General features: G+C 35.5%; 1 long non-coding RNA gene across 1 annotated transcript; it reads left to right on the top strand.

The window, feature by feature from the left end:
• The first annotated feature begins 3,368 nt into the window (after positions 1–3,368).
• On the top strand, positions 3,369–48,080 carry LOC131382448 (uncharacterized). Its single transcript, XR_009211950.1, has 5 exons — positions 3,369–3,442; positions 42,895–42,982; positions 43,529–43,639; positions 45,469–45,568; positions 46,399–48,080. It is a non-coding gene; the product is annotated as an uncharacterized LOC131382448 (long non-coding RNA).
• The last annotated feature ends 24,009 nt before the right edge of the window (positions 48,081–72,089 follow it).

A 72,089-nucleotide genomic window follows, 5' to 3' on the forward strand; every position in this document is an offset into this window, starting at 1 on the left:
AGATGTAATGAAATACTGTTTTCTGTGTGCATCTGTATTAGATAGTGAGCTCCCTGAGTGCAAATATGTGCCTGTTTCTTAGTTCATTTTGTACAGCTGAAATAGAATACCACAGACTGTAATTTATAGTAAACACAAATTTACTATAAAATTTGTGGCTCACAGTTCTGGAGGCTGGAAAATCCTCAAACAAGGCACCAACATTTGCTAATGGCCTTCTTGCTGCATTATAACATAGCAGAAGTTATCACATATCCAAAGGGCAAAGATAGAATGAAAAAGAGAAAAGAAGAAAGAGAGAGAGAGAGCAAAAGAGAGGTGAGGGGAACATGCAAGAGAAGGTGAACCCACTCCCACAATAACAATAACTAACCGACCCCCCAAGAAGATAAGGGCATAAATCCATTTATAAGGACACAGTCCTCATGGCCCAGTAACCTCTTAAAGGTCTCACATTTTAATACTGTCACAATGCTAATTAAATTTTAACATGAGTTTTCAAGGAGGCAAACATTTAATCCATAAAAGCCTGTAATAATCAGCACAGGAGCTGTCTCAGAAAATATCCACAAAATATATTTATTGAATTAAATAGGGCATTCAAAATGAAAAAATGAAGCCTGTTAGTTTCCAATTTTTAAAATTTCCAATGCTGATGTATATTAGTGTGTGTGAGGAAACAACAATTAATGAGTGTCAAAAAGCAAATAAAGATGTTAGCTGAAAGCAGAAAGAAAATATTAAATATTAGGAGGTACAGTACCTTAACAGAAGTACAGATAACTCTTTTGAATTTTTATACAGAATGATTCTCGTGTGCTTGTTTTCATCAGCAGTAGTCTCAGGTGTTTTCTTCAAACTCATCATTTTCTTCTCTTGACTGCCTTTTTCCTGAGCTTTAAAAATATTCGCTGGCTGCCGGGCGCGGTGGCTCACGCTTGTAATCCCAGCACTTTGGGAGGCCAAGGCGGGCGGATCACGAGGTCAGAAGATGGAGACCATGGTGAAACCCTGTCTCTACTAAAAAATACACAAAAATTAGCTGGGCATGGTGGCGGGCGCCTGTAGTCCCAGCTACTCGGGAGGCTGAGGCAGGAGAATGGCGTCAACCCGGGAGGCGGAGCTTGCAGTGAGCCGAGATTGCGCCCCTGCAGTCCAGCCTGGGCGACAGAGCGAGACTCCGTCTCAAAAAAAAAAAAAAAAAAAAAATTAGCTGGCTCTTCTGATGGGCATTGGCATTCCCAACTTTATCAAGCATGACATCTCCTCCTCATCGCTAATATTCCGCACAGATGGTGTTTCTCAACATGAACTACTTTGTCAAACATGACATTTACTTAAAAGGTTGCTAAGGGATAGATTACAGGCTTCCTCATAATTTCTCTGCTATAGGTCATTTTTTCATAATTCTCATTGATAGATTATTAGTTACACCATCTTGCTACTCAGGAAGTCCAGTGTGAAGCAGTTTAAGATTTATGCTTCATAGATTCGTTTAAATAAACCACTTCTGCTTTGCTTTTATCTTTCATTACTATCTAGAAAGGAATCTTCCTGGCATTTTCTACAAATCAGGCTAAAGACACATTTCTTTTTGTGTGTGTGTTTACATGTGTTTACACCACGTATGCATGTGTTTCCATATATGTCTAATTATATGCTTCAAATATTTAGTTATCAACATGTCTGATTGCTATACTCAGAACAGAGTGTTTAGGATTGGGAATTTAAAAGTCTGAAAAATACGGTCACAAAACGTCACAAAAATCTCTGTGTGTGTGTGTGTGTGTGTGTGTGTGTGTGTGTGTATGTTGGTTTTAACTAAACTGGGACAACAAAAAAAATTTTTTTAAATTGTATTTTGTTGATAAAGTCATTTGGAAATATCAATTTCAAAGATTAATTTTTAAACAGATGTTTAATGTCATGTGGAGATAGCTTCTGGCAATCTTAAAGATTTTTCAGCTGGAATCTGCGGGTGTAGCATTAATCCCCAATGCTTAATTTTTTGCACTAAATTCTGACTTCAGTACCATATGAGAGAGGTTCTTCTGGGTTCTGGTTTGAGTTTTGTTTATTTTCTTTTTGTTTCTTACACGTAAGGGCAATAGATTCTGGCCCCTGGTCTGCTAATTCCTTTTCTTCACCAGCCCCAGCCTTGCAAATTTCCTCTCACTGTCATCCAAGTGGGCACTGAGCACTGCCTTATACACCTTCCTGAGGCCTAGGAAAGTGGGCTGAGCCATGATTCTGGAGGCATGAAGATTCCATTGGGTCACACATGGCAAATTAACATTTTAAAAAAATATTATTTGGGGAGAAACAGTAATTGCAAAGATAGAAGGACACAAAAGTCTTCCTGGACAACCAATGAACCTTTATACACTGGATTTTAAGATTTAATACATACTTTGGTTGTCCTTGCAAATCCACAGAGAAAGAGAAATTGTGTCCAGTGAAATAAGATTTGGGACATCGAGAGTTCAAAATATTATAAAATAAAGTGATAAAACATCTAAAACCCTAACTTAATTTGCCCTTATGAAAACCAGAGCACATTTGTTCTGAAAAAGAAAAGTATGTAAAACAAATTGCAAAGTGTTATTAATAATTTAAACTCAAACCACACAAAAAGAAAATGTAATAGCAAATTTAGAAATTAAATTAGTCAGTTAATTGCAGTTACAAGGGCTCACACTAATTATGGTTTGAGAAGTTAGGCATTAACTAGAATTCAGTGTAAATGGATTTCTTATAATTAGTTAAAATAGGCTAATTCCAGAGCTGGATGATAACTGTTTTAATCAATTTAACTTATTAATTTTTCCCATGTCCTTAATTTTTATCTTTATTCTTCTCACAATCAGAGATCTACAATGTGTGTGTTGACCAAAAAATATCTTCCAGCTTACTTCCTTTACTGTCTTTGGTTCTTCTTGTGTATTTGTTTGGCAGCATGTTGACGTATACATAGTCATTCATTTCAACTCACCTTTCATTTATTTGCATCCTCCTGCTAAATTTTAGGCTTAACAGCAGTTTCTCATGATTGAAATGCTGGTGAGACACATTGCTACCAGGAAGATGGTGCCCTGCAGAAAAGGCACACATACACACAGAAATCTCGGAAAAGCTCCCTCTCTGCCGTTATATATAGAATATGTTTCATCTGTTTCTTTGCATTATATGGGGTTTTTAAATTAAAGGTAGCAACTTGAATTATTCCCCTATAAAGGGCTTATTACATTTTAATGCTGGACTAAGGTATATTCCTGTTACTTTTTGACATTTTGTCTCATCAGGTATGGTGACCGAATGATTATGGGCCCAAACAAAAGGGCTGGGGCTACTTCAAGGCATTGCACTTCTAAATATCAAAGCTACAGCCAACTAGAGTGATGAGCTGATGTTGCAGACAGTGTGGGATGCATCGTTGGATGCAGTACATTGAACTTTAAACAGAGCTACATGCTAAAATTTGTTAACTTGAGTAAATTACTATTGAGTATGTGTTTAGGTTAGTTGGGGTTTGTGTAGATTTAGACTGGCATATTACAGAGTATTTCACCTGGATCGGTAATAAGCTATCCATAGAGATTACAAAGTTTCATTTCACTTCACTTTTGTGAACTTAAAATGAATCATGAACCTTCCTAAACCTGAAGATCAGCTATAAGACTGTAAAACTTCTAGGAAAAGAAAAGGATAAATTATTTGTGATTTAAATTAGGCACAGAGTTTTATATAACTCCAAAGCATTATGCTTAAAACTTTAAAAAAATTATAAATTGAACATGCCCCAAATTTAACACTTGTGCTATGTAAATGAAAGACAAGTTATAGACAAGAAGAAAATATTTTTAAATCATAATTGTCAAAGGACTTGTATCCAGAATACACAGAGAATGTTTGAAAACTCAACAATAAAAAAATCTGATTAGAAAATAAGCAAAAAACTGCAACAGATACTTTATGAAAGAAGCTTTATGCATGGCAAATGAGCACATGGAAACATACTCAATGTTATTAGACAAATTCAAATTAAAACCATAATGAGAGTGCACTAGGAACCTATTAAAATGACCAAAATGACACTTACTTACACACACACACATATCAGACATTACACAGTGTTGATGAGCATACAAAATGACTGGAAGCATCATACATTGCTGGTGAGATTGCAAAATGGTACAACCAGCCGGGTAAACAATATGGCAGTTTTGTATAATGTTAAGCATACACTGACCAGATGATATAGTGCCTACTCTCTAACTATGCACCCAAGATAAATGTAAATTTATGTTCATACAACATTTATATGACATTATGGAAAAGGCAAAATTATATCAACACAGAGTAGGTAGTTTTTTCCAGGATTTGGGGTGGGGGAGAATCTGACCACGAAGGGGCAACAAGATAAAATTATTTGGGGTGATGAAACTATTCCGTATCTCAGGCCAGGTGTGGTGGCTCACACCTATAATCCCAACACTTTGGGAGGCTGAGGTGGGTGGATCACCTGTGGATCAGGAGTTCGAGACCATCCTGGCCAACATGGCGAAACCCCGTCTCTACTAAAAATACAAAAATTATCCAGGCATGGTGGGAAGTACCTGTAATCCCAGCTACTCGGGAAGCTGAGGCAGAAGAATCACTTGAACCTGGGAGGCAGAGGTTGCAGTAAGCAGGGATCACACCACTGCACTCCAGCATGGGCAACAGAGCTTGACTCCATCTCAAAAAAAAAAAAAAAAAAAAAAAAAAGAAACTATTCTGTACCTGAAATGTGGTGGTTCATACATGAATACATGATTGTGCATTCATCAAAAGCCATAGCTATTCACCATAGAGTTAATTTACTTGATGTAAATTTAAAAATAAAGATAAATACAAAACGTCTAATGGATTGGTTTGATAAAAGGAAATGCCTGTTTTAGTTTAGTTTAATAATGAATGCCTATAATTATGATGTCCAGATCTGCTGATGATCTTGCAGATAAAAGCATTATGGCATCTATCGCACTGATGGGTACAAGGGGAAGAGTAAGAAAATGAGAAATGAGATTGTTATGTATGGATCACTAGTATGATGTGGGCTTTTTTCTTCCTGAGGCTTTTAATATGCTTGATTGATTTATCTTCATGTTCATATGTATTAGTGTTTTCATTTGATAGATGATGAAATTGAGGCTTGTCCTGATACAAAAAGAAATTTTTTGAATATACACTGCTTCTACATACAGAATACATAACACTGACCCAGGCCTACAGGTAAGGGGGCATTAAAATGAAGAAATACATAACAAAGCATTGAGCAAAATTCTATTTAAAGAGTTTTTTTTTGTTTGTTTTCCATGATGGAGGAACATTGAGGAGTTGATAATGCAAATACCTGGGGTTATAAATATCAAAACAGCCACCCCAAAGGAGTGTTTTAACACCAGTATTTTGGTGATGTGCCACAAGGCTCTGTGCTTTTCTATAATCCAAACCACAACTTGAGTGAAGGCATACTATGCGTGCTTATCAATTTCACACATAATACAGAGCCAGATAAAATGTTTTATGTGTTAAATTAGATATTCAAAATATCATGCCAGACTTGACATATGGGAACAAGTAAACACTTGAAATGCCAGCAGGGATCAATATAAAGATGTGCATTTTAAGTCAAAAAAAAATCTTAAAAATAGAAAGCTTGTTGCTAACATTTTGTAGGAAGAATGAGATAAGCACATAGAATGAGCTTCAAGTGCTTGTCTGTATCGTTTAAATACACACTTTTTTAAAAAAACGACAGAAATGAGGAATCTTGGTTTTATAGCAAGTTTCAGGGACATATATCTGAGTATTTTTGTTGAACAAATTGTAATGTGTCAATCATGTGGCTATGTATGCTCCATCTCAAGTTGTATCAATGAATGTGTAGAATGGAACAGACATCAATGGAGATGGGTCTGCTTCCCTCTACTGAACCGACCATATTGTTGAGGCTGGCTCCCCACTTTGTTCTGTGTGTGCACACGTAAGTGGTTGTGTGTATGCATGTGTGTATGTGTGGATGTGTATGTTTGTGTTGATGCTTGTTGAGATCTAGTAGGCAATAGAAGCATTCCTGATGGAAATGAGGAATTAGCAGTGAGATGTGAACTTTAGTTGTTTTATTTGTTAAATTAAATAATTAATTTGGCTAGGTACAATGGCTCATGCCTGTAATCCCAGCACTTTGGGAGGCTGAGGCGGATGGGTCACCTGAGGCCAGGAGTTTGAGACTAGCTTGGCCAACATGGTGAAACCCTATCTCTACTAAAAATGCAAAAATTAGCCTGGCATGGTGGCAGGCACCTCTAATCCCAGCTACTTGCAAGGCTTAGGCAGGAGAATCACTTGAACCAGGGAGGTGGAGGTTGCAGTGAGCCGAGATCACACCATTGCACTCTAACCTGGGCAATGAGAGTGAAACTTCGTCTCAAAAAATAATATTAATAATAATTAATACAATTAATTTTTGTCAGTGTGTACCACATATGCCAAACACAGTTCCCAGGGCTAGAGAGACAGCAGTAAATTATACATTAAAAAATAAAGACAATGAAATCTCCCATTTTGCTCTATTGTGAGGACTCAAGACACTTGGTTGTTACAGGTGTTTAATCATTGCTAGATGTGATAGTTACTAACGAAGTGAACAATTTAGGATAAATATTCATTTTATGTTCTGATGATGTTTAGAAACATCATACAAAGGTGTTGGTTTGCAAGGACAGAATTAAAAGTTTTGGCTGCTCTAGGTTGTTATTTCAAAGATCACTTTGGACATGTTAGTGACAACCCCATTAAAATGTCTCCTTATGATCAGTAACTCCTTCTAACCGCATTGCATGCTTGGCAAATTTGACACGCTAAGCTTTTTTGAAACCAACAGGAAAAAACAGCATTGAGAAAATGAGCCTGTTGGAATTGTCAGGGCTCTGAGAATGGCTGGCATCTATGGCTTGAGGAAGAACCTTCCATTGGCAAGAAGCTACTGAGCAACAGGGCTCATGGAGAGCTGCTGACCCTGGCAGCTGAGAACTTGGTCAGCCTAACGGGGCCAGCAGCAATGCCTCAAGGGCTATGGTAATTAGAACCTTCTCTGCCACAATGAGAAGTCATAAAAAAGGGTGGTGGGGCACAGCCAGTGGCTAAATGTCCAAATACTGGCTAGAAAAGAATAACTTAAAAAGGAAAGAAAGATGACTTTTGTCCCTCCTAGAAAGAATAAGAATTATTTATATGAACCTACCTCCAAATACAAAGGATAGAATGAACCCTCTTTTAAGGAATAAAAGGCCAACTGAAATTTTATTTGCATTGGTTTCCCAACCAGGGAAACAATGTGATGGCCCCACTGTTTCCATGCCAGGTCAGGTGGCGCCTCTGGGCTGTTCTGCTGGTTAGGGGGCAGCCAAGGGATGTGTCTGGCTTTTCATTAACGTGTATTTTTTTTGAAATGGAGTTTTGCTCTGTCACCCAGGCTGGAGTGCAGTGGCGCGATTTCCGCTCACTGCAACATCTGTCTCCCAGGTTCAAGTGATTCTCGAGCCTCAGCCTCTGAAGTAGCTGGGATTACAGGTGCCCACCGCCACGTCCGGCTAATTTTTGTATTTTTAGTAGAGACAGGGCTTCACCATGTTGGACAGGATGGTCTCAATCAGTTGACCTCATGATCTGCCCACCTCGGCTTCCCAAAGTGCTGGGATTACATGCGTGAGCCACCATTAAGTTGTATTTTCATTGCGTGTAGGAATATGTTAGTATATTTATCCTAGAGTCAGAAAATCAGATTCTGAATTCTAGCTGTAATAAAATAAAAATAGAGTCACAGAGGCAGACATTCTTTAAGAAATAACTGCCTCACTACTGGCCATTTGGCACCCATGCAATATTTTAACAAATCTAGGGCCACAGCTTAAGCACACTTAAACCACATCTAAGAGAAGTCTCTGCATCCCCATCACTAGCTATGGATGTTTGGGTGTGGTTTTCTATTTATTTGGCATTAGCTAAACATCTGCCATTTCAAGCAGTTGTGAATCCCTGTTTGTTGGGATTATATCATTGCGTCCTTCGAATCTTTTACTCATTCATGAAAGAGAAAGAGAAATTCACACATAATTACAATATACTATGGTAAATTGCAAATATTATGGTCAGTTTTATCACAAATTATATAATGATTTTTAAGGGGCATCACAAAGATTTGTCAGAGATTAAGTTCAGAATTAAACCTCCCAAAGCAGGTGAATATTAATCAGATAAATACAATGCAGGTAGAAGAGAAATAGAAATTCTAAATGAGAAAATAGATATGAGGATTGCCAGATGCATTCAGAGAACTTTACCTAAAATATTTGGGAGATAGGTCTATAGTTAGGGAGCAGCAAAAAATGATGCTGGAAGGGTAGGCAGAAATCATAGCATAAATGGTTCTGAATTTTTGCTAAGAAATGTTTTCCTGAAGGCAGGAACAGATTCCAGGGAATCTGTGAAAAGCAAAAGTGACCCAGGTTGTTCACTTTCCTCCAAGATGTGGTTAAGTCAAAATAATTTGGGGCATTTTGGCTAAAGTACAGAAAGACCTAAGCTTCAAGAAATATGCTGAACAATTGTTTACACTTAGCAGGATGTTTGTTGATGAAAGGCAGAAAGGACTGCCCTTTTTGGGAACTACTGAAAGCAATAAAACTAGGCTTCAAGAATTGAATATGTTGATACACCATGGAATACTATACAGCCATCAAAAAGAACAAGATCATGTCCTTTGCAGGAACATGAATGGAGCTGGAGGTCATTATCCTTAGCAAACTAATGCAAGAACAGGAAATCAAATAATGCATGTTCTCATTTATAAGTGGGAGTTAAATGATGAGAACACCTAGACACGTAGAGAGGAAAAAACACACACTGGGGCCTATCAGAGGATAGGAAGTGGGAGGAGGGAGAGGATCAGGAAAAACAACTAATGGGTAGTAGGCTTAATACCTGGGTGACAAAACAATCTGTACAATGAACCCTCATGACATAGGTTTACCTATATGACAGATCTGCACACATACGCCTGAACTTTAAATAAAAGTAAAAAAAAAAAAAAAAAAAAAGAGTTGGATACGTTGAAAAGCTAGAAAGTTCTTTAGAATTAAGCATAAAGAAAACGTAGGATAATTAGGACATAAGTGATAGAATTGTGCCCATTTCTGTGACATTAGTAAATCTATAGAGTAGATTTAGCTGTTAAATCAGAGGTCTTACATGCATAGAGCAAGTAAGGGAGCTGGTGGTGAGTATTTCATGTTTAGAGATCTCATCTGGATTCATAGTTCGGTGAAGCCTGGGGGATGTGGGCTTGAAAGGGTTCCAAAGAGTTTAGTAGGAGCAAGGGGCTCACTGTTCAGAAATGCTTTAAAGTCATCAGCAGTGGAAGATCTCCTAATGGGAGTGTTCTGTTTATTTTGAACCAAGTTTGGCTCTTTTTCAAGAGTGAATTACCTTATCTACCTTCCCCCACATCATTTCTTCTTCAGTGGTCTGTTTTATGCTCTCTCCTGAAGTTCCACAAGGGAAAGTCACGTTCATTATACTTATACCTGCTTCTACAGTGCATGAAGCATTGACGGGCCCTGATTTTTGGTTTGATGAGCATAAATGGATGTAAGCATCAGTGCATGTAAGAAAAAGCCCCTGCAATGTGAAGCTTTGGGAGTTTTAGGTTTAACTTCATTTTTTCTCACAAAGGCTTTTGTGTCATTGAAGGATTCTGGAAACTTAGATCATCTTCATAAGAAATGAAAACATAATGTTAGTCAAATTTTATTCTGAGATGTACCCTTCCCTCTGTATAATGAACTCATTTGACAGGAAAGAAGGGTTCAGTAGCAAAGTGGTCTGCATACTTCATCTGAAATCCCCCAGGCCTTCCTTCAATAAAGCCGGAAGAACAAATTCATTTACAAGGTCATTCAAATGCGGACAGAATTCATATCTTTGTGATTGTAGGACTGAGGTTCCTGTTTTTTTGCTGGGTGCTGGGCTCACTTCCTGCTCCTGGAGGCCACCTGAATTTCTTTTCCTTTTCATTTCACTCTCCATCTTTATTCCAGCCATAGCACTTTGAGTCCTTCTTGTGCTTCAAATATTTCTGACTTCCTCTTCTGTGCTCTTCTGTCTTTTAACAGGCTGTGTAATTAGATCAGGCTCAACTGGATAGTCTCCAAACTCTAAGGTCAACTGACTAAAGCCCTAAATTACAACTGCAAAGTTCCTCTACAACAGTCCCTAGATTAGTGCTTGATTGATAGCCAGGGATTGGGGATCCTGGAGGGAGAGGGGCAATTCTTGGAATTCTGCCTACCACATAGTTGCACTCTCTATGTCCTAGAATTTCTTAAAACGTAGTATGTTGTGATCATGCTAACTTACCTAAATTTCCATTCTGATAATTTTCCATCTCTTTGTCTTGACTTGACTGTGATCCATGTATCTAAAAAGCGACTCAACTAAGTCTTTTTTGTTAAAATAAATAACACTCCCATAACTCCTCTACCCCACAAAATGCACACATGTTCACACAACAAACAGCACACACTCTTTTAGCCCTAAAATAAGTCAAAATATTGAGTTTTACAATCTGTTGATGAAAAATTTACCACAGAACCCCTTAACCCAGAAGATCAACAATTGCAAAATAAAACAATTGGGAAATGACCTGGCACTAATTTGAGATTATAACTAATTTGTAATGAGAAGCAAAGACATTAATGCTTGCAAACATTCTCTAGATCCATTGCCACACCCCAGTTTGAACTTCTCGAATCCTCTAAATCATGTTAGCTTCCCAAGGCTCCTTTGTTCTGAATCCTATAACAAAGTGCCAAAGCCATTCAATGGACTCTTCTTTGTAAGTGCTAACTGCTTTGTATTTTTACCAATTTATGTTATCCCACTGAAGCTTAAGTGTCAGCTTGTGAACAAAGCATTCCTTCTCTCCCCTGTCAGCCTGCCAAGATGCTGATTCTATTGAATAAACTTCTTCCTGCTGGCCCATGAGAAGGACCCCCTAGAGAGTCCGTTGCCCTCTAACTCCAGGGCTCAATGGGGAGGAAACAGGCTATTGGCAGCTATTATCAAACGGAGACCTCACTTAAGTGTTAATAGGCCTCCCCTCTGCTCTAACCAGACAGAACTTGACATCTTTCCTGCTCAAGCTGTATTCAATTTCATCTCAGGATCTTTGTTTAGGCTCATTCTCATTCTTTCCTTCTTCTTATTTAGAAGGTTATTACTTATTTAATTTCTTTAATAGATATAGGCCTAGAGTATTTATTAATCCTTGTGAGAATTCTAGTAGTTTGTATCTTCCTAAAAATTGGTGTGTTTCATCTATTGACAAATTTGGGGGCATTTGTTGTCCATAGTTATTCATATTATTATCATTTTATTTCTTTATTATCTTTTATTATTTTAATGTCCATGGGATCAGGAGTGTTGACCCCTCTTTTATTTCTGATGTTGATAATTGATGTCTTCTATTTCTTTTCTTGGTTCTCCCGAAAATAAAATTCTAAGCCCCATAGCTGACTGATTGGAACCTGCTGTTGGCCAAGAGAATTCCAAAGAAACCTGAAAAACTACTTCAGGCTATGATGGGAGGGGAGGATCACATGTTGCCTCATTATACTCTCTGCCTTTTGGAATTCAGGCACAATTAACCAGCATTAACATTAAAATAGCAATCCTAAGACTGACCAAACACTTTTTAGCAATAAGATACCAAATTCCAACTACACTGTACTATAACATCATATGACAGAAACCAGGCACTGAGATACTAGGCAGTGAAAGAAACCAAAGCATTTTGCCCCCAAATATATTTCTTTGACATTTTTTGAAATGGCCCTGCACAGCTATCTTTTTCTTTCTTTTCTTTTATTTTTCTTTCTTTTTTTTTTTTTTTGAGACGAAGTCTCACTCTGTAACTCAGGCTGGAGTGTAGTGGTGTGATCTCGGCTCACTGCAACTTCTGACTCCCGGGTCCTGGTTCAAGTAATTCTCCTGCCTCAGCCTCCCGAGTAGCTGGGATTATAGGCACGTGCCACCATGCCCAGCTAATTTTTGTATTTTTAGTAGAGATGGGGTTTCGCCATGTTGGCCAGGCTGGTCTTGAACTCCTGACCTCATGATTTGCCTGCCTCAGCCTCCCAATGTGCTGGGATTACAGGCATGAGCCACCACGCCCTGCCACAGCCATCTCTTGTGGGGAAAATTTACATTCCGTAGAGAATCTTTTTCCCTTTCCAGGTCTTTTTGTCATCCAGGAGAGTTTTAGCTAAGAGTCCGAAATGTTTTAAGGTCTGATAAGAGACATTTACCATCTATTCCCTCTGAAGACTGCTACCTGGAAGCTCCATCTACATAACAAGAATGTTGGCTTCCATAACCCCCTTATCTTAACCCCAAGCATTTCTTTCTGCTTACTTCAACTCTTTAGATAATAACAACTCTTTAAATTTATTGCCAATCAGTGAATCTTTAAATCCACCTATAACCTCTAATCCCCCTGCCATGACCGGGATTCAAGTTTTCCCACCTTTCTGAATCAAACGAATGTATACTTTATATGTATTGATTTATGTCTCCCTGTAACTTTTGACCCCTAAAATGTATAAAATCAAGCTGTAGCCCAACCACCTTGGACACATGTCCTCAGGACATTCTGGGCCTATGTTATGGGTCATGTTCCTTGCATTTGGCTCAGAAGACATCTTTTCAAATATTTTACAGAGTTTGGCTTTTTTGGTCAACATTAATGCTAAATAAAAAGAAATCTGAACTTAGGTGAAAAGAGATTGTATTAAAAAGACTATTTCAACAGGAAGAACTCTTGAAACTGAAGATCTACAAGCATCTCAAAATCAAACAGAAAAAGAAAAGCTTTCATTTTTTAGAGAGGGGTTCAACTAGTAGAACTACCAGGAACTTTTGAGGGGAAATTGAATGCGATGGAGCAGACAGTGTAATTGTGGTTGTCTAACAACTTTTGAGTTTCACTGTGGTCACCTTACTCTCAGGATAAACTACTAACAGGGATGTTCTGCATTTTAGAGCTTTCTCAGATTTGGAGTCAGCCAAAGTTCAAGGTCCTATTGAAAGGCGAGATGGCTGACCAAAGTTTGAGCCAATTCAGAGGGTAAACTAAGGACAGCTGTGAGCATTTGGTCACTTGCATAGACTTGGAGAGGTTCATCAGTTTTCTTGATCTTTTGAAATAACAAGCTTTTGATCCAGTGATTCTTTCTATTGCTTTTCTATTTTCAATACCACTGATTTCTGCTCCAATTTTTATTATTTGTTTTCTTCTGCTTGCTTTAGGCTTAAGTTGCTCTGTCTCTGTTTCATAAGGTGGAAGTTTAGATAATTAATTTTAGATCCTTCCTCTTTTCTAATGTATGCATTTAATGCTATATGTTTCCATCTGAGTATTGCTTTTGCTGCATCCCTCAAATTTTGATTAGATGCATGTTAATTCATATTTAGTCAAAAATATATTTTGAAAAAAAATTTGAGGCTGCTTCTTTGAACCATGTTCTACTTAGAAAGTACATGCTTCATCTCCAAATATTGATGATATTCCAGTTATTTTCTGTTGTTAGTTTCTAGTTTTCTAGTGTAATGCCATTGTAGTCCAAAAGCATACTGTTAAAAGAAAAACTTCAGCCAAATTGAAGAGTTGAATTGAACAATGAATGATTTGTTAATTGGGCAGCCTCCTAAGCCAGATTAGGCTCAGAGACTCCAGCACAGCCAAGTGGTGAGAGAAAATTTATGGATGGAAAAAGGAAAGCGAGGTGCAGAAAATGGAAGTAAGGTACAGAAATGGCTGGATGGGTTATGGCTCAGCATTTGCCTTATTTTAACATGATTTGTACAGTTGGCTATATTTGATTGGCCAAAACTTGGTGATTGGCACAGTGTAGGCTAATGTCTGTTTACATCTCCACCTGTTATACTTCACAACTTAGGGAGAAAAATTTAGGCTCAATATAAAATATCTAAGGAGGCAGCTTTAAGCTAAACTTGACTTAACAATACTTTAAATTCTTCCTTCCTTCCTTCCTTCCTTCCTTCCTTCCTTCCTTCCTTCCTTCCTTAATAGGGCGTATTTTATAAACTATAACATCATCTTTCTTCATGAATGACACACATGAGCTTGAAAGGAATATGGGTTCTGGCGTAGTTGAATAGAATATTCTCTAAATATCAATTAGATCAAGCAGATTGATAGTGATGCTCAGGTCAACTATATCCTTACTGATTATCTGCCTGCTTCAAGCATCAAATACTGATAGAAGTGTGTTAAAGTTTCAACTATAACAGTGGACTTGTCTATTTCTCCTTGCAGTGCTGTTTGCATTTGCCTCATAAATTTTGATGCTCTGTTAGGTATATACATGTTTAGGTTTGCTATGTCTTCTTGGAAAAGTGACAATTCATTGCCTCCGATAATTTTTCTTGTTCTGAAATCTTCTTTCCCTGGTTGTTATAGCTATTCAAGTTTTCTTTTGAAAATTATTAGCATGGTATATCTTTTTTCTCCCTTTGCTTTTTACTTGAATACTTTTTAAGTTGGGTTTCTTATAGAAAACATGCCTGTGGGTCTGACTGTTGTTTTTTAAATATATTTTTATAATCTCTGTAGGTGTTAGATCATCCTCATTGTGTTTGGGCAAGTAATGTCTCCCAGAAGATGCCCATGCTCTTATTTCCAGGACCTGTGAGTATGTTACATTTCATGACAAAGGGAACTTTACAGGTATAACTAAAGTTGAGATGAAAAGATTATTCTGGAGTTTCTATGTGGGCCCAATCTAAATCACATGAGATCTTAACAGTGAAAAAGGAGGGCAGAAGGGCAGGTTAAAGTGATGTCATATAAGAAGGACTCAATCTACTAGTTCTGGTTTTAAATGTGTAAGAAGGGGCCCATAAGCCAAAGAATGTGGGTGACCTCTAGAAAGGAGAAAAGGCAAAGAAGTAAATCCTACCTTCAAGAGTCTATAGTGGGCTGGGGGAATGGGGGAGGGATAGCATTAGGAGAAATACCTAATGTAAATGACGAGTTAATGGGTGCAACAAACCAACATAGCACATGTATACATATGTAACAAATCTGCACGTTGTGCACATGTGCCCTAGAACTTAAAGTATTAAAAAAAAAAAAGAGTCTATAGAAAGAATGCAGTCCTGCAGATACCTTAATTTTAGCCCAGTGTGAGTCTCAGACTTTGGATCTATAGAACTGTAAGACAATAAAATTACCCTTCTAACTTTGTGGTAGTTTGTTTAATCCTCTAACTTCATGGTAATTTGTTATTCCAGCAACAGAAGATTCATACACTTATATTTCAGGATAAGACCTAGCCAAAATCTTTCTAGTATACAAAGCGCTTATACATTAATACCTACCATGGCTTCAATTTCTTTGGTCTAATACTGTTCTTAGCATCTTCAACTGTTCTTTGTTTTATGCATATTAATTACCATATATGAGGCAGAGTTAATGTGCATTTGTGTTGCTTTTATTCATCAACCCCACCCCTAAGTAAATTAAATTTTTCCTAAATGTTTTCTAGATTTTATGTGCTACTTAGATGAGTACTACAGATAGAAAAGAATAAGGCCGGTTCATTGAGGAGAAAAGCTCTGTGTGGATGTTAGAAAATCACAAGTTCTACTTCCATGTTATTTAATATAACACCTAACACCTCATTTCCTTATCTGTAAAACAGGATTGAAAATATCTACTTCGGGGGATATTAGTGAGGATGAAATGCAGAAATATGTACATTGTCACTGAGTAGATGTTTAGATTTTAGATATTCTCAGTACTTCCTTTTCTTAATGGAAAGAGAATAAACAAGATAATTGTCAGCATGACTTCTTTTGCTCTATTTTAAAAATAGTAGTGTGAGACAAGGAGAAAGTTTATAACTAGCATGTTTTGAGTTATTACGTACAAATATTGTAGTTGCTGAGGGTCAACAGTACTGTTCATTGCATGATCTAGTGCTCAATCCTATTATCCATGAGTAAACATGACAATTATGCATACATTGCTCATTTCCTTGGTCTAACAGACAACAGTTAAATTGTTTTTCCGTCATTTAGCTCATACACATTTGCTAATTGGACATGCACTACATTGTTTCAAAATTCAATCTTGTTGACAAGAGCAGGCACTTCATATGATAATTTTCATTTTAATGTATTTTTAGACTACTGGGCATGTGACATTTTTCTAAAGTGGATTTTATTTTCACAGCACACAGAAAAATATGTTCACCAATTTAAGTGTCGTGGGCTTTAGAAAATAAATTAACTAGATATAATTGATATAATTGCTATTTGACTATAGTAAGAACAGATGCATAAAGGAGGTGGAGAAGAAAGTTTAAAAATCACCAGTGTATCTTCAAATCAAATAATTCCCTTAATATACTTGAACATATACATATTTTAACATACTTTAAAGAAATTTATAATATATGATGCATATACATATGATGTGCTTTATATATATAAAATTCCCTTTATATATGCATGTGTGTATATTTGTATATCTTATACATACATATTTATATGTATATATTATACACATGTCATATAATATATATTAAGACATATATGCTGTACATGTATACACAAACACGCATATATACTCACTTTGTTTTGCATTTCTCAAATGCTGTATACTTGAAGGAAACTGGTTACATTGATCTGACACTCCAGTTTGTCTTCTGGTAGGCCATGTCAGGAAGCAATTCTTCATGGGTCTATCATATTTCTGCATATATTGTGAATAAACCACTGGCACCCTTTGTTTAAGGCTGTCTTTTCAAGGGTGTTTATAATGTAAACAATCCTAGAAGATACAAATTGTGCCTTTCTCTAGAACAAAGAACAGGTTTATTTACTATCCAGTTTAATAAATTTAGGGTTTTCCTCCTTGGCAAATTTTGTGCAGGTTGGCTTGCAACTCAACATAAAATATTTACATTTCCAAAACCGGGGGTTTCTCTCCTGTAACAATGCCTTGCATGTGTATATGTAGTCATCCCCTGCCCCTCTTCATGTTGCCTTATGGGAACTGGGGCTTGGGGAACTTGAGTAAAAATGATGATATTCTGGCTACTGTACTGCTATTGCTGCGAGTAATAAACTGTCCTTTGACTCTGACTCAAGAGTCTCATGTTTTCTGCTAGCATCCATAAAACCATGGCAGGCTAACTTGTTAGCTTGCAAGTAGAATAAAATCTCAGACCTACCATGATTCTTGACAGAATGAAATATCTACAAAATAAGTTCTCTGTGTCAGCAAAATAAATCAATTATGTGTATGCTAATTTTCAAGGAGAATTCTGTAAACATGGTTTTCACACCTATGCAGAAGTGGCTTAGCATAATGGGACTAGTGTTAGGATTATGGTGAGGACACAGGATCTTATTGCAACCTGTCCTCTATCTCAGTTTGTGAAATGAACAGTATTACTGTTGTTCAGTGTGTTTCTCATGTAAACTCATTTTATGCTCACAAATACAAAATGCAGTTGATTTAACATTTTATGCTTTTTTACAAATACATATTTCTTTTTTCCTTTTCTATTTATTTATTTATTTGTTTGTTTATTGATTTTTATTTTTTTGAGACAGAGTCTTGATCTGTCACCCAGGCTGGAGTGCAATGGCACGATCTCCACTCACTGCAACCTCCACCTCCCAGGTTCAAGCGATTCTCTTACCTCAGCCTCCTGAGTAGCTGGGATTACAGGTGTGTGCCACCACACCTGGCTAATTTTTTTTAGTTTTAATAGAGACGGGCTTTTGCCATGTTGGTCAGGCTGGTCTTGAACTCCTGACCTCATGATCTGACCGCCTCGGCCTCCCAAAGTGCTGGGATTACAGGCGTGAACCACTGTGCCCAGCTGAACATTTCTTTTTATCTGTCCTGTTTGATATATATTTTCTTAACACAGGAGGTGTGGAGGATACAGGATGGTGGGGAGGACCACATACAATAATTGGTCCATGATTCTAAGTATAGTTCAGATCTTATTAGAAACTTTTCAGTGTTCATGGGTAATCTTATCTGTCATAGACTCCAATAATTTATTAGAGAAAAATAACATATTTAAGGCAAATGAGGAGCAAGGGTCATATTGACTTACATGCATCTTATGATAAGATACCTATGAGTCATGAGATATGGAATATAATACACTTCATTTTTAAGGTTAGGCCACAAAGCAAAATAATTATGAAACATCACAATTAGAGAAGCAATTTTTTATTTATTATTTTTATCTAGGCCAAAGGCTTGCATTGCATTTTACATTTACACAAGGCTTTTAAATGTTCTACGTTTTGATAGTGGTATTAGTTACACTGGTGTATATATGTTCAGAGTTATTGAGCTGTGCATTTAAATTATGTAAATTTTATTATATGTAAACTATTCCTCATGAAATAAAGGACCTTTGATAAGACAGCACATTTTGAAAGGTCTTTATATTATCTATGACCTCAACTTCCCAAGGAGTTTTAGCTTTTAATGGGAGTACACAAGTTCCAGGGACACTATACAATCATCCCTCAGAACAGATGGTGATATAAGATTTAATGTAGGCCAGGCACAGTGGCTCATGCCTGTAATCCCAGAATTTTGAGAGGCCAAGGCGAGTGGATCACCTGAGGCCAGGAGTTTGAGACCAGCCTGGCCAACATGGCGAAACCCTGTCTCTACTGAAAATACAAAAAATTAGCTGAGCGTGGTGGTGGGTGCTTATAATCCCAGTTACTCATGAGGCTGAGGCAGGAGAAACCTTGAACCCGGGAGGCGGAGGATGCAGTGAGCTGAGATTGTGCCATTGCACTCCAGCCTTGGCAACAAGGGTGAAACTCCGTCTCAAACAAAATAACAAGAAAATTTAATGTAAATATGTTTCTCAGATTTTTTTCTGAAAATAAGTTTTATTTGGGAGAAAAAGGAGAGAATGTGAAAGGACTAAGATTATGAATGTAACTGATAATTAAAGAGAGGCAGGACTTCAAGAGAAACTGAAGCCCTGGGTAATTTGACATTTTCTCCCAGTGCAGCCTTGATTTAATCTTTCATTTTACATGGTTTTCCTAGTGATTAAAACACAGAAATTAGACACCAAACCTTCTTCCTCTGCTCAGTGCCTCATTAATAAAAATGTTTTCCTCTTCTGTTGATCTCTAAGTCTTTTCAAGCAGGATTAAAAAAATGCAGTTTATTGCCTTCATGTTGCTAACTACATAAACAAGCTTAGAGAGCTGTGATAGACTACCTTGTATTTATTCAATTTTTCAGGAAGATTCAAGATTGAGTTACCATGAAAAATATTATCTATTAAAATATGGTTGAGACTTACTGGGTCAATAATGGAATATGTGAAGAATTAACTGAACATTATCAGGGATAGAATTACATATTATTTATCATCATCATCATCATCCTCATCTTTATCAGCTGTACATATTTCCTAGCATGATGCCTTTGCATAATGTAGAAAATTTTAAAAGTGATTTCCATTCTTTGGATCTTCCACAAGCACAATGGAAATTATGGAATGTGACCTTCTAATAGTATCCTATTTATTAATTTGAGTGTCTGCACTGTTCTATTCAGTTCAGGTTGATATAGGGCACATCAAATTCATGTCCTGTTCCTATTTAAGGCTGACCATGTGGCCACCACAGGACCATATAGTATACTTGAGGGTGGTGTTATAATACAGTTTCACAAAAATAACTGAATTCAGTGAGGTATTTGTTCAAAATGACCAGAGAAAATATGAAGGGAAATCAAGGGCAGTGCTCAAAATGTATGAAAGCTTAGCAGGGTGAGGGTTAGCTGTAAGTAGAAGGTGAGACCTGGGTTCTTTAGGGAAGTGTTCATCAGCAGCTCTAGATGTGCATCTCAAAGTCAAGTGAGAAGAAATGGACAGAAGAGGGACTGTGAAACATTAATAAATGCACCTTGTCATTTAGCATTGTGAAATTTGGCTCCATAAAGATATGAAGCCAGGTATCAAAGAGGAAACAGATTTTGCTGGAGACATGACATCTCCATACAGTAAGCGGTTAGAGCAGTAGGTCTTGACTTTTAGTGTAGACTGTCTTCTCCCAGGTGCTTATTTTAAGTACCAGTTCCCAGATCCCATTTGAGAATATTTCTGATGCAGCAGTTCCAGAATGGGGAAGAATCTTCATGTTTCAAATGCCAAAGTTAAGCTCCAAATATTATGAGTATTATTCTAAATCATATTCATTTATTGAACACTTTCAAAATGCAAGAGATTAACATCTAAATCTGATGCTGTATGGCTATAAGCATTGGTGATCATGATGGGTATAATAAAAATAGTTCATTATTGGACTCAAGATATGCAAGGTAAAACCTAGCCATTGATATTTTTTAGTCATGCAAATGCTCTCAGTGTCAGCTTTGACATCTTTAAAATGGGGGGATAGTAGGGTTTAACTTATGGAATTATTTTGAGAGTTAACACCTACTACTATCGTGTAAAATGGTAAAACATTTTCTGAATTTCTTGATGAAGAAAAAAGCATTTAACTTTTTCTCATATTATTTCTTCCTATCACTAAAATTGAAATAGAATATTTGCCTTTTATAACCACTAGAGAATGTCTAGGAATTCAGTGGTCTAGAGCGTATTGTAAAATTCTCCTCAAAGGAAGAAAAAAGATGAATTCTACCTTTAAAATGTCCGATGGTTCATTCTGGATTCTGGAAGCAGCATCTATCATGGTTATGTATTTTTTCACTGAATATTTCAAAGGTTAACTAAAAAAGCTGTTGTTTTTAAATGTGACTTAGAGGAAACGAAGGTTCGCCAGGTGATCGTGACTAAAAAATACTTAGTCCATCAGCAGCCCTGATGGAGATGATCTGTGATGACCATTACATGCGGGATAGAAGGCTCAAGATTCCTCTGTGGTTTTGAAGCAAGGCAAATGCCTCCTAAGTAAACTATTATGTGAGATAACTTGATAACTTGATATTGACTTATAGTGGAGTTAGACAGCTTGTCATTTTGGACCCACAATGACTTTTTATATGAAACATCTACTCACAAATTAGGTGCTGTCTTATTAGAGCACCCATACTTCTCCTTTTCCACATCACATTTAAGATTCCACATAACATTCAAGGAAGACAATGGACTAGTGTCCTTGGAAGCCCTAGGTGTCCTTAAAGAGGGAAAAAAGAGTAGTGGCTAAGAGCCTGCTTTCTGGAGATAATTACTTGTGTTCAAATCTTCAACCTTAGAAGCTGTTACCTAACTCTAAGTCAGCCTTATAAGCTAATTGTATAAACTGTGTACTCTGAGAAACTTGTTTCACCTCTCTGTGCCTTGTTTTCCTCACCTGCAAAAGAATATGACTATGATGCTATATTTAGGGTTGCTGTGGGGATTAAATAAATTGACATATGAAAAGTTGTTAGAACTGTGCTGGGCATGTAATTACATTTTACTATTTTAAAATATCATCATCATAAGTTAGTCTTCTGGAAAATTGACATTGTTTATTCAATTTTAATTTTCAGGGCCTAGCTATAGTGCTAACTGCAAAATAAATGAACAATCTCCACTGTTTTGGAGGATGCCATCTTCTAGATGGCACAATAGCTCTGGTTTGACAACTTATAGAATAGCCCAAATACATAGGTTAAGAAGAAAGAAATGGAATTGAGGGCCAGGGAACAGAAATCTCTGTACCATATCTACTGACAAACTCGTATTTTTTTCTCAGTCCCTATGCATCTGTGGTAGATGTTTTATTAACCCAAGGGAGGCATGTTTCTACCCCTAGACTTAATTATACCACTCAACACAAAAGCAGAACGTGTCATAAGACTAATCAAGGTTTCTCATGACATACAGAGAAGCAGATGAAAAACAGGTACATGGGGAACCGAGGTTTATAACACATATCAGAAAAGAATACGTCCTTTGAAATCTTTTGTTCAGTTTTAGAAACAATCAACTATTGCAGTTTTTATGGGCAGAACATTATTGTCTTGAAAATCAAGTTTTGTTGCACTCAAATAGCAAATAAGGACTAGCTGAAGCAATGTGTAGGGCAAAAAAATAGCGGTGTTGATATCATAACAAATTTATAGAGTTTATTTATTTGTCAAAACTGATTCAACACTATGCTTAAGATATGTGCATTTTACAGAAGGAAAATTATGCCTCTGTGTGTGTTACAATATAATTACAATATAAATTTCAATATATTGCTTTATTTATCATAGGCACACATAAAATATATACATTTATATTTATTTTATATGTTATAATACACATATACAAAATTTGTATTCATATTACACATACATGTAAATTTATATACAAATATATACATATACAAGCAAAAATGGAAAGAAAAGGAGAAATAAATCTACAATCATCATATTTAAACACTTTATTATACATTTCAATATAATGACCAAGTTTAATGCAATATTAGCAGATAAGATCCATTCATATATAAATGGGATAGAACATCATGACCAGCTGAGATTATTTCAGGTGTGTAAGAATGGTTTGCATTCAAAAACCAACTAAAATTATCATTAAATTATCAATAAAGTTGATATTAACAAGTATTCTCAGTAAATGCCTAGGCCAAATCAGCACATAGAAAATTCAAATTATCTGAAGAGAAAATGGAATCAATTGGCATTTGTGGGGTAAAGCTCATATACCATAAAGCTGACCACTTTAAAGTGGCATTCAGTGGCATTTAATACATTAATTATGTTGTGCAGTTCCAAAAGATTTTCATCACTCCAAAGGGAAACCCTGTCTCCATTAAGCAGCTGCTACTCATCCTCCCTTTTCCTAGCTCCTAGCAACCATTAATCTGTTTTCTGTCTCCATGGATTTATCTATTACAGATATTCAAGACAGCTGACATAATAAATATGTTATCTTTTGTATCTGTCTTCGTTCACTTCGCATAATATTTTTAAGATTCATCCAGATTATAACATGCATAGGTATTTTATTCTTTTTTATGGTTGAATAATATTCCATTACATGGTTTATTAAATTTTGTTTCTTCGTTTATCTATTGCCAACTTTTGGCTACTGTGAATGGTGTTGCTATAAATATTCATATGCAAGTATTTGTTTGTTTGAATACCTGTTTTCAGTTCTTTTGAGTTTATATGCCTAAGAGTGTAATGACTGGGCCATATGGTAAATATTAACTTTACTTTTTAAGAAACTGCCAAACTATTTTCTAAAGTGGCTGTAATATATTATATCTCTCCCAGCCAAGTATGAAGGTTCCAGTTTTTCTGTAATATCACCAACACATATATTCACCACCTTTTTTCATGATAATCATTCTAGTAGCTCTGAGCTACTATCCCATTGTGGTTTTTATTTGCATTTCTGTAATGACTAGTGATGCTTGGTATCATTGCATATACTAAGAAGTGGCCAGTTACATATCCTCTGTGAAAAAATGTTCGACGGATGCTCTGAGGCTTCTAGGAGGCCGGGCTCTGGAGGCAACGTGCTGCACTTGCACTCTCTCAGAGTGAATAGCACCGTGAGACAGGCCAGGCTCATGGCTCAGAAGACAAATCCCACACACACTCAAGGGGACAAAAACAAACCCCACACAAAGGGTTTCTCCTCCTTCTCCTAAGTGGTATTTATTTTCAACACCTGCTTGATGCAGTTTTTAATCCTCTACCTATTGAGCTGTTGTGACTTATTGGTCATTATTTGATTTTTGTATGAAAAAAAGCTTGGTTATAGAAATCAGCATACTATTTTTAATCTGGAGAGAGATATTCTGGTGACTGAAAGTATGGTCAGGTATCAGATATAAATGTGCAAATGCCTTCTTGCTGTACTGTTGGTCTCAGTACATTCACTTTATAGCCTCTGGCAGTATCAAAGGTTCCTTTTTTGTTTGTTCAAACTCTAATTTGTATCAAGGTATCATGGATTTTTAAAATTAGTATTTCATTACAAGTGTCTCAGCATTGGTTAACTAATTTTTGCCAGGACCATTATTGATCAAGCAAATAAATTCAACAGCCATTTGGGAAAAAGAAAAAAAAGTTCACTCTAGAACTTTGCCAATTTATAAACTGAATTGTCTGTCTTTTAGTTAAGTTGTAAGTACAGTGCTAGTCTTATAGAATGAATTAGAGAGTGTTCCCTCCTCTTCTATTTTTTGGAAGAGTTTGAGAAGGATTAGTGTTAATTCCTCTTTAAATATTGAGTAGAACTCTCTAGTAAAGCCATTTGATCCCAGAACTTGTGGGGAGATTTTTAATGACTATTTTATTTTCTCTGTTTGTTATACCTTTGTTTCTATTTATTTCTGAGTCAGTTTTGGTAGTTTGTGTGTTTCTTGAAATTTGCCAGTTTTGTCTAGTGTATCTAATTTGTTGGCATACAATTGTTCATAGCCTTATCTTAATAATTCTTTTTAAAATATGGTAAGTTATGTAGTAATTTACAATACTCTATATATCTCCACTTTCATTTCTGATTTTAGTAATATGAGTCTTCTTTTTTCTTAATCAGTCTAATATAAAAGTTTGTAAATTTCATTAATCCTTTCAGAAATCAACTCTTGATTTCATACATTTTCTCTATTGTTTTTCACTTCTCTATTTTACCTGCCTCCCCTGTTTCTGACTTAATGTCTATTTTGTCTGACAACAGTATAGTCATTCATTCCAGGTTACATATGTAGATCAATGTCTTTCATCCAATTTGGGAAGTGTTCAGCCACTATTTCTTTAAATCTTCTTTCTGTCCTTTTTTCTCTATCCTTTCCTCCCGAAATTCCCATTATATGTATGTAAGTATGTTTGATGTCATCCCATAAGTCTCTTAGGCTCTATTCATTTTTTAAATCTTTTTTCTTTTATTTTGTTAAAGATAATAAGGCAGAATTTATTCAAGGGATGCTATGGAGATAAGGATAGGGACCAATGCAATGGCGTTTTGCAGTGGGGGAGAAAGATTAGACTCAATTCCTGGTCTTTTTTCCTTCTGCTCCTCAGACAGTATAGTTTTAATTGTCCCATCTTCAGGTTCACAGTATATTTCTTCTATTTATTCAAATATGGTATTGAAACTTTTAGTGAATTTTAAATTTCAGTCAATATACTCTTTTCATCACCAGAATTTCTATTTGGTTCCCTATTTTAACTTTTATCTTTTTATGTATATTCTCATGTACTGAGACAGCATACTCCTAGTTTCCGTATCTTTTTATCTTTTTTTCTTTTTAACTCTTTGAGCCTATTTAAGAGAGTTAATATAAGGTCTTTGCTTAGTAAATCCAATGTCTGTTCTTTCTCAAGTAAAGTTTCTGTTAATTAATTTTGTTCTTATTAATAAGCCATGCATTAGTGTTTCTTTATATCCCTCATTTTAAAAGTTAGACATTACAAATATTATAATATGGCCAGTTTTATATGAGATTCTTTTCCTTTTCAGGGTTTAACTGAAGGAAAGTGAGGTAAAATAGAAAGTTTAAATAAGAGCCACAGTTTCATCATATAATAACCAAGATATTCAGGTTTCAATTGAAGATCAATCATTATATCAATAATCAGAAAAATATATTAATAAAACTATATGAAAAAACAATAGATGTCAATACTGAGATGACAGAGAGGTTAAAATAACTTATAATGATTTTAAAGGGGCCATCATAAAAATGCTTCTATAAGCAACCATGAAAACATTAGAAAGAAGTAAAAATAGGAAGCTTTAGAAAATAAATACAAAGTCTCAGCAAAAAAAAAAAAGATATAAAAAGAACCAAATACAAATTTTAGAACTGAAAATTCCAATAACTGAAATAGAAATTCAAACTCAAAAGCAGAATGGGTGGGACAGAGAAAAAAGTCAGTGAAATTCAAGACAGAACAAAAAGAAAAAAAATGCCCAATTGAACAACAGAGAAATAGATTAAAGAAGTAAACTCAAAGACCCGTGGGACTATAAAAAGAGATCTAACATTTGTGTTTTTGGAGTATTGGAATGAAATGAGAAAGAGTGTGGGACTAAAACATATCCAGAGAGATATGGCTGAACACATTATAAACTTGGTAAAAGAAAGAAACCTATAGATTCAAGAAGCTAAACAAACAAAAAAAGGATAAATTCAAATAAAGCCATGTTAAGACATATTATATTAAAATTTATGAAAACTAAAGACAGAAAAATCTTGAAAACAATAATAGAAACTCTTAATCTATTAACAAAAAGTAATTCAAATGACAGTAGATTTCTCACCAACAACCACAGAGGCAGGGAGGCAGTGACACAATATTTTTCAAGTTCTGAGAGAAAAAAACTGTCAGTCCAGAATCCTATGTTCAGAGAAAACATCTTTCAGAAATAAAAGGAAAATCAGACAGAGAGAAATTAAGAAAATTTGTCACCAGTATACCTACTCTAAAAGAATTGCTAACAAAAGTTCTCTAAACACAAAAGAAAGGGTAAAATAAGACATACTGGAACATCAGGGAGGAAAAATAAACACAGTAGACAAAAATATAGGTCAATACAGTGGAATTTCTTCCTCTTTTTGAGTTCCTTGATTATGTTTGAATGTGGAAGCGAACATAATAACATTGACGTGGTTGTAATTCATGTAGATGAATCATTAAGACAATTATAAATATGAAGGATAAGAAAAAGGAACCTATGAGTAAATAAAGTCTCCACACTTCAACTGAGTTGATAAAAAAATGACACCAGTAGATGGCGATAAGTTATTTATATGCTGTGCAATACTTGGAGCATCTATCTATCTATCTATCACCTATTTATCTATGTAGATATACTCAAAAACACTATCAATAGTGCCTATGAAAATCAGAATGGAATTCTAAAATATATTCAATTAACTAACAGCCAAGAAAACGTAAGCAGAAAACTGCATAACAAAGAGAACAAAAAGAAAACAAAAACTAAAACGGCATACTTAATTACTAACATATTAATACTTACTTTAAATATAAATGAGTTAATTCACCAATTAAAAGACATACTGGAGGTTTAAGAACATTACCCAGATATATATTGTCTATGTGAAATTGCAACAAATATAGTGATATTGACAGGTTAAAAGTAAAAGGATGCAGAAAGGCATATCAAGCAAATGTTAGTCAAAAGAAAGCAGAAGTTACTACTTTTAATACCAGATGAAGCAGAACTCATAGCAAAAAATATTTTCAGAGACAGAGGTGGGCATTACATAATGACTAAATGCTCAATCCACCCAAAAGATATAATATTTCTAAATGTGGATGTACCAAAGAGCTGAAGTGCAAGATATGCGAAGCAAAAATGCATAGAACTGAAAGGAGAAAAAGACAAATATACAGTTATAGTTGGGGAATTCAAAACATCACTGTACGATTGATAAATACAGCTATACAGAAAATCTGCAAGGATACAGAAGAACTCAACAGCACTATCAACAAACAAAATCTAATTGACATTTATAGGACACTGTACCCAGCAACAGCAGAAAACACATTCTTTTCAAGTACCCATGGAACACTTAACAAGATAAACCGTATTATGGGTCATAAAACAAACTGCAATATATTTAAAAGAATTGATATCATATAGAGTGTATTCTTTGACCACAATGAAATTAAATTTGAAATCAATACCATTAAGATAAAAGAATCTTCAAACACATGGAAACTAAAAAGCACACATTTAATTGCTCCATAGTTCTAAAATGAAATATCAAATAATGTTTAAAAACACATTAAAGTGTAAATGAAAATGAAAGTGTGACATCAAAATTTGCATGACACAGTAAAAGCAGTGCTGTGAGAGAAATTTATAGCACTAAACTTATATATCAGGGGAGAGAAAAAGTGAAGTAACCTGATTAAATATAGGCAATAGACATTTCTTTATTAATCAGGTTAGATATCATAATCTGATTTTAAAAATGACCTGAAAAGTGCTGCAATGTAAGCCATGTTCAAATTTCTACAAAAAAAAAAAAAAAAAACCCTAAATAGACATTTCTCAAAAGAAGACATATGAATAGCCAAAATGTATGTGAAAAAATCACTAACCATCGGAGGAATGCAAATTATAACCCCAATGAAACACCACTTCATATCTGTTAAAATGGCTGTTATCAAAACGACAAAAGATAACAAGCGTTGACAAGAATATGAGAAAAAGGGAAACCCTATACATGGTTGGTGGCAATGTAAATCAGTATAGTCATTACAAAAAACGGTATGGAGATCCCTCAAAAAAGTAAAATAGAATTACCATACAATCTCACAATTCCACTTATGGGTATATGCCCAAAAGAATGAAAATCGGTATGCCAAAAAGATATCTGCATTCCCACGTTTATTGCAGCACAATATACAGTAGACAAGGCAAGGAATCAACCAAGGTGTCCATTAACAGATAATTGGATCAAAAATGTGGTATATGTACACAATGGAATATTCTTCTGCCTTAAAAGAAATAAATCTTGTCATTTGCAACAAAAGGAATGAACCTGGAGGATGTTAAGTAAAGTAAGGCAGGCCCAGAAAGAAAAATGCTATGTGATTTCACTGACATGTGGAGTGTGAAACAGTAGAACTCATAGGGAGTAACCAGAGCCTGGGAGTTGGGGGAATTGAAGAGATGTTTGTTAAAGGATACAAAATTTTAGGTAGAAAGAAGGAATCAGTTCAAGATATCTATTGTACATAACAGGGAGTATAGATTATAATAATATTTTATATCAAAAATTATAAAAAAGTAGATTTTAAGTGTTGTCATCACAAAAACAAGATAAGTATGTGAGGTAATGTTTATGTTAGATACCTTTATTTAGCCATCCCACAATGTATACTTATACCAAAACATCATTTCGTACACTATGAACATACAGTTCTCATTTCAACAATGTTCATAGCATCTTCATCAAGAGTAGATTCCATCTAAAGAAACAACTTTCTCTGCTCATTTATAAAAAGCAACTCCTTACTCATTTAGTGTTACCATGAGATTACAGCAATTCAGTCAACATCTTTAGGCTCCACTTCTAATTTTGTTTCTCTTGATTTTTTCCTACCACATCTACGTTTACTTCCCCTGCTGAAATCTTGAATCCTCAAAATCATCCATAAGGATTGGAATCAACTGCTTCCAAACTCCTATTAGTGTTGATATTTGACCTGCTCCCATGAATTATGATTGTACTCAATGGCATCTAGAATGGGAAATTCTTTCTAGAAGGTTTTCAATTTTCTTTGCTCAAATTCATTGAAAGAATCATTATGGCAGCTATGACCTAACATAATTTTTTTCAAGTAAAAAGACTTGAAAGTCAAAATTACTCCTGAATCCATAGGCTGTAGAATGGATGCTGTGTTAGCAGGAATGAAAACAACCTTAACGTCCTTGTATATCTCCATCAGAGCTCTTGAGTGTCCAGGTGCATTGTCACTGAGCAGTAATATTTTGAAAGGGATTGTTTTTTCTCAATAGTATATCTCAACAGTGGGCTTAAAATAGTCAGTAAATCATGCTGTAAACAGATGTGCTGTCATCTAGGCTTTGTTGTTCCATTTCTATAGTATAGGCAGAGTAGATTTAGCATAATTCTTAGGCCTCAGGATTTTTAGAATGGTAAATTAGCATCGTCTTCAAGTTGAAGTCACCAGCTGCGTTAGTCCCTAACAGGAGTGTCATTTTGTCCTTTGAAGCTTTGAAGCCAGGCATTGACTTCTCTTCTCTAGCTATGAAAGTCCTAAATGACATCTTCTTCTTATATTAAGGCTGTTTCATTTACACAAAATCTGTTATTTAGTGTAGCCACCTTCATCAATGATCTTAGCTAGCTCTTCTGGATAACATGCTGCAGCTTCTGCATAAGCATTTGTTGCTTCAGCTTGTAATCGATGCATTGGAGATGGGTTAAAACTTAATGAACTGATCTCCACTAGCTTCAAACTTTTCTTCTGCAGCTTCCTCTCCTCTCTCAGCCTTCATAGAATTGAAGAGTTGGGGCTTTGCTCTGGATTAGGCTTTGGCTTAAGGGAATGTTGCGGCTGATTTGATTCTTTTTCCAGACCACCAAAACTTTCTCCATATCAGCAACAGGCTGCTCTGCTTTCTTATCATTTGTGTGCTCACTGGAGCAGCACTTTTAATTCCCTTCAGTAACTTTTTTCTGTGCATTTACCACTGGGATAACTGGTTGGAGAGAGAGGCCTAACTTTCGGCCTATTTCAGTATTGACATGTCTTTCTTCATTAAGCTTAAATCATATAGCTTTTGATTTAAACTGAGAGGTATGTAACTCTTCCTTTCAATTGAACTCTTAGCGACCATTGTAGGATTACTGTTGGCCTAATTTCAATATTGTTGGTCTCAGGGAATAAGGAGGCCCAAGGAGAGGGAGAGAAGTAGGGGAACAGGGAGGGGAGCAGTCAGAACACACACATTTATCAAGTTTGCTGTCTTATATGGGCACAGTTGGTGACACCCCAAAACAATTAGCTTAGTAAAATCAAAAATTACTATTCACAGATCACATTAACTTATATAATAACAATGAAAAAGTTTGTAATGTGGCAAGTATTACCCAAATGTGAAAGAGACACATTGTGAGCACTTGTGTTGAAAAAACTGGTGTCACTAGACTTGCTCAACTCACAGGTACTACAAATCTTCAATTTGTAAAAAAGTGCAATATTTGTGAAACACAATAAAGTGAAGTACAATACAATAAGGTATGCCTGAATAAAAATATAGACTGATTTTATAACTAATAGTAATACCTTAATATTTAAGAAACATATATTGCGTGCACTATGCTAGGCTGTGTGTTAATGCTAACAGCACAATAAAAATAACGATCATTTCTTCAACAACTCAAGTGATAAATTGTGTAACTCAGATATATAAAAAGTACCAAGTGAACCTGACATGGGTAAATATATATTCTCGAGGGAAGAGAAAAGCTTTAAAGCAGTGACAGCATTTGAGTTTTATCTTGAAGAATAGAAATCCCTTCAGAGATGAAGCTGACTAAGTACTTTTCAGCAGAACATTGTTGGGAAATTCACAAGGATGTAGAGGCACCTGGTTTTAGGGGAGTGGATAATCAAGTGTACATGAAATTCCACTGCACTGTTAGGAGTAGAGGAAATGAAGCAAGAATTAACAGAAAAGAGATTATAGCAACCTACGTGGCCCACGTGAATGCATCTGAACAGTGTCAGTGTGGAACTTTTGCTTATTTTTAAGGATAGAAGTGACATGATCTGCTATGGCATTTACGTCTAGTACTATGGCAATAATAATGATGTTACAATCTTGTAGGCAATAGAGGACAAAGACCTGAATTAAGGAATTAGCCATGAAGACAGAAGAAATTAGATTTAGAAAATTCTGATAAAATAACATTTAAAAACATTTTGACCGATTCTTTGGTGTGATGAGGGAAGAAGCTATTAATTATCTCTAGTTTTTAGCTAGATATATCTTGTTGAGAAGTAGATGAGAAAATAGTAACAAAATGATGCATATTTAGAAACGTGTAGTGGTATCTGTGAAACATGCCCAAGGAAATGGCCAATAGGCATTACTGGCTACATACTTTGTAAGGCCCAGCACAAAATGAAAATGCAAAGTCCTATTCAAGGACTATTACATGTGTTAAGATGGTGACAGCAGAACATTAAATTAAGCACAGGGCTCTTCCATGCATGGGTCCCATGTTTCTAAGCAGGTGGCTTGCCCTTGAAACTGGTTCTGCTGGTAGGCAAAAGAAAACATGGCAGTGAATCTCAGAGGAATGGACTGAAGAAACAGGTTAAAAATCAATAGTGTTATATATGTGATAAATGAAGTAAGGAGAGCTTGGAGCTCATACAGTAGAATGGGCTCTGGAAAGGTTGCATTTTCAGTGTTTGAAGAATAGGAAAGGAGGTCAAAAGTAGTGGTGAGAACATTACAGAAGAAGCTGAAAAAAAAAAAAAGTTAAAATATGCGATCCAGGAGAGAGAGAGACCAGGCTTCAGTGTAAGATATCAGAGGGAAATGAACTAAAAGGAAAATTCAGGAGTAAGCCGAGTAGGTAATTAGAAACTGGTAATTTTAGTTAGATAAAATTCAGTGCACAGTGGAAGAAATAGCACAGGTCACAAAATCAATGTTGTTGAAGAAGTGGAAAAAATGTTTTCATGATTTTGAGTCTGCAAATGTGTCAATTTAATGCTTATTGAAAATGAGAAAGAAAGGTAGCTTATCCTGGAAGTTTGGCAAAACATCATCTTCTTTGCTTCAGAAGTAGTTATGCTTATTTGAAAATCTCTAAATGCTGAGTACTTTTTGGAAGTGGCTGTCAAGGCCATTTTGAATGAACACATGAAGAGATAAAAATGTTACCTTCCTGAGTGTAATCAAGTGTTTACTCAGTGACAGAATCAGCAAGGTTCTCTCTTCCCCAGTAGAGTGCCATCACTCAGTGACTTGCCGTCATCAGCTGAAGAGAGAAGGATTACTTCTTTATGTTTTTCTAGAATTTGGGAGAAATGTTCTTACACAGCCTTAGAGTGATTTTGTCTCTATTCTGAGCTTGTTAGGGTCAGGAAGAGGCCCTTTTATGGACCAGAATTCTACTCGCTTCTTGTTATATATTTTTTCTTTCTTTTTTATTTTGGCACATAGATTTTTTTTCCGTTTTTATTTTCAAAGTTGGAAAAGTTGCAAAAAGCCTGGGACTGATGATGATGGAAATTTTGTGCCAAGAATTCGATGATGAGAGCAATATAAGGTTGCTACTCGCTATTTTATCTCACATAAAAAGAAACATCAAATTCTGGATGTCAAAAAATATTGGGATGCTTCACAAATATAGCAGATTTTTCTTTTAAAAAATTTTTCTCTCAATTTTTTTTAAACTTTTAAGTTCAGGAGTATATGTGCAGGTTTGTTATATAGGTAAACTTGAGTCATGGGAATTTGTTCTACAGATTATTTTGCCACCCAAGTATTAAGCCTAGTACCCATTAGTTATTTTCCCTGATCCTCTCTCTCCTCCCACCTTCCATCCTCCAAAAGGCCCCAGAGTGTGTTGTTCCCCTCTATGTGTCCATGTGTGTTCTCATCTTTTAACTCCCACTTATAAGTGAGAACATGTGGTATTTGTTTTTTTTGTTGCTGCATTAGTTTTCTAAAGATAATGGCCTCCAGATCCATCCATGTCCCTGCAAAGGACATGATCTTGCTTTTGTTTTTTATGTCTGCATAGTATTCCACGGTGTATATGCATCGTATTTTTTTAATCCAGTCTACCACTGATGGGCATTTAAGTTGATTCCGTGTCCTTGCAATTGTGAATAGTGCTGCAATGAACATATGTGCGCATGTGTTTTTATGATAAAAAAAAAAACTTATACCCAGTAATGGGATTACTGGGTTGAATGGTATTTCTGTTTTTAGGTATTTGAGGAATTACCACACTGCTTTCCACAATGGTTGAAATAATTTACACTTTTACCCACAGTATAAAATCGTTCCTTTTTCTCTGCAAGCTCACCAGCACCTGTTATTTTTTGACTTTTTAATAGTAGCCATTTTGGTGTGAGATGATATTTCATTGTGGTTTTGATTTGCATTTCTCTAACAATCAGTCATTTTGAGGCTTTTTTCATATGATTCTTGGCCGCATGTACGTCTTCCTTGAAAAGTCCGTTCATGTCCTTTGCCCACTTTTTAATGGGGTTCTTTGTTTTTTTCTTGGAAATTTAAGTTCCTCATAGATGCTGGATATTCAAACTTGGTCAGATGTGTAATTTGAAAAAAATAATTTCCATTCTGTAAGTTGTCTGTTTACTCTGTTGATATTTTCTTTTGCTGTGCAGTTCTTAAGCTTAATTAGGTCCCGCTTGTCTATTTTTGCTTTTGTTGCAATTGCTTTTGGCATCTTCATTATAAAATCTTTGCCAATTTTTAGGCCCAGAATGATATTGCCTAGGTTGTCTTCCAGGAATTTTATAGTTTTGGGTTTTACATTTAAGTCTTTAATCTATCTTAAGTTTTTTTTTTTTTTTTTTATATGATGTAAGGAAGGGTTCTGGTTTCAATCTTCAACATATGGATAACCAATTATCCCAGCACTATTTATTGAATAGAGAATCCTTTCCCTATTGCTTGTTCTTGTCAGGTTTGTCGAAGATCAGATAGTTGCAGGTGTGCAGCCTTATTTATGGGCTTGCCATTCTGTTCCATTTGTCTATGTCTCCATTTTTCTACCAATACCATGCTGTTTTGGTTACTGTAGCCCTGTAGTATAGTTTCAAGTTGGATAGAATGATGCCTCCAGCCTTGGTGTTTTTTTTCTTCCCCTTAGAATTGCCTTTGCCATTTGAGCTCTTTTTTTAGTTCCATATGAATTTTAAAATAGATTTTTCTAGTTCTGTGAAGAATGTCACTGGTAGTTTGATAGGAATAGCATTGAATTTATAAATTGCTTTGAGCAGCATGACCATTTTTACAATACTGATTCTTTCTATCCATAAGCATAGAATGTTTTTTTTTTTAATTTGTTTTTGTCATCTCTTATTTCTTTGAGTAGTATTTTAAAGTTACCATTGTAGAGATCTTTCACCTCCATGGTTACCTGTATTCCTAGGTATTTTTTCTTTTTATGGCAATTGTGAATGAGATTGTATTCCTGATTTAGTTCTCAGTTTGTCTGCTGCTGGTGTATAGGAATGCCAATAATTTTTGTATGTTGATTTTGTATCCAGAGACATTGTTGAAGTTGTTTATCAGCTGAAGGAGCTTTTGAGCTGAGACTCTGAGGTTTTCTAGTTATAGAATCATGTTGTCTGCAAACAGGGATAGTTTGACTTCCTATTTGGATGTCCTTTATTTGTTTCTCTTGTCTGATTGTTCTGGCCAGGACTTCCAATAGTATGTTGAATAGGAGTGGTGAGAGAGGGTATCCTTGTCTTGTGCCAGTTTTCAAGGGGAATGCTTTCAGCTTTTTCCCATTAAGTATGATGTTGGCTATAGGTTTATCATTGATGACTCCTTCTATTTTTGGGGTATGTTCTCTCAATACTTAATTTGTTGAGAGTTTTTAACATGAAGGTGTGTTTGTAGAGTTTTATCAAAAGCCTTTTCTGCATCTATTGAGATAATCATGTGGTTTTTGTCTTTTGTTCTGTTTATGTGATTAATCACATTTATTGATTTGCATATGTTGAACCAACTTTACATTTTAGTGATGAAGCCTAGTTGATCATGGTGGATAAGCTTTTTGATGTGCTGCTGGGTTTGTTTTACCAGTATTTTGTTGAGAATTTTTCTATTGATATTCATCAAAAGTATTGGCTGAAGTTTTCTGTTTTAGTTGTGTCTCTGCCAAGTTTTGATATCAGAAAGATGCTGGTCTCATTGAATGAGTTAGGGAGAAGTTGCTACTCTTTTTTTTCGTTGTTGTTGTTGTAGTTTGGAATAGTTTCAGTAGAAATGGTACCAGCTCTTCTTTGTATATCTGGTAAAAATTTGGTTGTGAATCTTTCTGGTCTATGGCTTTTTTTTCTTGTTAGGCTACTTATTGCTGATTCAATTTCAGACCTCATTATTGATCTGTTCGGGATTTGATTTTTTCTTGGCTCAATATTGGGAGGGTGTATGTATCTAGGAATTTATCATTTTCTTCTATTTTCTAGTTTATGTGCATAGAGGTGTTCATAATTATCTCTAATGCTTATTTGTATTACTGTGGGTTCAGTGGTAATATGCTTTTGTTGTTTCTAATTATGTTTATTTGCATCTTCTCTCTTCCTTATTAGTCTAGCCAGTGGTCTATTTGATTAATTTTTTTTTTCAGAAAAACAACTCTTGGATTCTGTATTTGTTGATCTGTTGAGGGTTTGTGTGTGTGTGTGTGTGTGTGTGTGTGTGTGTGTCTCAATCTCCTTCAGTTCAGCTCTGATTTTGGTTATTTCTTGTCTTTTTCTAGCTTTCTAGCTGGTTTGCTCTTGGACCTCTAGTTGTTTTAGTTGTGATGTTACGTTGTTAAATTTAAATCTTCCTAACTTTTTGATGTAGGTGTATGGTGCTATAAATTTAATTCTTAACACTGTCTTGTATCCCAGAGATTCTGATATGTTGTATCTGTGTTCTCATTACTTTCAAATAACTTCTTGATTTTTGCCTTAATTTCATTATTTACCCAAGTGACATTTAGGAGCAGGTTATTCAATTTCCATGTAATTGTATCTTTCTGAGTAAATTTCTTAGTGTAAATTTCTAATTTGATTGCACTGTGGTCCAAGAGAGTGCTTGTTATGATTCCAGTTCTTTTACATTTGCTGAAGAGTCTCGTATGTCCAATTATGTGTTCAATTTTAGAGTATGTGCCATGTGATGGTGAGACGAATGTATATTCTGTTGTTTTCGGATGGAGAGATCGGTAGATGTCTATCAGGTCTATTTGATCCAGTGCTGTGTTCAGGTTTTGAATATCTTTGTTAATTTCCTGCCTTAATAATCTGTCTAATATGGTCAGTGGGGTGTTGAAGTCTCCCACTATTATAGTGTGGGAGTCTAAGTCTTTTTGAAGGTCTCTAAATATTTGATTTATGATTCTGGGTGCTCCTGTGTTGGGTGTATATATATTTGGGATACTTAGGTCTTTTTGTTGAATTGAACCTTTTACCATTATGCAGTGTTCTTCCTTGTTTATTTTATTTTATTTTGGGGGGTTTAAAGTCTGTTTTGTCTGAAATTAGGATTGCAACCCCTGCTTTTTTCTGTTTTCCATTTGCTTCATAAATTTTCCTTTATCTCTTTATTTTAAGCCTATGGGTGTCATTGCATGTGAGAGGGGGTCTCTTGAAGACAGCATACCTATGTGTCTTGGCTCTTTATCCAGCTTGCCACACTGTGTCTTTTAATTGAGATATTTAGCTCATTTACATTTAAGGTTAATATTAATTTGGATTTGATTCTGTAATCATGATGCTAGCTGGTTACTATACTGCTTTGTTTCTGTGGCTGCCCTATAGTGTTGCTGGCCTGTGTACTTATGTATGTTTGTGTGGTGGCTGGTAATGATCTTTCCTTTCCATATTTGCTGCTTCCCTCAGGAGCTCTTATAAGGCAGGTCTGGTGGTATCAAATTTTCTCAGCATTTGCTTATCTGAAAAAAAAAAATTTCTCCTTTGCTTATGAAACTTAGTTTGGCCAGATATAATATTCAAGTTTGGAATTTCTTTCTTTTTTCTTTTTCTTTGCTGGATATTTGTCTTCTGGCTTGTAAGATTTTTGCTGAGAGGTCCACTGTCAGTCTGGTGGACTTCCCTTTGTAAGTTACCTGACCATTCTCTCTAGCTGCCCCTAAGATTTTTTTCTTGGATTTCAACCTTGGAGAATCTGATAATTATGTGTTTGGGGGAAGATCTTCTTTTAAAGTATTTTACTGAGATTCTTCACATTTCCTAAATTTTCATTTTGGTCTCTCTAGCTAGGTTGGGGAAATTCTCATGGATAATATCCTGAAATATGTTTTCCAAGTTGCTTATACTCTCCCATTCCCTTCAGAATCACCAATGAGTTGTAGATTTGGCCTCTTTACATAATCTCATATTTCTCAGAGGTTTTGTTCATTCCTTTTTCTTTTCTTTTTTTTTAATTCTTGTATGACTTTTATTTCAGAAAGGCAGTCTAAGATTCTGTCCTCTACTTGGTCTATTCTGCTGTTAATACTTGTGATTGCATTATTAAATTCTTGTAGTGTGTTTTTCAGCTCTATCAGTTTGGTTACATTCTTTTCTATAATGGCTATTTTGTCTGTCAGCTCCTGTATCATTTTATTGTGATTCTTAGTTTCCTTGGATTGTGTTTAAACATATTCTTGCATGTCAGTGATCTTCATTCCTATTTATATTCCAAATTCTATTTTTGTCATTTCTGCCATCTCAACCTGGTTCAGAACTCTTGCTGGATATGTGGTATGATCATTTGGAGGGAAGAAGGCACTCTGGCTTTTGAATTGTCAGAGTTCTTGCATTGGTTCTTTCTCATCTTTGTGAGCTGATGTTTCTTCAACCTTTGAAGTTGCTGACCTTCATAAGGCTCTTTTTTCTTTTATCCTATTTGAGGAGTTTAATTGTGGTATAAGGTGGAATCAGCTATCTTTGTTTCTGGGAGATTTTAGGGGGACAGCACTCAGCTCCCAACTCCTGGACTGCATGCTCTAACTCTGGGGAACTTGTATCGGAACCCAACTTTGTTCTCTGGCTCCTCAAAGTTATGAATTCACTGTGCTGGGGCAGCTGAGGTGTTCCTGGACCACTGGTCACTACACTCTGATGGGTGGTATCATCCAAAGTATTATGTAGTGTGGTGACAGCCAGATCCATCCTCATTCACATGTGCCAGCAGCAGTGGCAGCAGCATCATGATAGGGTGCATGATTGTGGGCTGCAGCAGGGTCCTAGTGGGTTCCAGGGTGCCTGCTTCCATGTGAGTGTTCACCACAGTGGCAGACGCAGCTCGGCTTGGGGGGCAGGGGGCCCCTGCTGGCAACTGTGCATGTGGTCACACTAATAGTGGTGTTAACATGGGGATGGGGCGCTGGCAGGCACAGGTTTGTGTGCACTTTCTGTGCACCACAGGCAGGGGTGGTCACACAGGTGGAGGAGGGTCTGCTGTTTTCTGTACCTAGTTTCCCTTCTGTGGCTGTGTTGGTGCAAGGGCAGGGCACTGGTAGGGGCAATGCTGGCTATCTCTGTGGTCACCAAGTTTCTGACCGCAAAGATGGTCTGATGGGGGTGGGAAGGTGGAGTGTACTCCTGCTGTATCAGTGACAGGGCAGGGTGCATGCATACACAGATGCTTTAGGGCAAGAAATGAAAAACCTGCCTGTGCACATATGTGCCAGCAAAGCAATGTCATAGGTTGCCGTGGGCCTGGGGGAAGTTGCAGGGTGGGGAGGGAGCACGTGGGCTGGTGTATGGCCATAGGGGCCACCCTGCTGGAGCTTTCCACTGGTCAAACATAGTCGGCCAGCACAGAAGCTATGATTCAGACCTCCAAGTCACCTGAGGCTGCCCTGCAAATGTGTACAGCCAGTCTGGGGCCCTGGAAGAAGCCAGCAGATTGACCCTGTCTCATGGGCAAGACTGCCCTGCAGAGTTCAGGTCTCACAGTTCCCCTAAGGCTCAAATCTCCTATGGGAGCAAGTTGAGCCTAGGGGGATGGGCTTCCCTGGCATCTGCACTAGAACACATGCTCTTGCACCAAACCCTCTGGGCTCCACAAGAGCTGGCTTGCCACCACTATCACTTCCCTCAGCAGCTCTCCCTGCCAACTCTGGTGTCTGTGATAGTTGAAGGGGTCTTCTTTTATTGGGATTCCAGAGACCCATGGTGAGAGTGGGTTGCTCCTTGACGGTTCAACCCATTCTCCTGAGTCGTTGGAAGCCAGGAATGAGTCCCGGTGCACGGTAGCCCTGTGCTGGGTTCCCAGTTTCCTTCTGTTTACCCAGCTAATGTGTCTTCTCTCTGTCCACTCTCTCTGGCTTCCCTCTGAAGATCTGTTAGGAGTGTGCCAGTTGACTCAGTCCCTCATTGGCAGCTGTTCCACCTGGTGGCTGCATCTAGTTGTCCACCTTGCCCTATGAGTAACCCATCTTTTTATTTTAATAGAAAGATCATGATGACATTTACATGGAAAAGGTAACTATAGGGATGCTAAGTCATCTTGCACTTTTCTTCCCTCAGTCCGTTCACTGTTCAGTGGGGAAAAGAAATTTGAGGAATTGAATTATTTCACAGGATTCAGTGACTGAAATTTAATACCAACTTTTTATTTTTCATGTTATTTGCAGTTATATTGTACATTTAATTAAAAAAAAAAACTTTAGGTTGGGCGCAGTGGCTCACACCTGTAATCCCAGCACTTTGGGAGGCTGAGGCGGGCAGATCACAAGGTCAGGAGATCGAGACCATCCTGGCTAACACAGTGAAATTCCGTCTCTACTAAAAAATTACAAAAAATCAGCCTGGCGTGGTGGTGGGCGCCTGTGGTCACAGCTGCTCGGGAGGCTGAGGCAGGAGAATGGCCTGAACCCGGGAGGCGGCAATTGCAGTGAGCCGAGATTGCACCACTGCACTCCACCCTGGGTGACAGAGCGAGACTCCGTCTCAAAACAAAACAAAACAAAACAAAAAAAAAACTTTATCATGTAATATCTCATGAGAGCTTTATTGTCACAAGGAAGGCTGGATGTGTTGAGAATGAAAATCACTCCCTCTTCATTAAGTGTTGTTTTGTCTACAGAATGGCCCCCAGGCATTTATTTTAACATCCTCTCTAATCGTATTTTACAAAAATAATCCTGTTTTTTCCCCTAATTTACTGCCTGGAGAAAATGGTATAATGCTGAGGCAAAAACACAAAGGGAACTTGTTAATTTTCTAACTTAATAACTTAAATCTTGATCTTAGAGGTGATTACATTAAGGATAATAATAATCTGGTCATACATACTCCATTTTACTTCTCAACATTAACTATGTGAAAACAAAAAATAATAGCTTTTGCCCCTTCATTTGTTATGTAACAGAAACTTGACATTTTTGACTCATTTGGGACCTTAATAATTTGCCAAACTCAAAAAAATCATTAGTTGATGATTAGATGAATAAAGTATTCATTGCAGCATTATTCACAAAAGCCAAGATATGGAATCAACCTAAGTTTCTATTAATGTATAAATAGATAAAGAGAATTTGGCATATATACACAAAAGAACATTATTTAGCCTCAGAAAAAGAAGGAAATTCTGTCATTTGCAACAACCTGGATAAACCCTGGAAGAGGTTGTATGAAGTGAAATAATCCAGATACCAAAAGACAAGTACCATATGATCTGACTTAATGTGTGGACTGAGAAAAGGTGGAACTCATAAAGAATAGAATGGTAGTTACCAGGGACAGGGTAGGGAGGGGTTTGGGGAGGTGTCTTTCACGGATACACATTTCAGTTACAAAGGAGGAATACATTCAAGAGAAACACTGAACATTATGGTGACTATAGTTAATAACAGTATACTGCATACTTGAAACTTGCTCGGAGAGCAGATTTCAAGTGTTTTCTGCACCAAAAGTCCTAAGCATATGAGTTGATGCACATGGTAAAGGGCTTCATTTAGCCATTCCACAATGTATACAGATGTCAAAACAGCATGTTGTACACCATATATATCATTTTTCAATTAAAAAATAAAATTTACAAACAGTAGGAAAAAGTACAAGCATAAGGCTAAGTGAAAGAAACCTATTGCAAAAGACCCCATATTGTATGGTTTCATTTATGTGAAATTTCCAGAATAGACAAATTCATAGAGGCAGAAAGTAGATGGGGTTGTCAGAGGCTGAGGGTCTTTTTGGAGTGATGAACATATTCTGGAATTAGATAGTGATGATGGCTGCAAGCCCTTGCAAATATACTAAAAACTAGTGAAGGTTATTGAGTCAATCTCTGCCTATTACTTTTCAATGTGCCCATTTTTCCTTTTTATTTTAATAATAGTAATTTTCCTTTTCAAGACAATTAATTGTTTTTTTTTTTTTGTCAGAACACTATTCTTGTCTCTGAGATATAATATCTTCTAACTCTGGAGAAATTAGTTATTCATATTATGAAGTCTTCTGTTTTTTAATAACATTTAGTCATTTGTTTGTATTGTGTGTGTGTGTGTTTCTTTCTTTTTTTTTGATCTTCCTTAATTGCTCTTCTTAAAATATTTTGTGGTTTTTGTTTCTATGTTTGTGTTTCCACTTGAGAATCCCTGTTAGCTTGTCTGTGCACATATTTTCTGTGTATTTTGAGGTTACCTTCATGGACTCTGTGAGATGAAATGCATGTGTTGCTAACAGATATACACCATTAGGGACTGTCCTCTATTTTTAGGCATTTTGGATCATGTTGAATATTTTTACTCATTCCCTAGGACACAAAGCTGCCACCCTGTCCCAAGTACCTACACTCACTATTCCAGCCTAAGGGTAAATACTTCTAATATTTACTGCTAGCACAAATCGAGGACAAGATATCATGTAGACTCCATCCTAGCATACAAAAAATAAGCTGGACAACATCAAATGTTAAAATAATCCTCCAGAGCTCCTTCTGCCAAGGGTGTCTTCTATCTCTGATCTTCAGGCACTCGTTGACCAAATCACACCTTTCATAGAACTCTTCTTTTGGGTATCCCATTTTTCAAAATGATTAGTGATATTCCTAAAACTTTTTCATCGCAGATGGGATGCAATATTGTTTTCCATACATTTTGTGGCATTCTATTGTTTACCTCAAATTTTCTGCAATTACTGAAAATTTTGGTGAGAGTTTGAGATGAATATTTGTCTTTGCTCAGTTTGTCTTTGCTTCCAGTTTCCTTTTGGAACTTTTCAATGTCAAAGTCAAGCAGTAACAATTCCAGACAATCCCTGCTTTTACTTGTTCAGTCAGTAACATAATTGATCACTTCACAGAAATTGGAGGAGCAAACACAAATCTACCAATGGTTGTGTAGACGGGAACAATCATAAATGGAACTCTGTTTCCTATAAACTAGGACACAAAAAATCATTCAGAGGATGTTGCCAGGTTCAGGAAAATAGTATATGTATCATTCAGCCAACTGTAGCCAGATAACTGTCTCCTCTGTGTACTTTTATTCCAGTGGATGGATGGTATGAACCCATTTAACTATGGAAGATAAAGAATGTTTGTAGATTTCAGAAGAGCCTCCTAGAAATACACTGAGGATTGTGAGTATATAACATATGCTTTCAATTATAGTAATAATTGAAGGACTAATATTTTAGTCCTTATGGATCCAGTTATATGTTAAGTACTTTATGTATATTATTTCAATTAATTGTCACTATATTTCTATATATTAGGTAATTATATTTGTTTCACAAAAAAGAGTACTGAGGCGCCAAGAGGGTAAATACCTCATCCAAGATCACATAACTCAGTGGCAGCATTTGAAGTCAGTTCTATTTTACTTCAAAGTGCATGCTTTTAATCCCCATACTGTATGGTTGCATTGCTCTATGCTATGAAACATGCTGTATTGTTGTATTGTTTCCCAACAGTCCATCTACTATTCTGATAAATAAATATTCTTTCATTTCAATGATAAGGAATTCAATTATTGATTCTGTTGTCAACCTGAAATGGAAGAATCAACTAGCACATTCTAAGAGAAAGAATGAGGTGATATATTTAAAACACAACATAGAACTGACAGATAATAGACATTTAATTGTTGTTAGACAATTGAAACCCTCTCATGTGCTTCATTTCAGAAGATCCAGTTCTCAACTATTGACAAAACATAAATTGATGATCAGCACTTAGTTGAGATGCACTTACAATGAAAGAACAACCTTCAAACTCCCAAAGGATAACCTTTAGTGGTGAAATCTCTTTCTATCTTTTTTAATTTGTTACTTCCAACACATAAAGATGCAAAATATGAATTTAAATTTGTGGACTAAACATTTGTCTATTTCCTTATAATTTTGACCAGTTCATAATACTAAGATGTGCATACAGTATGATGAGCACAATTTTCTATGCCTTTATGTGGAAAAGCTATTGGCTTTTATTTTTAAAAGAAGCTAAATATGATGTACAGTGCTTTAATTGTTTTAAATACCTTAAGGTACATTTTATTTCATTCATTGCTAGTGAGGGAAAGTTAGGCAGAGATAATAATCAAATGGATGTTTAATATTTTTTAATTATGTAGTCTTTGAATGTCTACCACCTTGCTGTTTTGACACCTCGGCAGTTCTTCTGCTACCCTTCCTTTTGCCTAAATTCCATGCTGCCTGGAGAATAAGAAAACACAAGCAAACAGACTGTAGGTTCAGATCATAAACTGATAATCACCTGCAGCATCCCATAATTTCCCTAGATGCAGGGAAAAGATATTTCCTAAGTCATGTAATTATGGTTTTATATGGTATCCTTCACATTTTTATTTGTGTGGATTGCAATCTCCACTGCCTGCCATTTGCTTCTAAAATTGAAATGTAACCTAATTGGAGGCTAATGAGGGATTATCACTGTTGCCATGTTAGCTATTTATGTGTATGTATTCCATGAATAAATAGCTATTTTGAATGTAAGCATTGCTTTCAGGACTTAATATCAACAAAGAGATAATCTTAAGGGTAGAATGAGAAATACGTCTAATACATGGTTTGGGGCCTCAAAATTTTGCTTGTGATATAAGAAGAATATATTATATACAATCCTTTATCTGATGTCAGACAGTTTTTTAAAAAATACTGAGTGGATTATAAATTGCCAAACATTCTCCTGATGTAATGCTCCCAGGTGTTACACATGACACCCTTGAGAACGCTGACCTTCCTTGTGGAAACACCGATGCTTAAGTTGAAGAGGAGTGTGATTACTGTTCTTAGTAACAAACCCATTGATTAAGGACGTATTCCAAGTGTTTTCCTTAGCAACTCATTCTGGGTTATTATTAACAAATAAACGTTAGCTCTTCTGAAGATTCTTCTTTTACATTTGCCTCTCTCTAGGGTCATGAGTTTTAAAACACAAATCTAAAGGGAAAAAAATACACAGAATTTCATCAGACATTAATGGGTCCCTTCTTTTACAAATCTAATCAGCTAATTGGTTTATTTATTATTTGTTTGTTTATTTGGAACCCTAGTCTGCTCTTTAATTTATTTTGGGTTCTGGGCCTGCTTGAAATTCATTTTTAAAGAAAGAAGAACAAGCACTTTGGGAGGCCGAGGAGGGCGGATCACCTGAGGCCAGGAGTTCAAGACCAGCTTGGCCAACAGGGCAAAACCCTGTCTCTACTAAAAATACAAAAATGGCAGGCACCTGTAGTCCCAGCTACTCGGGAGGCTGAGGCAGGAAAATTGCTTGAATCTGGGAGGTGAAGGTTGCAATGAGCCAAGATCATGCCACTGCACTCTAGCCTAGGTGACAGAGCGAGACTCCGTTTCAAAAAAGAAAAAAAAAGAAAGGAGATTTACTATGGCTTTCTCAATACAAAATACAAAACGAAGAGAAGACAGATAATATAAACCCTCATTTTTATTAGTTTCCTGGACTAGATCCGCCGGCAAAGAAAGAATTCCTTCAAGTTCCAGATGTTCATACACGTTCATTCATTCCAACAACAAAATTTCTGATTGCACATATCAGTTCTTCTGCAGGATGGTATTTACATTTATATATTTTACTATTTTTTCAGGCATTTGTTACATTTATCTCTATCCAATGCCATCTCTGTGGAATGAGTAGAAAAAAGAAAATTTTCTTCTAGACATATGGGGAAACTGAAGACCAAGGAGGTAAAGTTAGTCAGAGTTCATAACTCCATCTAGTCAAGCAAGCTCTGTGAAGGCCTTGGCTTGGGTCCACCTTGTTGATTTTCACATGCTCAGCAGGTAATATAATGACCAGGACATAGATGCTGTCTCATAAATAGCTATAAAATGAACAACTGGGTGAAGAGAGCCTAAGCTGGAAATCCCATCTCCACACCTCTTCAACTCAAGCCACAGCTCATCATCTGTGCCACTTAGCCAGAAAAATTCACTCCTTCAGCTATTCTGAGTCCTTCTCTTTTAACATTTATTACCCTATACTCTTGTTGCAGAGCTCTCCACAGGTCCTGAGAATAGAGAATATAAAAAACTTACTAGATGTTAGTTCTTTATAATCATGATCTTTCCTCTCTAGATTTAAATGCTGACTCCAATTATAACCAATTTCATTGTAATTAATATTGCTTAACATTTATGGTGTGCTTAATATTTTTAAAGCACTTCAGAGTTATTTAATGAATCATCTAACGTTCTAGTGAATAATGACATTATTATTATTATCTGCGGGTTCTATAGATTAGGCTCCTGCTTAAGTGAAGAGACTTGTCTAAGGCAGTTGCCACATTTGCAAGGGAAGGAAACTTATTCAAACCTATGGCTGGAGAAGAGCACCCTGTTTCAATACATAGAGCACTTTTGATTGACTTGTTTATTTTCTGGAAGTGATGAGCTGCACTTAGCCCTTTTTCTTCTACACTGTGACTGGTGCACAACACTTATACTCTGTGTCTTCTCTTACCTTTTATCATGCTTTCACTTAAACACTTTTTCTTTTGTTTCCCTACTTAACCCAGGAAAATCTCTTTACCTCCTGAAGTTCTGTGAAGATCAGGGTCACACAATGATGGAAGAGGAAGACAAGTTGATGCAGGACAGCCGCATGCCAAGAGTTCCACTAGAAACTGCGTCTGTATTCTTTTTTTTTTTTTTTTTACTGCCACTCAGTGAGTTAGGAAGGCATTTGTCTCATTTGATAGATGGAGTATCCAAGGTTGAGATGGACAAGAAGGCTTGCCAAGGTCTGGTGGACTTCAGAGCCCCTCCCTACTGCACGGAGCCTATTCTAGGATTCTGCTGCCTGGATCCAAGAGTCAGCGCTTCTGCTACTGAACATTCTGTGTACCATGGATCTTTCACTTCAATGTCTAGAGAGTTTTACTTGGAATAAAGATTTCACTTGCGCTGTAATTAACTAATTAACTTTATAAATGTGTATAGAACTTCTATTTGAAGCTGAATATGTCCTGTTTTGTGCAGTACTGGAGATGACCTGATGAGCCAGGTAGATACCCCCTGTCCAATCTGCTTCATCCTATCCTGCCAACTGACCTGATTGAAGAATTTAGAAAATTAAAAATAGAAAGTCTAGAAAAATTAAAAATGCACTCCTAAGACCCGTGAGAATACTTTTTCTAACTTATGTGAAAATCAGAAATAATTTCTTTAGATTGCAATAGTATCCACATATTTTCTTTTCAGAAATTTCTATTAATTCGGCATGAGAGATCCTATATTACTTTTCATTGAACAGATGATAGAACAGCTTAAGCTTAGTTATCGTTATTAAAGAAGGCCCATTTTGGCACATTTCTAAGAAAGGATTATGCACCTTTTTTGTGCATAATCTAGTTTTAATTCCTATTTTTATATGTTATTGTATAAACACCGTGTATACGGCATTTAGGACCAATTTAATTTTCACTGACTATTGTATTTTAGATATTTTGCATACACCCATGTCATCAAGACAAATATTTATTTATTTTGATCCTATCTTATTTAACATATCACTTGTGGCAGCATCCAAGACTCGTTACAAGGTAATGAATTTATAGGTGGCATAGAGGGAGAGCAATGGATCAAGTGGTCTGAGTTTACATCCCAGGTCCCCTGGCTAATAAATGTATAGCATTGGAAAAGCTACTTAACACCCAATACCTCAAATTTCTTTTCTGTAAAATGGGAATAATGTACCTGCCTTATAGAATTTCTATGAGCATTCAATAAGGAGTATATTGAAACCCCTAGGTAACTACCTGGTACAAAGTAAGCATTCAGTAAACAGTATTATTAATAAGGAAATAATTCACAACAATAATTACACATAGTGATAGAATAATAAGATGAAACATGGTACAAAATATTGCACTTCAGAAAATTTTATACTGTTACTAAAATAGCAGCAGAGTGTGTGGTCTTCAAAGTATTTAAACATTTTATGGCCGGGCGCGGTGGCTCAAGCCTGTAATCCCAGCACTTTGGGAGGCCGAGGTGGGCGGATCACAAGGTCAGGAGATGGAGACCATCCTGGCTAACACAGTGAAACCCCGTCTCTACTAAAAATACAAAAAAAATTAGCCGGGCATGTTGGCGGGCGCCTGTAGTCCCAGCTACTTGGGAGGCTGAGGCAGGAGAATGGCGTGAACCCGGGAGGCGGAGCTTGCAGTGAGCCGAGATGGCGCCACTGCACTCCAGCCTGGGGGACAGAGAAAGACTTCGTCTCAAAAAAAAAAAACATTTTATATATTGACATATCATCATTTATTAAACCATTGTAATTTTTAATATTGTTTTCTGTTTTTAGTTATTATATATACTCTTGTAATAAATTGTTCCAAAGAATTGTCTTTATACATGTATTTCTTGGGAATAAACTTCCAAGTGGAACTACAGAGTCAAAAGGTATCAATATAACAGATACTGGAAATGTATTTTCATAATAAGGTAAAAGCTGACTTCGTTAATTTAATTCAATATTATCAAACACTAGCTTTTACAAAACTCAGCCTTCAAATTCATCACATGAAGCAGAAAACGTAAATCATAGGGGGAAATAACATGGCTATGACGATATTTAAAATGCATGATACTTACTATACTAATTGATACAGCAGTTGTGCTCCTAGGTATTTATCCAAAGGAATTGAAGACGTATGTCCACACGAAAACCGTACACAGATATGTATTGCAGCTTTATTCATAATGGCCCAAACGGGAAAGCAACCAAAATTTCCTTCAGTGGGTGAATAGATAAATACACTGTATATATCCAGGCAATGAAATTTTATTCAGCGCTTAAAAAATGAGCTTGCAAGTCATGAAAAGACATGGATGAAACTTAAATGCATTTTACTGAGTGAAAAAAGCCTACATGGAAAGGGCACATATGGTACTATTCCAACTGTGTAAAAAGGCAAATTATGGAAATGATAAAAGGATCAGTGGTTGCCAGAGGTCAGGGGGAATGAGAGTTGAACAAGAGGAGCGCAGAAGATTTTAGGGTTGTGAAACTACTCTGTATAATATTGCACTGTACCTAGATGTCACTAGACATTTGTCAAAACCCATAAAATGTACAACACCAAGAGCAAACTCTAAAGTAAACTACAGACTTTAGGTGATAACGATGTGTCAATATAGGTTCATTTATTGTAATAAATAAAACTCCAGTGCGGAATGTTTATAGTTAAGGAGGCTGTGCGAATATGAGGGTAGGTAGGTGGTGTATAAAAAATCTCTAGATTTTCCTTTAGATATCGCTGTGAATCTAAAACTACTCTTTAAAAGACATATTTAAAAAGAATTTGTGATGAAGGAATGCAAATGTTTCATAGTTCTTCTCCTATATAACCAATATGAATGGTGAGGGCTGATCCTTCAGAGTTGATGATTTAAAATAATTTATGAATCTTCTTTCAAATTTGCTAATGTTAAGCAAAAGAGACTATGTGCATCAAATCTCAGACTTGTCATCTAGGATCACACAACAATACATTCGTATTTCAAAGCTATAAACATATACGTGTGTGTATATATGTATGCATACATATATGTATCACATTTAAGAAATTTATATATGTGTATCTATTTTTAAAAACGTGTTGGTTGATCTAAATGTAGAAAGGACAGTATGGATTTAATTAGAGATGTATTAACTATAAGATAAGTATAAAACACCATGCTAGGCATTGGAATAGAATAAATTATGGACTCACTTTCAGGAAGCTCAAAATTTGGTTCAATAAGAAAATATAATGCAGAAGGTTTGTAGTCAACAGCAGGAATAGACTTCAGAGGTAATAGGGAAAGGTAAAGTATCCCACACTATCCAGAGCCATTATTTCAGAAAATTTCATGGCGATGGTATTTACATGATTAAAAGCATGCATTTTAGCAATTCTTTCCTCTGTCTAGGAACTCACCTCTCTTACAGGGTGATACAATATCATTTCCATCTTACTTTCCATACCACTTGCCATTCCATTACCATATTACTTAGAGTGTATCAGTTGCTTTGTTCATATTGCATGTGCCTCATTTGTAAATGACATTGTCAAGGCTATTATTGCCGCTGTTTGCAGAATGTCGGAAAGCTGTGAAACTCAGCACAGCCAAGCTGTTTGCAGCAAACAGCAAATGAAACGTACTCATAAATGATTAAAGGCACTTCATAAGTGATCCTTACCAAGGAAATAGAAATGTTGTCAGACTGAGTCATCATCTCTCTTGTGCACCTGGGATTGAGCCAAAGACAGTTGCTACTGATAACCGGCTAGGGGAATGCTTGCCTCAGAAAAGGAGAGGAAACTTATATAGAAAGAGCCTTTCAATTTAAAAGCAGTGTCATCACATTAAGTGGTGGGGTTACTCCCCTGTTTTAAAATTCATTACAAAATCTCTATTTTAGTCATTTTAGTGAAATCATAAAACATTAGTCATCTGAAAATCAAAATAAAACAAGAAAACAAAACGAAACACACATTCACACAACCAGCATGTATTCAGAAGGAACTGACTTACATGGATGTATCCTTTGATCCACTTGAATACATCTTTTCTTTATTGACAAAATAGCCAACTTTAGTGAGAAAAATATTAGTTATGTTTAGTGAGCTTTGTTCTCAATATGTTCATTGATAGTAGAAGGTCAGCATTCCAAGAATTAATAAAATCCACTTTTTTTAGTTTTGCCATTTTGAGAAATCAAGAGTCTTAAAAAAAGTTATTTGCTCAAGATTAATAAAATCCACAGGGCAGTTGATAGTAAACTAATCACACCTAAACAAGATTTTCATGTAAACTTCACTATGCACAGACAAAACAAGAAAAGAAACTTTTAGAAGATGTGTTTACACATGGCTCAAGGAGACAGGACCAAATCACATGTGATTTTTTTTTACTAGCTTTATTTCGGTCTAATTTACATGCAATAAAATTTATTAATTTTAAGTGTACACTTTAGTGGGTTTAGACAAATGAATATCTCCACAAACACACCACAGAATATTTCCACAAGCCTGAAAATTCTCTACTTCCATTTGCATAAACTCCCTTCCCCCTACACTCTGATGTTTGAAAAGCACTTATCAGTTTTTCTATATATAAATTTACCTTTTCCTAGAATCTCATGTAAAGGGATGGGATTTTGGTCTGGTTTCTCTCACTTAGCATAATACTCATGTGATTCATTTATGTTGTTGCATGTATCAATAGCTCTTTGTTTTTGTTAATATATTTTCAACATTAATGTTCATTCCCCTTTTCCTTTACAGAGTTTCTCAAAGACTGTAGAAATTAGATGATCTGAGGGGGTCACAATGGAATCATGAGTAGTTTTTGAAGAAGTACCAGGCCAAGAACTGGGTGTGCTCTACACATTGTCTCATGAAATTCTCTATTTTTGAGACAGAGTCTCACTCTGTCACCCAGACTGGACAGCGGTGCAATCTGGACTCACTGCAACCTCTGCCTCCAGGGTTCAAACAATTCTCCTGCCTCAGCCTCCGGAGTAGGTAGCTGGGATTACATGCACATGCTGCTAGGCTCTGCTAATTTTTTTTTTTTTTTTTTTTTAGTAGACATGGGGTTTCATCATGTTGGCTAGTCTGGTCTTGAACTCTTGACCTCAAGTGATTCACCTGGCTCGGCCTCCCAAAGTGCTGGTATTATGGGGGTGAGCCACTGGTCCCAGCCTGAAATTTTCTTAATAATCCCCCAAGAAGGAGTTTATTAATGAACACCAAAGCTCATCAGATATTAAGGTACATGTTAAACATCTTTTTATTATATAAGCTTACTTTCTTATTGGAAGTAATTAAACATAACTGTATAATTATCTACAAATGTTATAGACGGAACTGAAATATCGGATGAAGAACGGGTCAGATGACATCAAGGTCTTAGAGCATAGGAAATGCAGAGAAAATTTTGTGCCTTGATGGAAAACTGTGCAGTGTTTAGAGCACAATTTCTAGGCTATCTGATTATAGTCAGTTTTTCATTTGTTTGTTTGTTACGATACTACAGATTGTAGATAATGGGTAGAAATGTAAATAACTCTTGTCTGTAGACAATCATGTATATTCTCTTCAGCAGAAGCTCAACTGACTTCCTTCTTATGGGAAGCTCTGGGTTTACCTCCAGTTTGCAAATTCATTTTGTTGACCTAAAGGAAAAAAGAAACACTGAGGCACAAACATAATTTTAAATAGTTTACCTGAGCCAAGATGAGGACAGCTGCCTGGCAGACTCAACCCAAATAACTGCGGATCTGAGCCTTGTTCAGCCTTTGTTACAAGCAAGTTTTTAAAGACAAAAAAAAAAAAAGAGGGACAAGGATTGGGCTGATAAAAAGTTGTCTGTTAGGAGTTCTCATTGGCTTACAGCAATAGCATTGATTAGTAACTGGCTATACATTGTATGAGTTATGGGGTTCAGTGTGCCCAGTGTGTGGCATTGTTAGGTTAATTTATATCTCCTGTGGTGATAGCAAGCAGTTTCAAGAGATGATTATTTAACCTAAGGGAGGAGTGGGATGTGACTAGTATCTCATTCCATGCCTCTCTGGGCCTGATAACTTAGAGGAGGCTCACATTCTTCAGATGAAAAGTTTATTTTCTTTCTCTATTTTAACATTTCTTATTTATAAATATATTTGTTCTTTGGACCTCTCCTTTGAACTGGTCAAACCATCTTAGTAGTTTTCTCATTTGTAAATAAAGTAACTAACACATGTTTATTTTTATGAGAATCATTATTTTGTCTTTTTTTTTAAATCTCTTAACAGAACAAACTGAATTCAAGTCTTCCGATCATAAATTCTGCACCTTTTCCATTATACCATAAATGGCTCATATATTTCATAAACCTCATTATCAGTTACCTTAACACCTAAAAATATGTTTACATTTTGAACTGTCTTTTATCAATGATATAATCATCTCCCAGATAGATGTATCTTTGCTACAATAGGCCAGTCTTGTGAATGGATACAGGAAACTTAAGGGAACTACATAGCTTCATTTTTTTAAAGATCAGGCTTCATCAAGTTGTAGCATTGGCAGGAGGCCTGCAGCCTTTAAGGAGATGGGGTTATGTCAGAGTATCTCCCATAAGACCTGAATCTAAGGCCTTTCTAAGCTCTGACTTTTCAAGCTGCCAACATTCATGGAGCATATTAGTGTTAATATCTGCTGTTTATGAAATCAAGAGAAAAAATAATATGCTACTTTTTTCTGCTCTGTTATCCACACAGGTGATACAGAATCTGCACTTGGTCCTCACAGAAAACACCTGATTAGAATAGACTACATGTCTAAGTTTTGTTTATGTCTTGGAATTATACATAAAGTACACCTGTTACGAAGAACCTTGATGTCATCTGCGCCAATCTCCACCTGATATTGGAAACCCCTTTAAGAAAACTTTTGCAGGTGATTGCCCCAGCTATGTTTAAATACTTGAAATGAAAGGAGTTCATCATTCTCTGAAAAGCCCAATCTATGCTCAGGTGCTTTGACTATCATATGTAGCCCTTAGATTAAGCTACATCTTCACCTATGAATTTATAATGTATACCATTTACTAAAGATTTATTTTAAGATAGGCATTGTACTAAACCAAAAGTTTGCCACTCTTATTTGGGACATAAGTCCAGAGTCACATGGCTCTGAACTATTCCCATCACATGTGTGTGTTTGTGTGTGTGTGCGTATGTGTGTTTATTTACCTCTTAAAACTATCAAATATCTCAAATTCTTCTTCCTGGAGATAACATGCTACATTTGTGATATTTCTTAAGGGATTAGTATTACTCTCTCTTTGAGTTGTAACATCAGGATGCTTACACTTTCAAAGTCTTGTAGATAAAATGATGGCTTTCGTGGAAACTGGGAATCTACCTCAGTTTTTACAAAGGGAAGTCACGAATCACAGGTCGGGAAGTTCTCTTTTGGAAAGTATGCTAGGTATTGTACTTGCAAGAAACAGGATCTACTCTAACAAGTTTAAGCAAAAATAAATAAATAATAAATAATCTAGGGATATAAGATAGATTTCAGAATCTTCACGATGGCTAAAGAGTCAAGCTCTGAATCTCTATATCCGTGAACAATCCTGTTACTGCTATGCCATTCCTGTGTTGGCACAATAGGTCACTCTGATGATGCTTGCACTTGGCCCTGAAAGTCCTTCAACTACTGTTTCACAAAGCCAGACACCTTTATCACTATCCTTACCAAACTTCTATGTGAGACATACGTCATCATATTACTTTTTCCAAATGAAGGCAAATCCTAGATTTGATTTGATTTGATTGCAGACAAGTGCTGCAATCTAGTTCACATGTCTGAAATCTAAGAGAAAAAGATTTGGTGCAAACAAAAGGATAGCTTCTAATACTGAAGGTGAGGAGGACATAATCATGATATAGAAAATTCTCGGCCAGGCGCGGTGGCTCACGCTTGTAATCCCAGCACTTTGGGAGGCTGAGGCGGGCGGATCACGAGGTCAGGAGATCGAGACCATGGTGAAACCCCATCTCTACTAAAAATACAAAAAAATAGCTGGGTGTGGTGGCGGGCGCCTGTAGTCCCAGCTACTCGGAGAGGCTGAGGCAGGAGAATGGCGTGAACCCAGGAGGCGGAGCTTGCAGTGAGCCGAGATTGCGCCACTGCACTCCAGCCTGGGTGACAGAGTGAGACTCTGTCTCAAGAAAAAAAAAAAAAAAAAAGAAAATTCTCCAAACATAGAAAAAGTGTTCCCACTAAGATGATGTGTGATGTATGTCCACTAGAGCAAGTATAGTGTGTAGAGCAGAAGGTTCTGTGATTATGAGAAAAAGAATCATTGACACTTTTGTAAGATCACTGAAATATTGGTGTTTCTATTCGTACTCTGTAAAGATACCTCTTGTTTCAAAGCAGTTCTTGGCAGTGACTTAAGTTTCTTATATTTGGAAGCTTGCGGGGGGACAGCTAGATTTACAAATCTTTTCTCTACTTTTTCATATGAAAGACCTGGCTTTAGTGTACTAAATTTAGGTGCTTTCAATTTTTCCAGGAACTACTCTCTGGTCATTTTTTTACTTTTCTTTCTCCTTCCTATAAAACTCTGTAACATGTATCATAATATCTCACATACAGTATGTCCTCTGGGAAGATGCTGGATGCACAAAAGAAAAGAGTATTATGCCCATCTATTTAGCCATTAGCAATGTGCTCTTCTGTAACATATATATATATATGTTATATATGTATGTGTGTATATATATGTGTGTGTGTGTGTGTGTGTGTGTATATATATATATACACACACGCACGAGCTGGCAGAAGGAGCATGTAGTCAAAGAGGAAGAAATACTTTCAGGAGTCTCTAAAAAGGGTCAAGCTGTGGCTTTATAATAAATTTTATGTAATATATTATTAGTCTTCTATAGTTAGCTTTATTTTAAAAAGTCCTTTGCTATTTTTATTTATTTATTTATAATTTCTATCTATATATTTTGCCACCCTTTCACAATTAAAATATCATTGTGATTTAAATTGAAATTGCATTAACAAATTAGTTATTTTGAAAAGTATTCATATGCTTTTTAAATGACTAATCCTGTATTTCTCTACTGACACTTTTCTATTCATATATAAACATGGTCAGTTCATTCATATCTTAAAATATACTTCTTCAACCTGTACTTCAACATTTTGTGTCTTTGTTCTTGTCATCACCAAAGTTTTAGAAGGAGCTGACTGTGCCCTGTGTCTTCACTTTTTGTGCTACGGTGAACATTCCTCTTGGTTTGATGAGAATCTCACCCATTTAGGCCTCTGGTGTAGTCATCTGTCCATTCGGTTTAACATCCATCCAGGATTTTTATTTTTAAATTAATCATTAATTTTAGCATTAACCTATGCCAGGATAGATTTGGTAGAATTTTACCTTAGTTTTCTAACTTTCAGCCATGATTGTGCCTAATAATGTATTAAGGCATGTGCAGTGGACAGACTTCACATTTTAACACAATGTTCAGTTTAGAAAGGTAGAGTGAGTTCAGGACTCTCAGAAGAAAGCTCTGAGGCCAAGCGCACTGATTACTGCTAAACCGGGGAAGGACAGGGGAGTAACAAGAAAGTTCCATCCCAATTCTACTGCCCATGACTCCCGCTTCCTGTTTGCTGCACCTTGTACGTCTTCTTAGTCCCTGCTGGGACCAGTTCATACGCCTGTAACCTGAAGGAAGAATGCATAAGGCCTGGTCATTTGTGAAACCCACCTCATGGATATTCAACACCTTTGGACTTGCTTCTTCTGTTGCTCCTGGAAACAACAGGGGGCAAATGTCTACACAACTACTCCAAGTAGGCTATTCCATCTGTCTCCCATCCATGGACCCTGAAGTTCCATTTCTTCTGAGATTCCTAAGTAACCTTCCCCCACTGCTTCAGGCCATCTCCCTAAGAGGGCATGGGTTTCAGGCTTGTAAGGTCCGGGTGAACCTGCTTGCAAAACTGCAAGTAATTTATTCATTCATTTTAACTCTTCTAAAGGTCTTTGAGTTTGAAGTACCTAACAATGTGCTGGATCTAAGGCTCTTAAGAAATGTTTCTCTACCTGAAGACTGCACCTTCTGGTCCCAGTAGTAACCACATCCTTGTCCTTTTGTTCAGGCCTGCAGCAGCCCAATGAAAAGTTTTATAAATCCACCAGCAAATTAAAACCAATGCGTTGCACACTAAACATTTTTGAAATATTCAATTGTTCATTGTTTTAGCATCTCCTTTATCCTCAAAAGTATCCATTAAATGATAAATTATATGGTCAGGTCCTTAGCCTTGCAACCATTTGAACCCATCTTTGTTCCACTGAAATGATTCTTGCTGTGAGATTAATGACATCTGTGTTGCCAAATCTCAAATGTACTTTCCTGTCCTTACTTTCCTTGACTTCTCTGAAGCATTCAGTACTGTTGTGAATTGTTTTCTTTTTGACATACATTCTCTTCTTATGATTTCCATTATATAACATTTATTTGGTTTTCTTTCTACCCCTCTGGCTGACCTCACAATATTCTGTCCTTAATCATGTTATACAATCTTTTTTTTGTTATTGTAAGAGACACACAATACAAAATTTACCATCCTAACCATTTTAAGTGTACAGTGCAGGAGTATTAACTTTATGTCTTCCTCTTGTTATTGATTGGAGTTTCATTTCATTACGGTCAGAAAAGATACTTGGTATAATTTTAATCTTCATAAATTTGTTAAGGGTTGTTTTGTGGCCTAACATGTAATTTATCCTGAATAATGTTCTGTGTGCTCTGAAAAAGAGTATGTATTCTGCTGCTGTTGAGTGGAATGTTCTGTATTATATCTCTTAGGTCTCATTAGTCTATAGTCTCTTTCAAGTCCTCTCTTTCCTTATTGGTCTCTGTTCTGGTTGTTACATACATTACTAAATGCAGGGTATTGAAATCTCCTACTATTGCGGTATTACAGTTTATTTCTCTCTTAAGATTTATTAATCATTGTTATCCATTTAGGTGCTCTGATGTTGGGTACATATATATTTTAATTATTACATCTTCCTGGTGAATTGATCCTTTTATTATTAATGTCCTTCCCTGTTTCTTATTACAGTTTTTGACTTAAAGTATATTTTGTGTGTTATAAATATGGACACTCCTACTTTTTCAGGGTTATCATTTGCATAGAATGTCTTTTTCCATTTTTTCACTTTCAGCCTATATGTGTTTTAACATCTCAAACGAATTTTTGTAGATAGAATATAATTGCCTTTTGTTTTGTTTTGATTGCTTTTTATGCATTCAACCATTCTATGAATTTTATTAATTTAATCCATTTACATTCAGAGTACTTACTGATAAGGAAGGGCTTACTGTTTTCATTTTGTTAGTTGTTTTCTATGTGTCTTACAGTTATTTTTTTCCTCTTTTCCCCTCATGCATCTTCCTTTGTATTTCATCGATTTTTTTAAGTTGATATATTTGTATTTATTTATTTTTCTTTTGTGCATTTTCTATAGGTATTTTCTTTTTGGTTACCATGTGGATTACATAAAACATCTTATATGTAGTAACCATATATTTTTAACTGATAACAACCTAAATCCTATGCAAAAACTAATTTTTTACATTTTCCCCACTTCTTCATGTTATTCATTTAACAAGTAATTATTATTAATTATGAATTTTTTAAAGGAAGTAAAGTATGCTTAGAGGAGGGCAAAGCAGGCAACAGAAGAGATCCAAGTGCCTTCACAAATTATATCATATCATATTTGTATTCATTAGCATAGTTTTATTGTTGTGATTTTTCTTTCCTTTTTTATCTTTTAAATTTTATTCCTGCTTTAAAAAATGACTAATATGCTACCATTACAGTATTACAGGATTTTGTGTGTATCTGTTTTTGTATGCTTTCATGTTGTTGTCTAGTATCCTGTCATTTTAACTTGAAGAACTCTTTTTAGCATTTTTTTTTTGTAAGGCAGTACTAGTAATGATGAATTCCCTTAGTGCTTGTTTATCTAGGAAGGTCTATTTCATTTTCATTTTAGATGAATAATTTCAATGGCTGTAGTATTCTTCGTTGGCAATGTGTGTGTATATGAGTGTGTGTTACTTTGGCACTTTGAATATATTCCTAAAAATTCCTAAGTCTCTTCTGTCCTGTAATATTTCTGCTGACTAATCTACTGATAATCTTGTGGGAGCTCCTTGGTATATGACAAGTCACATTTTTCTTACTTCCTTCAAGATTCTCTCTCTAGCTTTTGACAGTTTGATTGCAATGTGTCACAGTTTAGGTCTCTTTAGATACATTCTAGTTGAATACCTTTGAGCTTTTTTTTTTTTTTTTTTTTTTTTTTGACAGTTGTCTCACTCTGCTGCCCAGGCTGGAGTGCAGTGGCACTATCTTAGCTCACTGCAACCTCGTCCTCCCAGGTTCAAGCAATTCTTGTGCCTCCCCTACCAAAGTAGCTGAGATTACCAGCACATTGAGCTTCTTAAATTTGATTGTCCATTTCCTTCCTTAGATTGAGAAAATGTGGGGCTATTACTTTTACAAGTAAACTGTCTCTTTCTTTTTTTTTTTTCTGGGACTTTCATAATGTGTATATTTGTCTGCTTTGCTGTATTGTATAAGTTCTTTAGGCTTTCTTTTCTTTATTCTTATTTTGCTTTTCTAAGTCAATAATTTAAAATGACATGTCTTCATGTTTGCTTATTCTTTTTTTCTTCTTGATTAAGTCTGCTGTTAAACACCTCTGGTGAAGTTTTCAGTTCAGTTATTGTATTCTTCAGCTCCAGAATTTCTATGTGAAAGTTTTTTTTTTATAATTTTACCTCACTTTGTCCATGCATCACTTTTCAAATGTTGTTTAATTGTCTATGTGCATTCTTTTGCATTTCACTGAACTCCTTTAAGATGATTATTTTCAATTCTATGTCAAATAGTTCTTACATCTTTTCTTCTTGAGAGTCAGTTTCTGGAAATATAATTTAGCTTTTTGACTGGGCCAAAATTTCCTGTTTCTTTCTGTTTTCTTCTTCTTCTTTTTTTTTTTTGAGATTTGAACATTGGAAAAAAGAGCCATCTCTCTGTCTTTACAGACTAGCTTCACCCAGAGAAACATGTTTACCAATCTTCCCAGCTAGATATTCTGAGACCTCTCAAATATTTTCTGGAGATGTATGTTCTCTAGACTTGTGCATGAATTTTTTTCATTACAAAGGTTTACCAGTTTATTTTCCATGAGACCAAAATCTCTTGCTGCCTCTGGTGTTCTTTTGTGGTACAGGTGCTTCTCTGGTGCTGCAGCAATTCACTGAGCTCTCCCTTCTTTTCTGTGGCTCCCAGTCATCCAAAATATATGAGTTTCCATAGTGCTCAAGTCAGAGGAAACAGACGCTAGTTCCTCAAGTATTCTTTGGAAAAGGTAAAAATAAACTGTCCTATGTTTCACTCATTCTTTCCCTTTCAAGGGAGAAACTCTATGCTGGGTATTTTCTTCCAATTGCACCAAGCTCTGCTAGCTTGAAGGAATAGCTTTTGAGAGTAAAATGCAACAGATATTCTTAGGCATTTTAATGCAGCTTTCATTGATTTTGCACTTATCTGGGGTACCATTACTTCTTAACTGTCTCTTGAGTTTTCATAATGTCCTTTTGGATTATATATTGTTGTTAATTTGGTGTCTCTGTAGGAAATCTAGGAGCATGGTTTTGTTTCTCACTGCCACCAAAAATCCCAATACCAGTATAAAATTATTGTTGTCTTAATCCACTCAGGTTGCTATAACAAAATACTATAAACTGGGTGACTTATAAACAACAGAAATTTATTTGTCCAGTTTTGGAGGCTGGAAGTCAAACATCAAAGTACTGGCAGATTTCGTATCTGATGAAGGCCAATTTCCTGAATAACAGTTGGTGCCTTCTTGCTATGTCCTCACATAATGGAAGGGTCAAATAAGCTAACTTGAGCCCTTTATGTAAGAGAATTAATGCCATTTATAAGGGTTCTAACTTTATTATCTAATCACCTCACAAAAGTCTCACTTCTTAATATTACCTTGAGTTAGAATTTCTACATATGAATTTGGTAGTTACAATCATTTGAGGGGACATTGCAATTGTCATTAATTTAAACAATCATGACCATGTTTTGAGTATTTATGTCCCAGATATTGTACTGGAATTATCACACACATTTTACCAAATCATCACAATTAGAGTTTGAATAATTGTTACAATTATTACCCCCACTTTACAAATGAAGAATTCAATGGAGAGATAATACATAATTTGATTAAAGGCAAACAGATAAGAAATTAAAGACCAATATTTTTTCCCTAACTTGAGAAAGAAAATATATGACTCATCTAATACATTCTGTTTTTTCAAGTGAAACATGGCAGGCACGCTTCCTTTTTTCAGGCACTTCTGGTCTCTTTAAGGAATTATCACCAGAGTGCTCCACATGTAAACACATGTAAACACACACATATGCATGCATACACACACACACACACACACACACTGCAATGTATGACCCTGACTGAAAAACAAAAACAAAAAAAGAACAAAACCAAAACTCTACCTATAGTAAAATCATGCCAATGGAGGAGAAAGCAGTGAGATGCCAAGTGGCATCTCTTTTTCGGCAATTACTTCTTAAGTGAAATGGGAGTTTTCCACCTTGGAAATTTGACTCATCACAAGATGACAATGAAACTCATGTCTTGCGCTTTTAATGTATATTTGACTTTCAGGCTGGTTAAAAGGGTCTGGAGGGGACAAGAGGTATAATAGACAAGGATATTTAAATGGCAAGGTGAGCATATTGGGATGCAATCTTGTCTCCCCAGGGAAACTGTAAGCTGTCAAATACTGTTTTTGCTTAAGTATTTTTTTATTGCTTTCATGACCTGAATTTCCAGGTATAAACATTTTTAAAACATTATACATTTTATCTATCAGATTTGTTTTAATGCCAATTACATCATTATTATTGTTACCACATTTTTAGCTCTCTAGTGACTCCAATTGTTCAAACTTAACACATAATGCGAAATCCTAAATTTTTGACGTGCTTTGTATAATTTGCTTTCTTTGATACCTGAATGGTTTTCTTTCTGTGTTCTCTTGATTTTGTCACCAAGTGCTGATTTATTTTTTCAATTAAAAATGAGCCCAAAATAGGTAGCAGGCTTCTCAATGGGGGTTAGTTAGAGCAAAGGCTCAGTAACTTTACATCCACCCAAAAGCAGCACTTTTGGTATTGAGACACATCTGGTAACCAAATCTTGCCCAGGCTGAGATCCCAAGGGTTCCAAGTATTTAAAAGGTGCTTAATATACTCTTCTGAGGTGTGGAACAGATGATGACAGCCCACAAAATCCAGGAAGTTTGTTTACATGAACTGGCCATATTGTTATATATCTTCCTGTTTAAGAAATAAAATACAAACCTGTTTAAACCTTGATTCTGTTTATGAAGAAATACATATTGGGTATTCAAAGATGGTCAAGTAATAAAGATGAATTATTTGAGGAATATGTATAGAGGATGACTTCATGAATTATAAAAGTAAGATATGAATGTGAAATTTACTGATATTCATTTTTAAGTTTACTATGTGAAATGCACATTAGATACATTATCTTTTGTTCTGATAGTGAATAATTGCCAAAATTCATTTTCCCATGTGGAAGTTTCCCTTCATTCACCAAAGGACTAATTCCTCTGATGTGCAATCAGTCTATCACCAGTGGATGTATTGATATATTACTCCATACTGCAGCATGCTACCAATATTTCCTTAGTTTTCTTAATTCACAAATTATTTAATTATTTCACTTTCTGCATGCTTTCTATACTAGCAACAGCATCATTTTTTTTATGACTATAACATCCATGCAATTTCACCTAGTACTGTGACTCTTCAGGTCTTCAAACTCTTCACATCTACTTTTCCACTTCTGAAATGTTGATTTCCATTATCTTGTTTTCTAAACATGATATCTTATCTTTAAATATTACTTATGATTTTATCCAAACTCCAGCATGTTCTCAGCCATATAGTGGCATGAGGCTGAGTGATCCAACTGCTTTTCACTGCTAACATCTTTGTGTTATTTCTCATCTAATCTAACTTAGATTCAATAGTCTGATGCCAGTGCTGCTTTTCATAGAGTCTGAACATCTTCGAATGACATATATGACCAAAATCAAGTCTAGTAAAACTGACTAACCTCATACAAACTTAACTGTTGAATGAGATTACTATATATTTTATATAGCTAATATATATTATTATATAATATATAACATACATTGCATATATTACCATATATTATATATTTATATATAGTAATAAATAAATATGTTACATGTATATGTAAATTTAAGTTTATATATATAAATAAATAAAATCTGTCAATCTCAACTAACTTTAAGATAACAAATTTTAAGTGTGCCTTAGCACTGCCTAATAATGTCTCAATATTTTCCTAGTTATTTCTATTTGCAATGACCTGAGATGATTATTTTATATACAACTTAAATAGAACTTCCTCTTTACATAGTCTCAGCTGATGCCTCACTGTAAATTCACTGGAAAAATAGAAATCATCAGATACGTGTGAGTTATTTTTCTATTACCAATTATATATATGTATTTAAGTGCATGCACACACACATGCATAAACACACACACACACACACACACACACACACACACTTCTATTCCTCATGTTACATTAGATGTACTATTGTAGTACCTTTCTAAGTCCAAAACTTCAATTTGTATACTGGACTCCATCAACTCTCACCATCTAAAAAATTCCTTCTCCAAACAGTCTTATATATACCTGCATTACTAATGTATTCCTCTCTTCATCCAATCATTAAGAAGAAAACATGCTAAGAAACTTTCATTTCTGAGATTATAGAATTTACATTAAAAATACCTCTTGATTTTAGAAAAAGTATCTAATAGAAATTGTGGGCATGATTTAGCAGGGATATTTCTATAAGTATGATTGTGTTTATAAAATATTAAGAAAGGTTCCCCAGGCATCCAACATGAAGAAAGAGTACAAAGCCCTACTGACAAGTTGACATCACATGTATGGCTGCTCTGAAGGTATTTCCATATTTCATTAACTTAGACATATTGAGTTTGAATGGTTTCCTGTAGACTAAAACATAAAAATCTCTTGCTTTGTTATTTAAGTATATATTTTGCCTTAAAACAGTATGTGTATATTATTTAGAAATTTAAAAATATATTAAGGATTAAAATGGAGAGTGATATAGAACACAGAAAGAGAATAAATCCAGAACTTTTAGAAGTCTATAATCTATATCCTCAGTGAAAAATCAGATTAGAAGAAAAAAAAGAATTGCTAACTCTGCTCTTTGTGGGACAATGTGCCCTCTAAAGATTCATACACATAGTCAAAATTATATCAAAAAAATTAATTTAAAATGCTCACAGATTTGTGCTGCCCTAGAACTGCAAACCAAATGCAAATAATCTTTGCTGGTATGTATTTTCACATACCATTCCCACAAAGTTCTGCTGTTTGAAAATGAGTACATTATCTAAAATTATGAAACACAAAAGGAAAAACATACTGCTATAAATGAGAGTCTGAAGAAGAATATATTCAAAGGAGTACATATATTGAATAATGTATAAGTTCAAGTGTTTTGAAAAGTAAAATAAAAAGCTGAATATATGATCCAGGAATAAGATTTTCACCTAATACATAAAGGCAAATATTAGAAATTAAAATTACACTGGATAGGTGAATCAGCAACTTAGACAAAGTCAAAGTAAAATTTTGCAAAAAGAGATACCCACAAAGAAATTAAATTGAACATAAGAAACAGAAGCAAAGAAAAAATATAAAGAGGAAATCCAAATCTATTGTAGCAAGTAAAAAGAAGTTGGGTATAAGACCAACCCACAAAAAGCCATGTCATATAGAGAAAGAAGGAGACAAAAATTAAAAGAAAGTAATGGAAATTTAAAAAACATTCCGAAAATGTTACAGAAGTAAAGAAGAAAAATACTAACACTCAGATTTAGAAATTATCAAAAATTATGTAGAATAAATAAAAATAATTCCACCTCTAAATACATCATGGTGAAAAGAACAAGAAATAATACAATTTTAAATCAGCCAAAGAGGAAACACAGATTATTTACTAGGGAACAGAACTTTGATTGACAGCACCCTTCCAATCAGCAAAAATAAAGTCACAAGACACAAAAACAATAATAAATTTTTTCGATGTACAGAGAAAAATAATTATCAAACCAAAATTGTTTAACCAACCAAATGAGCATTTAATAATTAATTAAAGACATTTTCAATATATACACACACTCAAACACACACACAACACACACTGACACTCCAAAATAGTTTACAAGAGTCTCACTAAAGACATTCTTATGTCACATAGTTTTTAAAAATTCTCAGAAAATAGATTTTTGCTTATCTAATAATGTCTTGTTTGCAGGTTCATTATTGACCTAATTTTCTGTGTGCACTGTTTGTTTATAATATCTCCTACCTTTGTAGTTATATATGGATTCCAGAGTAGTTCTTCCAGGTTGAAGCATGTAGAAATCACAGCAGGAAATTTCATTATTCCTCTAGTGGCACATTTCACTTCACTCATGTTATTGCTAGCATTGAATCACACCGCTGTACATTTATGGAGTGGGAAGGAGACATAAAGTAGTGGCTGGATTACCATTTCTCAGGTACAACATAATTATAATGGAAGTGGAGAACAGATTTTAATTAATAGCTTAGCTTTCTGCACCATTACAGCTCAATATGATCCTTTCCCATGTAATCTTTTTCTGGAGGACTGCTTTGCTCAAGGGTGTCTCATACTGTATTGCTCAACAGTTAATTTTATAATATTGTGATCACAGCCAAATAATTTTATATCTGAAAGAGACTTTAGTAAATATGCATCTATACTTTCATAGATGTGTTTATCTCTTTATCCTTTTCTGAGCTCCTACTAAGGACCAAGCAGTAAATACAAAGTGGTGACCAAGGAGAAGTGGTACTTACCCTAAGAGGTTTAAGCCTAAAGGGCAAGATTGGGATGAGATAAACAAGCTTGTGTAATAATCTCACTAATTAAGACATTACTTCTAACTTCCATTTTTTATATATAGATAGATGATAGATAGATAGATAGATAGATATGCTATGTATATAATATGTATAATGCTATATATAATATATATATAATGCTATATATATGTGCTAAGAGTATATATATATAAAGACATTTTAAAAATAAATTTTAACTAGATTACAACCATTGTTTACATTAATCACTGAAGCAATTATTATTCATAGATAAGTATTATAATATTGTTATATTAATTTATTCAATTTTTTAATGATTTAATAATTTCTTATTTTCTCTTTGGGTTCATCCTGTGGAATCTAAGCAAGCAACTTCTCCGTGTTCACATGGATACAGATGAATGAATTAGACATTTGATCGAATTTTCGTATTGCAAATATAATGTTCATCCCACTCTGCAACATGCTAAAATTTGTGGAATCATCTGTGTGGTAGGCAAATAAAACAAATGACAGTTTTAGCCTCTTTCTGTTACAGTCTGAAGACATGATAGTAGTGTAAAGGAAAAAAGATCAACATCTCTAGAGTAGGCTTTTTCTCATAAACTCCAAGGTCAAAGTTTTATTTGATTGTTGATAGTCTAAAAACTGAACATATTCAATTATTCATACTTTTATAATTATTGAATATATAGAAAAAACAGCTAGCAAAGAAAGTGATGCTTTTTAAATTTTCATGCTAGTTATCTAAAATTGCCTAAAAACAGATATTTAGGTTAAAATCTGAGTGAAAACATTTAGGTAAAAATTATAATGTAACTGCTAAGTTAATATAAAATATTGTGTGGTAGTACACAGATAAGTGACTACAGGCTGGCAAAAGCTGCATTCTAAGGCAAAGTAAGTATCTTTTGTATTCTTCACCTATTATATGTCAGGGAGTATAATTGGCACACATTTACATGTCTACTTTTTAAATCAGTTCATCCAAAGAGATACATATAGTGCCATTTACAGAGGAAAAAAAAAAAAACTAGGTAAGAATGTTAAATAAATTCCCCAAAGTAAGGTAACTGATAAAGGGCAAAGCTGACTTGTCAAATGCTAGACCTGCCCAATTCCAATGTGATTTTCTTCATCCTCTGCCATGCCCAGGTGTATGTGGAGCAAGGAAAGATCTCATAAGTTTACATGGATCTTGAGGAAACACATTTTTGCTTGCTTACTATGTGTAAGTTACTCATTATACAGGTGTTTCCCAGGGCAAAAGAAAATACACGGTTGTAACCATTTACCTTAGGCTATGAAAAGAGAAAATAACAGTAAGCTCATGTGGACCGTTCAACAAGATAGACCACATTCTGGACCATGAAACAAACCTAAACAAATTTAAAGGAACAAAAATTATACAATGTTTGATCTCAGACTCCAATAAAATTAAAATTAAACTAGAAATCAATAATAGAAAGGTAACTGGACAATCTAAAAAAAAAATGTAGAGATTAATGACACACTTCTAAATAACATGAGGGCCAAAAAAAAATTAAAAGACATTTAAAATTATTTTTGACTTGAGTTAAAATGAAAACAACTGAATCTAAAATAAAAATTGAAATTAGAAAATATTGTGGGATTCATCAAAATTAGCGCTCAGAAGGAAATTCATGGCATTGCATTTATATGAGGAAAAATATCTAAAATCAATAAGTTTCTATCTTAGGAAACTAGAAAATGAAGAGCACATTAAATCTATAATAAAAAGAAAAAGAATAAGAATTACAGTAGAAATCAATGAAATTAAAAGCAGGAAATCAATAGATAAAATAAATAAAGCCAAAATCTGGTTCTTTGAAAACGTAAGTCAAATTGATAAGCTTCTAGCCAGGCTGAGGGAAAAAAAAAAAAAAAAAAAAAAAAAAAACCAAAAAAAAAAAGTCGGCCAGGCATGGTGGCTCACGCCTGTAATCCCAGCACTTTGGGAGGCCAAAGCAGGTGGATCACCTGAGGTCAGGAGTTTGAGACCAGCATGGCCAAGGTGGTGAAACCCTGACTCTACTAAAAATACCAAAATTAGCCTGGCGTGGTGGCAGATGCCTGTAATCTCATCTACTCAAGAGGCTGAGTCAGGAGAATCGCTTGAACCTGGGAGGCAGAGGTTGCAGTGAGTGGAGATCACACCACTGCACTCCAGCCTGGGCAACAGAGTGAGACTCCATCACAAAAAAAAAAGAGTAGAGGACACAAATTATTAATAACAGAAGTGAAAGAAGGTACATCATTACAGACCTATGGGCACTAAAAGGATAATAAACATATACTATCAACAATGCTATGCCCACAAATTCGATAACCTAGATGAAATGGATCAATTTTTTGAAAGACACAACCTTCCAAAACAAACAAAAAGAACTGGAAAAACTGAATAGGAATACATCTATTAAAGAAATTGAATGTAGAATTATTAACCTTCCAAAACAGAAAGCACCAGGCTCAAATGGGTTCACTGGTATGTCTCATCAAACATTTAAGGAAGCATTCATACCAATTCTCTACAATCTCAAAAGACAGAAGCAAAGATAATAATCACTAATTCCATGAGGCTAGCATTACCCTAATACCAAAACAAAAAACATTTGAAAAAAATATGTACCATAGACCATTATTTCTCCTAAATATAGATAAAAAATTATCATCAAAATGTTAGCAAAGGGAATCCAATAATGTATGTAAAAATTATACATCATAACCAAAGAGGATTGATTACACACGTGCAACACATTTGAAAATCAATTAATGTAATTCATCACATCTACAGATTAAAGAAAAAAATCACATGATCATATTAGTAGAGAAAAATCACTTGACAAAATCCAACACTCATTCATGATAAAAAACTGTAAAACTAAATAGATGGGAACTCCTTCAAGTTGATAAAGAATATCTACAAAAAATTCTGCAGCCAACCTCTTATTAAACTTAATGGTGAGAAACTTGAATGTTTCCCACTAAAATCAGGAACAAGGTAAAGATGTCCATTCTCACCACTACTTTTCAACATCATACTGGAAGTACCAGTTAATAAACAAGACAAGACAAGAATAGAAAATAAAATGCATACAGATTGGGAAGGAAGAAATAAAAGTATCTGTTCACAAATGACATGATCATCTTTGTAGGAAATATGAAAGAATTTACCAAAAAACCTCTTGGAACTAGTAAGCAACTATAGCAAGGTGGCAGGACACAGGATACGAAGTTAATATGCAACACTCAATCCCTTCAATATACACAAGCAATAAACAAATTAAATTTTAATTTTCAAACATAATATCATTTACATTAGCACACCCCAAACATAAATAGGTAGAAATATAACAAAATATGTACAAGATCTATATGAGGAAAGTTATGAAACTCTTTTGGAAAAAAAAATCAAAGAAGAACTGAATAAATGGAGAGATATTCCACATTCACAAAAAGTAGGACTCAATATTGTAAAGATGTTAGTTCTTTCCTACTTGGTCTATACAATACATTTGATGCAATACCAGTCAAAATCCCAGCGAGTTATTTGTGGATATAAACAAAATGATTCTAAAGTTTATATGCAAAGACAAAAAACCCAGAATAGGCAAAAAATACTGAAGGAGGACAAAATTGAAGACAGGCACTATCTGGATTAACACTTACTATAAAATACAATAATTAAGACAGCATGTATTGTATTGGTGAAAGAATAGGTCAGTGAAATATACTAGAGAGCCAAGAAATAGGCCCATGTAAACATCATCAACTAACCTCTGACAAAGTAGTGGAGGCAATAGAATCTAGGCAAAGCCAGTCTTGCAAATGGTGTAGCACACCTGGACAGCCACATGCAAAAAACAACACAAAGAATGTAGACACAGACCTTAACATTTTTACAAAAATTGACTCAAAATAGATTGTACACCTAAAGTAAAATGTATAACTCTAAAGCTCCTAGAAGATAATAAAAGAGAAAGCCTACATGATCTTGAGTATGGCAATAGGGCACAATACTGAAGGCACAGTCCATGAAGGAATTAATTGATAAGATGTATTTCATTAAAATTTAAAAATTCTGCCTCACAAAAGTCACAGAATGAAGAGACAAGCCACAGACTGGGGGAACATATTGCAAAAAGCACATCTGATAATGGGCTATTATTCAAAATATACAAAGAACTCTTACAAGTCAACCATAAGAAAACAACCAACCTGATTTTAAAAATGGGCCAAAGGCCTTGACAGACACCTCACCAAGGAAGACATAGATACGATAAATACACATAAGAAAAGATGTCACAGGTCATCTGTCATCAGGAAAATACCTATTAAAACAATGAGTTACCACTATACAGCTATTATAATGGTCAAAATCCAGAACACTGACAAGATCAAATGATAGCGAGGATGTGGAGCGACTGGAACTCTCATCATTGCTGGTGGGAATGCAAAATGGTACATATGCTTTGGAAGACAGGGGGGTGATTTCTTACAAAACTAAACATACTTAACATACGATCCAGCAATTGGACTCCTTGTTCAAAGGAGTTGAAAACGTATGTTCACATAAGAACTTACACACAGATATTTATAGCAATTTTATTGATATTTTTTGAAACATTGAAGCAATTGTGTCCTTCAGTAGGTGAATGAATAAACTGTGGTACCTCTAGGCAAAGAAATATTATTTAGCACTGAAAAAAATTAGCTATCACACCATTTAAAGACATGGAGAAATCATAAGTGCATTTTACTAAGTGAGGGAAGTCAATCTCAAGTGGCTACATACTGTATTATTCCAATTATATGACATTCTAGAAATGGTAAAATTATGGAGACAGTAAAAAGATCACGAGAGTTTGGGGGAAAGGGAGAAGTGAATAGGCAGATAACATAATTTTTAGGGTGGTGAACATACTCTGTATGCTCCTATAATGGTGTATACATGTCATGATACATTTGTCCCAACCCATACAATGTATAATACCAAGAGTGAATCCTAAAGTAAAGTAAGCACCTTGGTGATTAGGATGTGTCAATGCAAGTTCATCAGTTGTAGCAAATGGACTACTCTCCTGGGGAATGTTGAAAAGCCGAGAGGCTGTGCATCTGTGGAGCCGGAGGTATATGGCCAAACTCTGTACCTCTATTTTGCTGTGAAACTGGAACCATTCTAAAAAACAAAAGTCTAATTTCATAATAATATAAAGCTATGGTGTAAAGCAACAGCAAGCACTCTGTGATTCATTACCATTAATTGCTTATTATTTACATTTTAATTATTTTAAATGCTAACATAGATGAAAACATAAAAGGTGCCATGCCCCCATTGGTTATAAAGAACTTTCCTAACTCTGAATACAAAATTACTTGACATCAAATACTGTCAGTATTAATTTAAAAAGTACTATATAGCACACAATAGCATTGTTATATTTTATTTTATTTACTTTATATTTTCTTTTCAAAATAATGAATCAGCAACATCATTGGACTTGTTGAGTTTTCAGAACACATTTTTTATTCTTATTGCCTAAATGATCTTTTTTTTTTTTTTTTTTTTTTGCCTTTCATGGTTGCCTTCTTAAGGCACACCAAAATCCACGTAGCAAGCCGTCTGCTTCTAGTGTTGATGAAGTGTTTGCAGGTACAATGGGAAAAATGCCTAATGTTTCTAACACTGTTACCCAATTTTTGTTCTTTGGGGTGTTTCTTCAACTGGCAGTTTTGCTCCATGTCTTCCATGGAAGAAAGTCCCCTGAGGCAACAGGGGCTTGTCTGGCTTCAGGAAAAGGCTCTGCATCCCTTGCTTCCCTAAGGCAGCATCTGGGTGTGTGTTGACTGCCAAGGAGTGGTGCACCTGTGTGCAGCATGAGACAGTGGCGATAGCTCTTGGTGTTTCACAATGTCCCAGAGCCATCTGGAGAACCAAATGATTGCCAGGAAATTAGCAAATTTGGACAGAAACCAAGTCAAGCAACTTACTTAAAAGACAGACCCAACTTTCTCAATGCTTCCTTCTTTAGAAAGTGATGGAAAAATTACAGATTTGGAGTCAAAGCTAAGTGAAAACTAGGTCTTCATTTCTTAAAAGCTTTGTTACCTTACCCCCAATTAATTTGTCTAATTTTACTGTTCTTACCCATAAAATGTAAGAATAATATCTATAAAAAGCTCACAATTTTTTAATATACATTATGCCTAATGTTTCATTTCTTTTGACTTCAGAAACTCTGGAGATACAGATCAAATCAGGCCTGGGATAACTGGGTACTTATCTTTGTGCAGATAAGTAAATTATCCTACTCCAAGGAATGGACCATGAAGTCCTTCTCTTTTTTTTTTTTGAGACGGAGTCTCGCTCTGCCACCAGGCTGGAGTGCAGTGGCACAATCTCGGCTCACTGCTGCAACCTCTGCCTCCCGAATTCAAGCGATTCTCCTGCCTCAGCCTCCCGAGTAGCTGGGACTACAGGCATGCACAAACACGCCCAGCTAATTTTTGTATTTTTAGTAGAGACGGGGTTTCA

This window comes from Hylobates moloch, unplaced genomic scaffold (genome assembly GCF_009828535.3).
Source record: "Hylobates moloch isolate HMO894 unplaced genomic scaffold, HMol_V3 SCAFFOLD_24, whole genome shotgun sequence".
NCBI classification, from domain to species: Eukaryota; Metazoa; Chordata; class Mammalia; order Primates; family Hylobatidae; genus Hylobates; species Hylobates moloch.